Below are 72,089 nucleotides of genomic sequence, written 5' to 3'. Positions count from 1 at the left end.
TTAAAATGATAAAGGATACCCAGGGGACAATATATTTCACTATCTACAGCTTAGAGGCCTTGGGGTAGTGAATGCTTGAACGGGTATGGCTACTGAACAGGAGTAGTGGCATGTGTACCCCAGGGGGCAGGTTAAGTAATCTATCTACAAGTAACGTGATCAGATACAATAATGAAACTCCCACATTTTTTAGTGCTGCAGATCTTGTTGTAATTAAATGAATAAACCATGCCCATAGTTTAGTCAATTTCTGTGTGTCTTGTCTTATTATTCTCATGCATGCACACAATATTTTTTGCTTGCTATAATAATATTCTATATAATAATACTGCTATAATAATATTGTTATATTATTATTATTGATTACATATAAACACACACACAAGGCAAAAAATAATCTTATGGGATTTTGTCACACGAATGATAGCATTGCATAGCTTAGCTACCTAAAATTTTAGCTCATGTAAGAATTGTAGAAAGGGATCACAACACAACCACAACCTGGAACAAAACTTGCATACTTGATAGAGAATGTGCTACTTAGCAGGCAGTATAGAATGTGCTAATATGTTTTTAAATGTGTTGGAAGCTGCCCAGAGTGGCTGGGGAAAACCCAGGCAGATGGGTAGGGTATGAATAATAATATTATTTCGTAGGTAGTCTTGTCGATGCACAAATCTGAGAGCAGCCAGATTCTCTAATGTTGTAGGGAAGTGAATATAGAAATGGTGGTTTGGCCTTTTCCGAGTGAGGGAGTTGTTGTCGAGTGAGAGACACAAACAGAAAAAAGGCTGGAGAGCTTAGTTGACTCGGAATGTTTAAGACCTCATAAAGCTGCAGAAAGCTGCAAAGAGAATAAAAGATAAAGGGGCTCAAGATTCAGAAGATGACTTGACATGCTTCTGGCTGTAACTGCTCCCTTGTGCAAAACTGTTTTGTGAACAGCCTGGCAAAAAATGTTTGAGCTCCAGCACCAAACTCAAATGTATCAATTTGCCAATAAGTCCAGCCAGTCTGGATTTTTTTGTAGTAATGGGTGAACTTCTCTAAAATTAGTCTTGGCAGACCAAATTATTCAAGCACACACAAACATACACCAGAAAATAACTTCACTTTTTTTTGGAGCCCAGTTACTTCTACATAAATTGAGCACTACTAATTATGCACCAAGCTGGAAGGCTTTAGAGAACAAGAGTGCATAAACCCTGCTGCTATGTGTAAAACTAGGGAGGGAGGGAGGAGCTGGAAGTTGAGAGGGTTGTGGGGGGGGCATAGCTGTCAACTTTTCCCTTTTCTTGCGAGGAATCCTATTGGGAACAAGGGAAGTTCCCTTTAAAAAAGGGAAACGTTGACATCTATGGTGGGGGGTGCTGGAAGAGCCATTTGTACACCATTCCACAATGTGAACAGAACTACAGTGGTGCCCTGCAAGACGAATGCCTCTCAAGACGAAAAACCCGCAAGACGAAAAGACTTGCGGAACGAATTAATTTCGTCTTGCGAGGCACCACTGTATAGCATCTGTGACAGGACAGGATTTAGCCTAGGCCTGAATTACTGTATTTTTCGCCCTATAAGACACACCAGACCACAAGACGCACCTAGTTTTTGGAGGAGGAAAACAAGAAAAAGATATTCTGAATCTCAGAAGCCAGAACAGCAAGCGGGATCGCTGCGCAGTGAAAGCAGCAATCCCTCTTGCTGTTCTGACTTCTGGGATAGTTGCACAGCCTGCATTTGCTCCATAAGATGCACACACATTTCCCCTTACTTTTTAGGAGGGAAAAATTGAGTCTTATAGAGCAAAAAATACGGTAATTAATTAACACTGGTATGGGCCTCCACAAAGATTAAAGACAGATGAGATAAGTTGGTGCAATGCAATCTTTGGTATCTAAAGAATACTGGAATCTTGTAGCAATAGAAGACTTGCCTCCATCATAAGATGCAAATTCCAGCAGCTCATTCCTCTCCCTTGAGGAAGCTTTTCCTAGTAGATGGAGGCTGAAAGGCAACCCTAGGGAAGACCAATGATGAAGGCCTTAAACTTCAAGAATCCACCACAGGGACACCATGTTATTTGCAATCCTGATACTAAACTTGTTTGTTTTCTTGTGTGAATCCTTTGTAAACCACTTTGCATTTTGTAGGATTATAAAATGGAATTGAAGCATTTTAATTAAATCAGTTCAGTACAATACAATACAATACATGTGTACACACAACAAAAAGCCACATTTTCATACATTCAGAGTGACGCAAAAACGTATTGCAAGATCCACACACAATAAAAAAGAATATAGACCTTTGCAAGGCATTTTTTTTATCAGTTCTCGAATGAAGTAAAAGCTACTATTTCATTTAAACAAGAACAAATGCTAATTTCTCTTCCTACATTCTGACAGCAGCTTTAAGTGTGTTATCAGATTCTTACTGCATTTACATTAGACTATATGGGGAAAATGTTATTGCTCTAAAGGCTGGAGACAAAAAAAGTGTATAATTTATTCAGCTTGATTTTATTTATTTAATTACTGCCCACAAGAGCTGGAGATTATATATATTAAAAGCACTGTTTGACACTGAACATGGAAAGTTAAGTTGATTGTTTAATGTAATTCTGAAACTACCACAGTGAGCTGATGCCACATTCTGTGTATGATTCATGTAAGTTTTCCACTCCATTAACAACATTTAAAAGCTGTCCAAAGCCACATTTTTATCTAAGGATATTTGAAAGTAGGTACTTTGCTTATTTTACACTCTCTGGTTCTTGAAAACTGCTGTGACTCCCCATTTTCTTACATCCATATCGATTTTTTTTGTATTACCCTGCCTATTATTTATTTATTTAAATCATTTATATATCCCCCTTTCTGCCAAAGCACGCAAAAGGCAATTTGAAAAATACTAAAACAGAGTTTTCTCGGGTTGATTGATCGTCTCTTTGGGAGCTGATGGCATAAGCAACCTGGCTTTGACTTCTTCACTCCTGTATCCATATTAACAAGAGATGCCACATCCAGAAATCCACATGCTCAAATGCACAGACAGACCTATATTACACACAAGGATTCCTGTTGATTTCACTGGACGGAGTCGCATCCCTTCAATTGATGTAGAAATCATTCTGAACAAAGGAGCACCATGCACTCTCCAGATTTTCTCATGACAATTTGGGCCCTTACCACCTCAGACAGTTCTCTCTTTTTCTAAACGGCAGCATGTATTGAGCCACTGGGGGTTAAGCTGAGTAATACATCACTTGCATCCTATAAAACAGAGATGGTAAACCAGTAACTCTCCAGGTGTTGTTAAATTTTAGCTCACATTATCCCTGACCATTGGCCATTCTGGCTAAGGCTGATTGTGGTTCTGGAGAGCCCCAGATTCCTCTCAGATTCCCCTGTGTTGGGGATCTGCCTGTGTTCTGTCTCCACTGTCAGAAGCAGTGTCTCTGAATTACCAGTTGCTGGGAATCTCAAGTGGTATGAGTGCTGGGTTTTTGGAGAGTGGGCTATTGAAGATCTAGGCTGCATTCAGGCAGCTCTTCTTTCCATTTACCTTACTTTCCCATACCTGATAGTTTTCAGGTTTAATGTGTCAGTTCTGGAAATTTAGCGGAATCTAGCCAGAAGCTAGTGTTCATTTCCATGTTAATTGCTCCCAGAAAAAAAGAAATGCAATTTGCTAACCCAGAAAATTGCAGGATGAAATTGGGGAAGAGACCCAGCATACAGTCCCCCCCCCCATTGTTTTCATGTGTGTGTGCACATGGGCATAAAGGCTAAGCAGTGTTTCCATGCACTCTGGTTTCTGTCACTGTGTCCCATTGCACCAGTAGTGGTTTAGTCATGCTGGCCACATGACCCAGAAAGCTGTATGTGGAGAAACACCAGCTCCATCAGCCTGAAAAGCGAGAAAAGCTCTGCACTCCATGGTCGCCTTTGACTAGACTTAACTGTCCAGGGGTCCCTTACCTTACCTTACCTTTATAAAGGGTAGCATGGTGGTGACATTTCTGATGACATCTGCTATTGTGTCACCACACCCATTGGTATAAATGAAATTTAGTGTGGCATGGCAGTATATCAATTCCACACTTCCACAACACAACAGGTAATGCCAGGCATAGGCAAACTCGGCCCTTCAGATGTTTTGGGACTACAACTCCCATCATCCCTGACCACTGGTCCTGTTAGCTAGGGATGATGGGAGTTGTAGTCCCAAAACATCTGGAGGGCTGAGTTTGCCTATGCCTGGGTAATGCAGTATAAAGCAAACATTACAAACTGGGACAAAAGCACTAGCATTATAACCAGAAAAACTAACACAATAATTTCCACATTGGCCACAGAATACTAACTTGCTGCCATTGTTGCATTGTGGGGAGGGAAGATTAAGATACATGGGAGAGGGGAAATGGAATGGAGCATCCTTTCTTTTTTAAAAAAACAAGGTATGTCTGTCTTACTGAATAGAAATAGGAACAGGAGCAATCCGCTGCAACTTTTTGTTACAGCTACCACATTTATTCTATATTGTTGAGTATTCTAAAATTGCTGTTACCCTGCTCTGAGGCTAACCAGAAGGGTAAGTTAAAATTAAATAGCTATCTATTCATTCAGTCAGTCTGTGAAGTCAATAAGTGCCCTTTATTGAACTAACTGCTACTTCAGCATTAAGAAATACCATTATTGGTTGTGAACAGAATTGACTGCCTCCTGACTTGGTGACTGAAGTTAGAGAGACACCATTGAACACTGTGACCCCAGAAAGCAGCTTTTAAAGGTACACAAAAAGCCTTTAAAATAGCCCTCACAGTAATTCACAAGGCCACCTTCCTCAAAGCCTAACAGCAAACAAAAATGATTTGGGTGTAGAAAATAACCATTTCCTTAGATAACCAAGTCAAATTTCAGCTGCTGTGGTCCTGAAATCAACCAGGGCATAAATACTACCCAGTGTTCGCAGAAATAATAGCAGAAAATTGTATTATCTTGACTGTGGGCAATGAAAGTATTGATTTGTGAATAAATGGGAAAATCATATTTAACTGCTCAGCAAGGGCAAGAGAGATCTTTCTACTGTTCCCCTGAAACTTTCCAAGCCTTTCTTTTCCTATTTACTATGTACAACATTACTATTGTTATTCATGCCATGGTTACTGTGATTACATTTTGTAAGACTTCATTTCTGTAACCATTTGGATAGCAGGAAGGCTGTGAACTATAGAAATTCTCTGGTAATTGACCATTGTGTTTGGATTTTCTGATGCCCTTCCTTTTCTGATAGTTGTTTGACATACCGTGTCTGTAACAGCCAGGGGGTGGGAGAGGTCTTTGTATAGATGCAACTAGCTCTTGTGGAGATTTGATAATCAAGGAGGGTCTATGTTGGGTCATAACCAAACAGGATTCTTGATTAAAGGCTCTATAGCATGAACACATGTTGAAATAAATCCTAGCTCCATTCTTTTATCTTCCCAAGGACTGTATTATTATATGAAGGGTCTAGGGCTGGAATTAAGGCTTCAGCTTCTGCCTCTGATTCTGGACACTCCCAATACACTAAGCCCTGTTACCTCTTCAGCTCCCGACACCTCTTCCTTCTAGCCTTCTCCCTTGTCTCCCTCTCTGTTGTCCTACCAATACTCCCTGGGCTCTAAGCCTTCTTGGCTTGAGGGTTCTCCAACTAGTTCCTCCCACCATTCCTTTGCATCCAGCCAGTCCATGACACTGGGATAGTTAGTGTTGACTATACTGAGCCAGTGGTCACTTAATTGCAGCTGCTGTTTCAAAATGTATTCTGTGATGTTGTTACATTGAGAGGTCACTTGCTCCCACTTAAGCCAGTGAAGTTACGCTGGGCATGGAAAATTTGCAAAAAAATGACATTGTATCACATGGATAGAAATGGAAGTTCCAGGGGAAAGGGGAGGTGATGGTTAGCTATTGCTCCACATGTAGGGCTGTTTGTAACATGCATTTATGTAATTAGAAACTGTTAGAGGAATTACTGATTTTTTTAGGTAAACCTAGCATATATGTTTCCATAAAAAGCTAAAACAACTCTCAACAACATCAAAAAAATCATGTGCAGAGATTTTGAGGTAGTCTTCAGTATTAGGATAATTTTTTTCTTGTCCCGTTTTCTGCGAATTGTTTTTATGTACATGGCTTAGAAATGTGCATAATTAAATGGTATATAAATGTCTCAAATAAATACAGCAAATAATAATAATAAACAAAGCAACAGGAAAAACAAGAAAACCAGATAAAATGCTCAATTAAAACAGGAATAAGGAACATATGATCCTGAAGATGTGACTAGACCAGAACTTTCATTATCCCAGGCTATGGGTAATACTGAATGGGAACTGGAGTGTAGCAGTATCTAGATAGCCAAAGGTCCCCCCCCCCATATTTTATAGCCTGGATGAATGAAAAGGTCTATCTGGAGCTAGAAAGAAAGCAAAGATGGTATCAGGTAGAGGTTCTGGGAGGGCATTGCAAACGCTGGTGCCAGAACAGAGAAGTCCCTTCGCAGATCGCCACCCATCTCCCCTTACCTCAGTTGGTGTAGGGGCATGGAGAAGAGCAACTAGGAAAGAGCTGAATCCTGAGGAAGTTTTGGGTTGGAAGAAGTCATCCCAGAACCCTGTTGTCTTAAGTCATCCATGGTTTCAAAACCAGCATATTGAAGTGGGCCCAGGTTTGGCAATGTGTAGTGTTCCCCCATTAATACAAAAGTAGAAATATCAGTCTAATTGTTTGCAGAGAGCAAAATTCAAACAGGCGATTTAAACTGAAATACTCCATTAACTCTCAAGTTCTATCCACACCATACTGTTGTTTGGTGTGGAAGGTGTAGATGTGAAAGCACCTTTAACCTTCACTTTAATTTTTGAGTCTAAATATTCACATTGAGTTGTTGCTTCAGTGTGACCAAAGAGAATACAAAATCAAAGGAAGCTTTCAGATTATGACCCTGAGTAAAGTAGCCAACTTCTAAATAACCAGAATAATATCCCTTTTATCCTCTTTTTCCCCTGTCTGTCTACTGAAACCTCATTTTCATTCTGATCTGAACATTGAGTCTATTCCTTCCACTTCTCTACCACGTCAACAACAAACTACAGTATTTCACTTCAAAGGTGTCTTGCTCTTCACAGCCAGTACAGCCCCTTCACAACACACACACAGGGGCTAGACTACATGTGTGTGTGAGAGAGGGGGGGGATTTATTGCCATTATATAGAATTCTTTACTTTTGATATTTGAAGGGAGAAATGAGGACATCAAATCTAAAGAACTGCTTACCTTACTGATTCTCAAAGCTATCTATAACTCAACCCTTTCTGATTTCAGTATTACAAACCGGTAGCATAATGTTTGGAACTTTGCTCTTCTGGAAAAAAACTTATATGGCATGTCAGATTCCTAAAGAGAAAAGCAAAACCAGGCTCATTCATATCAATCAGTCTGGTGGGAATTTTTAGACTTTGCTAGAAACCACCAAATACACCCACCTCTTCCTCCAGCAGCTATAGATATCTTGCTCAATACTCACCTCAGCCAGAAGAAACACAACTGCATTGCTTCTCCTCCTCATGTGACCATTAACTTTTTACTTGTCAGCTTAATCATCATGATCCTTTATATATCAGTACAGCAATGTTATCAATAACTGTTGCCGCCCTATGTTTTTCTGTTAATGCAAGAGGCAATAGCATGCCCTAAGCTTAGGTTGGGGTCTCTGCCTGGCTGGAATCGCCTACCCTGGTAGCCCAGTGTGATCTTGGATGCTTAGCTTGCACCACACCAGGGCTCAACACTGGGCAACTCCCATGGAATAGGCTTGGTGCTGCCCAAGTCCAGTGGTTCCATTGCATGGACAGGCTGAGTCCCTCCAACCCCCAGGTGACCGCAGAGTGGAATAATGACTCAAGACAACATGCTATGGGATTAATATTGGCCACAGCATTATTAAATTTCAGATGTAAGGAGACCTTGGCTCAGGCATTGGGCGTTTATCCTTTCCAGTCCCTAGCTGGGCATCTGGGACTCATCAGGGTTATCCAGAATGTGTGGGGATTGGCTCTGGAGAACATATTTTCAAGCAGAGAGCCCCCCCCCCCGTTTCACTGCCATTGGAGGGGAGAGCAATGACAATCTCTTGGTGTATGGCCAATGCCTCCCCTCAAACCACTTTAATGGGGAACCCTGGGATCACCATCGCAAGGGGAGTGTGGGTCACCGCTTCATGTCCCCCCACCCATTTAGGAAGATAGACTAAAGGATTCCGCCCAAGGCCTGAAACTGCCCAAGTTGTGATGTTTTGTGAGAGGAAAGGGAAAACCTGCCAATGCAGAAAAAATCCTTTCCAGCCCTTCAACAGCGACCCTGATGTAGCAGCGCCTGCGTACTTGTGGAAAAGAAGTTAACCTGCAAAAGAAGAGTTAACTGAGGGAGGGCAGAGTGGGAAAAGCTCTGGAGCCAACTGATGCTTCGCAGGTAAGATTCATCTTTTGTTGTGTAGGCAGGGCGGTCCCTCCCCTTACCTGGCTGATCCCCTGGCAATGCCTCCCTAGGCTGGATAGGGCGATTGGCTGAGGTAGGTGGAGACCTCCAGGTGTCTAGCCTGGGGAGGATGAAGCCAGCCTGAACTACCAGGAGCTGCATTGGGATCCAGGGGGCTGCGCACAACCACGCAAAAGGCGCCCCCATTTGATGTGGGGAGCGGTCATTCCACCAGCAAGGGATGAATGGAATGATGAATGGATCCTAGCCATACTGCCATGCCAATTCTTCCTTTCATGCGTAGGCAATAAAGATTTGGCTTGGTTTGCAGCCAACATCTAATGTCCTGTTCTTGTCATTTGCTATTCTCCTGGGTCACAGACTGCACCTTCCAGGGCAATTATCTATCAAAAGCTGCTATTTGCATATAAAGAAAAGCTTGTGTTGTGTTCCCTAGGGCTGATATTTACATCAAAAATGTACACATTAATTGTATTACCGCAATTAATATCACATCTAACTTGAACCTCAGAATTCCTTCATCTTCACTGAAAGACTGATTTGGTATACACAGTATTAGGTATGTGAAAGTAAAGAAGGGATGATGTTGCACTTCTTCTGAATAATGTTTTTAGATCCATGTCAACTTTCTATCATTTGATCATCTGTCTTTAGCATTCAAAAGAGACCATGAAAATGTTGATTGTATGCAATTCCTGATGTCCCAGTCAAGCACTTTTGCAATTCTGCCTAGCATACGAGCCCAGCATTCCTATTTGCTTTGACAACCACAAAAAAAGGTGAAAATTTAGTTTAACTATATATTTTGATTAATGTGGTTCTTGATTGTGGAAGATATCACTTTGATTCTGTGTGTCTGTATGATAAAGTGCAAGGAAACTTATAATTCCATACTGAATTTATCCTTCTTGCAGCATTGCATCTGTACTTTGAGATAAATGGATTGTAGCATTTGGCAGTCTTGGGATACAGCATTAAGCTTTTACCCTATTAGAGTAGCTTAACTACAATGTTATTAAAATGGCAAGAATGCTAACTAGAAATTTGTAACCCATTTATCATATTTGTAAGAATGGGATAATGTATAGAAATACTTTGGGTCAGGTATAATGTTTTGCTTAAAAATACTAAGATTGCAGGAACCTGAGACATCAAATTATTGGACGTGCACTGTTTAAGTTACCATATAAATATGATTATAAAATCAACTGTGTCAGCATGTTCATTTTGTAGTACCTGGTACTCCCTTTTGGAAAAGTGCCATATTATTATACTACCTCAAAGTTCTCATATTCAAAATATGTTCATGCTTTCAAAATTTAAAATGATTGAATACCAAAGATAATTTGTCTCCAATCATTTGAAATGAGGGTGGTTAAGGTTCCGCAGGTGGATAAATAATGGGTCAATTTCTAGAAATTTATCTGTGGTGTCAACTGAATATGTGGTTTGAAAGGCTCTGTGGTAGCATTTCTGGTCATTGGAAAATTCAATTCAGCACTTTTTGAGGTAAATTATGTTTTTACTCCTATGCAGTCTTAGTTTATATTTCTCTCCTACATTCTCCATTTTATTTTATTTTATTTATAGTGCAGTCATATGCATGTTCACTTAGAAGTAAGTCCCATTCAGTGGGGCTTACTCTTGAGTAAGTGGGTATAGAATTGTGGCCTTAGTACATAAATGATAATTTATTATAGCACTTTTCACCAATTATATGCTCAAATAAGTGTTCAATACTGAAATAAGTACTTTTGTTATTCAGATGATATTGACATACTTCATTTAAGCCGTTAAACATTTTCTCTCTTCCTCCTTTAGTTCTTACAAATACAATAAAATATTTTAGCCATAACTATATGTTTGTGAAAGTCGTTTTCCAATTCATTTTCTTTATAATGGAATTTTATTCTGAAATAAAGTTAAAAATATAAGCAGTGAAAAGAGCACACATAATGATATAACACGGCCACATATTACCAGGAAAGGGAAACTCCCTGATTACAGTCCTTAGTATATTATAAATAAACTTGTAGGACAATTAGGCTACAAACCTAGACACACTTATCGGGAGTAAGTCCTATTGAACAAGTGAATGGAAATACATAGGTCTGCACTGCTCAGAATAAAATGACCTAATAAGAAGCTTGCTGACTACTGAGATGAGGTTGATGTTAGTTACAAAAGCAGGTGATGTCATAGAGCCACCCACGTGCAGCGGTGGAGCAAGCTGATCTGGCGCCTGGGGCGGCGCGCGTGCCCTGCACCCAGGGGCAGGGCCATATGCCTGCGGGGCAGGGTGAGCCAGGGCAGGATGCTCCCCGGAGCCTACAGCTGAGGGGGAGGTGGCAGGTGGACCATTTGGGGCTGCGCAGAGCCGGCGGGCACCCAAGCCACCGTGTCAGTCCCAGGAGAGATGCATGGCTCAGGCACACTGCAGGCCCTATGGTGAGTGCTGCCCGGCATTTTGACACCCCCCTTAGTGGTAACACCCAGGGCAGCCTGCCCCCACCACACCTCCCTTCCTCTGTCCCTGCTCATGTGACCTGCTTATTGTGCATTCATCACAATTTGCTTGCAGATAGCTTAAGCAGTGGTTGGATTATCTCTGCTTTTTACTGAGCATTCATTCTGATTTGTCTGCAGGGTTTTTATATGTTTTTTCAATAGTCTGTTGTTCATCCCACACTTTCTAAACTGAAACAAGTCTAATTCCTTTCTTTTAAGTTGGTTTGTTGCACTAGGGTGACATAGCGCTTTAGTTCACTTTGCAAAAACTTACATTTCTGGTATCTGCTCATATCCCTCCCCCAAAATGTGACCATCTGGAGGCACCGTCAATCAAAGTGGGAAAATGCTTCTGTGTTTGACTGGAATGCGATCAGAAGTTTGAAGGGCTTCCACACAGGAGATAAAATGGCAATACATCTCTGTTTTATGTCTGTTGCAGTTGAATCTGGTGTTTATTAATATTTATTTAGAGTCATCATTTTGGCAGTAGAATAAATTTGTTGCCTGCACAGTTGATTCTTTGGAGACCATCCATTATGGGGGCGTGGTAATTCACTCTGCACAGCTCTGCCTCACACTACATTTTACATATTTATTCATTATAAAAATGTTCCTTGCCAACATTCTGCCCTCTATGCTACATTTAGACAAAAGTGCAGATGTCAAGTCTTTTTAAATTTTATTACCATACTTCCTATTCTTACTTCCAGATGCTTCCATCTGTTCATTGAGGTGCTGCAAGTTCTTTGCTCTCCAATGGAATACAATCGTACCTTGGAAGTCGAATGGAATCTGTTCCGGGAGTCCGTTTGACTTCCAAAACCAAGCGCAGCTTCTGATTGGCTGCAGGAAGGTCCTGCAGCCAATCAGAGGCCGTAGAAGCCCCAGTGGATGTTTAGCTTCCAAAAATAGTTCACCAACCAGAACAATCACTTCCAGGTTTGCGGTCTTTGGGAGCCAAAACGTTCCATGGTACGACTGTACTGACAAATACTTTATTATCAAAACAAATAATAAATACTTTTTAAAAAACTCGACAGAACTCACAGACTGACCTCAATGAACACGGTAGAGCACTTGATATTCCATGATAACTGCATGATTCAAAACTCTAAAGGACTTATGGAGCCCTCTTTCAAATAGAACCATCCTCATTCATCTCTTTGTTGCACTGTGTTATTACTGGGTGATAAGAAAGCTGCTGCATAGACATATGTTGTGTCTGTGTGTGACTACACACCAGAGCATTAGATGGCCTGGTGTGGACATTTGTCCTTTAGTCATGTCTGTTTGGACACATTACAAAATCAATACAGGCTGTTCCTTCCCTCTTTAGATAAGAAAAATATTTTTAAGTGATCTTGTCCTGAAACAGGTTTGTGAGGAAAATTCTAAAAAGGTATATTAAGCAGACAATGAAAGCAATGCACAAAAAGTATACTTAAAGTTGTGTTGGTAACCACTCTATATCCCCCTCCACCAAATTTAGTTATAGTCCTTATATACTGTATATTTTACTTAATTCTGCTTCTTTGCTGTATAAGTATATTCAGTCTATTCCTCACCTATATTATTGTGCATGTCTCCCCTTATAAATAATGTTTCCCTTCATAAATGTTTTTCTCTGTTTCTCACCATTTTATTTTCTTATGTATCATATTCACCCTTCATCTTGGTTTTTCTCAACATTCATTGTTTTCTTTTTATATTAAATAAAATGCTAAATTTATCCACTGTTCTATACAGTGGTACCTTGGGTTACAGACGCTTCAGGTTACAGATGCTTCAGGTGACAGACTCCACTAACCCAGAAGTAGTACCTCGGGTTAAGAACTATGCTTCAGGATGAGAACAGAAATTGTGCTGCAGTGGTGCGGCGGCAGCGGGAGGCCCCATTAGCTAAAGTGGTACCTCGGGTTAAGAACAGCTTCAGGTTAAGAAAGGACCTCCGGAATGAATTAAGTTCTTAAAGTACCACTATATTCCTTTATTTGCTATTAGTTTCTTCATCATTATTCACAATCCATCCATTCTTCTCTCAGTCTGCTTGGTTTTTATTCATGTATCATATCAGCTGAAGATGGTGCTATCCTGACTTCCAGAGAAAGTTTTTCAACACACAATGTTCTGGTATTAGTAATTTTCAGTGCATCACTGCAGAAATTTCTTTGCATTTTACCCAGACTGCTCACAAATGCTGCTCTTGTATTTCTTGAAGGGTAGTAAAGAGCTTCACTATACACAGGAGCATATCCACTGCTACATCCAGCTCTTTCTTCTTACTGAATCTTACAACCCAACACTACAAACCAGTGAACAAAAGTAGTATTACATAGTATTCAGAATAAATATCTTAGTGATAGTACAATAGGCCAATTAAAATTGAACTAGTGCTAAGGCTGCTGTATCACACTCCTCCTTAAGGCATTTCAATCGCAACTGCAATATGCATTTGTCATTTATGGTAGTCATTTGTTACCTCTTCCACTCTCTTGCCTAGCATCCTTCCACTCTCTTGCATAGGTTCTAGTCTATGTGGTCAAAAAATCATGATGCAATGTTGTTCTGGATATATGAATAGGAAGGGAAAGGTATTGCCAGGTAGAATTTTGGACATATATTCAATATATTGTCACAAGCAGAGCTTATATAGTCAGCTAGGTGATGGCTAATTTAATAGGCCATCAGGCTTCTGTTGTAGGTGCAAAACAGTGGGGGTGAAAGGAACAGTTTGTGATTGTGGTGTGAAAGAGACTAGCAGTGCAGTTCTGTATGTGAATTCAAGGAGACTTGCTTCCAGGGAACTGGGTAGGATTGACATTTGCCTAGAAAAAGTTGCTAACATGCTTCCAACTGGCAGAAGAAGCTTTATATGATCACACTTCAGCAAGGTCATGCTTGCTGAACTTATATAAGGGTAAAGGGACCCCTGACCATTAGGTCCAGTCATGGACGACTCTGAGGTTGTGGCGCTCATCTCGCTTTACTGGCCGAGGGAGCTGGCGTACAGTTTCCGGGTCCTGTGGCTGGGTCATAACTAAGCTGCTTCTGGCAAACCAGAGCAGCGCACGGAAACGCCGTTTACCTTCCCACCAGAGCGGTACCTATTTATCTACTTGCACTTTGACGTGCTTTTGAACTGCTAGGTGGGCAGGAGCTGGGACAGAGCAATGGAAGCTCACCCAATCGTGGGGATTCAAACCGCCGACCTTCAGATCGGCAAGCCATAGGCTCAGTGGTTTAACCCACAGCGCCACCCACGTCCCTTGCTGAACTTATATATTTGTAAATAAATAGGTATTACTGAACACAATTATAAATCTTGTACAATAGGACTCTGATGAAATTTGACTTTTATGAAGTTGAAACATTTATAGTTGGGAAAAAGGGGACGATGCTCAAGATGACCCAAGAGGTTCAAGACAATCCATTAGGATGTTGTAATCAATCCTTCCCATCACCTTGATTGCTTCAATAGTTGGTTGATTTTTGTTTCAAGGTAAGAACTCTACAATGGCAGCAGAACAATTCCAATTAGACGCCCCATTTTCCTCTCATGTTCCCTTTACAATTTATTGTCTTTCCTAACCTGCCACCTGGCCTCTTTTCTTTTTTTTTTCTTTTTTTTTTTTGGTCTACCGCTAAATTCTCACCCCATCAAAAACTTACTGTGCTTCACTCCTTGCTCATGCTCATGACCTTTTCGAAGACTTTTTCATCTATTTCATGCCCTTACCAGAGACATGGATGAAATTTAGTCTGTTTCTATTAGTGGGATGAATGGGATTGTTCTTTTGCTGTACCTGATCACCTCCGTATTAGATCAAATAGCTGCATGGTTAACCAGACTGTGTCTTTCTAGTTTCTAACACAGGGATTCTTAACACTTCAAATGCTGATGTGGAATTTGTCTGTGGCTGCCCAAAGTGGCAACACTTAATCTAATACTGGCAGTCTTGCAACTTTTGTATTCCAGACATCACTCGGACATAATTCAAAAGGTGTTTGTATTATGCTTCATTTTTATGTCACTACATTTGATTTCCAACATTTCATTTTCGATTTAGATGTTTATACATCCTTGAGGTCTGCCCTACAGCAGTTTGCTGACAGTTTTAACAGCAACTGCATGCTAGAACTTTTATAATTTCTGTTCTGTGTTTTCATTAGAAATTGTAGTAGAACAATATTTTTGAGAAACATTCCTAAGAGAATTAATGAAAAAATAAATGATAGCTGTATGAGAACAGCGCCATAACATTTATTCTGATGGACAAATAAGCACATGCTGTTGAGATCCTAGGTGAGGGATGAGGAGGATCAAAAATTCAACTAGGCTAGCGATGGCCTTCCAAGGGTTGGAGTAGCAGTGCAAGAAGTCTTATCTTCCAACATGCAGGTAATATCACTTCTGAGTCCTTTTCATATGTTTCCCCTGTCCCTCTTGATTGATGATACAACAATGTACTGTATGAGTCAGGCTCATGTACCAATTTATTAAACCACTATATATAAAAATATAACATTTGTGAAATGCCTTCAGCGTTAAAGTTCTCTCTGGATGAGTCTTCAGAAATAACACCATGCCATATCACCACAATTTTCAAATGCTAGTAAAATCAACAACAATAAAGCAAATACGCAGACCAATGTGGATATTAGGTGGGGTGAGGCCACTGCCTTAGGCAGTGGAAATCCCCAAGGCAGCCCCCCTGCAGATGCCCCACCGCCTCTGCCACTGGCATAAGAGCAGATTTACAGTGAGATCTCACAAGAACTCCCCCCAAAGTGGTGCTAATGCCATTTTTTCGCTATTGGTGGGGCAAGCTGCATAGGTGCTAGGGGCAGCAGCAGGGCGGCACTTCCCATTTCATCTCAAGCGGAAAAATGGGACACACCCTTTGTTAAGAATTGGGCACATCCAATAATGCTGAATATTGGAAGATTCATGACACACAAAAGAAATACTTCTTCATCTAGCACACAGCAACTATGGAACACACACACACAAGGAAAGATAATGGCCACTAACCTGGATGACTTTAAAAGAAGATTTAGACAAATTTATGGAAGATAAGATTGTCCATGGCTATGAGCCATGCTGGCTATGTTCTCTCTCAACTGTGTGCCTTTGAAAACCCATTCTTGGGAATCACAAGCCAGGATAATGCTGCTGCGCTCATGTCCAGCTTTGGGGCTCCCCATAGGCATCTGGCCAGGCTCCGTGAGAACAATATGATGGACTGCATGGGCCTGATCCAATAGGCTCTTCTTATGTTCATGTATGCATATTAATTTCTTCATTTCCAGAAATTCTACAGGGATGGGGAATCTCTGGCCTTCCATATGTTGTTATACAACATCCATCATATATGGTTATGGACCATACTGGCTGGTCATGATGGGAACAACATCATTCCTGAACTATGGGAAGCTGTGGCCTACAGAAACACACAGAGAGAAAAACCCTTCTGCATTACATTAAACTATGTTATTTCTTTGGAGAATGCTGTCGGTAAGATGAGTGGAAGGGGAAAAAAGGGTTTTCTTTCTTTCTTTGTTTTTTTTTTTTTTTAAAAAAGCATGTCCATAGGGAAGGTACTTGTATATAATTTCTCTCCCTTTATAACAGTGATGTGATTCGTGACTGGGTTTTAGTCATTTCTTCTTCCTTTCCTAAAAAAGAACTGAGGGCTGTCTTACTGGAAGGAACTATAATCTTGTTATTGTGAGGTTCTCTCATGCCAGTAGATACCACCTTGACCAGTGAAGTGTTAATCTTCCCTAGGAGCCATTTTTAATATTTGGTGCTATAAAGCTAATCTAGGCTTAAAATCCAGCCAGGCTCGATACTAGCGAGCCCAGTAGCTCCTGAGTAACTCCAACATGCCATTAGACTCTGGAAGTCTTTTTCTTTAGCCCTTCAAAAACACCATAGATGAAGAAGTCCTCAGAGGGATGGATTTAGTAAAAAAAAATATGGGAATCTTTTTTAAGTCTTGTCATTTCAGAGACTCTGTATTGAACAAGATATTTTCAATTTCAGGATTTGCCATCCTTCTCATCTAGATTATTTTTACGAGCTGACTGATCACTGCAAGTACATTCCTAATAATTCAGTATGCCTCCCCCAGCTTTTCTTAATGCTAATGATAAAATGAGTCACAGATTTTTCCCCTCCACTGCATCATGTTTTCAGTGTATAGCTCCATAAAGCAGTCCGCTGGTTTAGCATTTAATTTCTTATATACATACTTATGTTGGCTATCAAAAAAATTAAAGAAATAGTGTACACTTCTGAGAAGTCATTTTAAGACTGTTTTCACTATCATCTCACTATGTATTTATGAGCCTCAAACATGTGTATATATCTCAATTTATCTATATCTATGGACACGGGTGATGCTGTGGTCTAAACAACAGAGCCTAGGGCTTGCTGATCAGAAGGTCGGCGGTTCGAATCCCCGTGACAGGGTGAGCTCCCATTGCTCGGTCCCAGCTCCTGCCCACCTAGCAGTTCGAAAGCATGTCAAAGTACAAGTAGATAAATAGGTACTCCTCCGGCGGGAAGGTAATCAGTGTTTCCATGCGCTGCTCTGGTTCACCAGAAGTCGTGCTGGCCACATGACCCAGAAGCTGTCTGCGGAAAATCGCTGGCTCCCTTGGCCTATAGACCTTAACTTTTTATGTCTTCATTCTATACAACACTACTTTGCCCTGGTACTTGTCATCAAGCAACGTTTTAGAAAACATTTAAGTATGAAAACATATTGTAAACTACCACTGTGATTAATTACCTGAAAATTTATAGCACAAACCATAATACTTTCAGCTCCAAATTTATCATTGCATCCATATTTCTGTCCACTTGTGTATTGTTGCTTTAAGTGCTCATGCAGAATGAAATTAAAACAAACAGCATGGAAGCTGTTTTGGACTCAGCATGGAAACATACAATATGCCTAAAATGGATATGCATATCTCCAATGAAAACCAAGCATATAAAGAAATAACAGAATTAATGAAAAATGAAAACAACATTTTGATAAATCAGGTCCAGGAGAAAGACTGAAATCATCAGACTTCAGATGTTATGAATCATACTTTTAAAAATAGGAAGGAAAGTGGGTGATATTCAAAAATACCATGAGTCCTAAGTTGCCATGTAGTGGTGGAAGACCAAATGGAATTGATTTTTTGTATAAAACTATGATTAGCATGTCTTGTAAAATTAAAGCAGCAGTTCCTATTGCTCCTCAAGTTATGGAGAATATGTGGCATTCTAGCTATATGCTCTGGAAAGACATTTAAAACATTCATGCAGATGTAAACATATATACAAGAGTCAAGTAGATCAAGCACTTACAGCAATCTATAATTAATATTCAATTTATTCGTTTCTGCCAAACCCAAAGCACACATGGCGGGCACATCTGTTTTCACTGTGTGAGTGACACTCTGACTTTTAAAAGTTGCTTTAGGTCAGACTGATAACTCATGTAGCCCAGTGCCTGGTGTTTGATAGTGGCCTTTACAGAATGCTTTGAAGGATAAATCCAGAAAACAGCAGGGTAATTACAAAGTGTTCCCCAGGCTCTGTTTACTATTAATGTCAATGAGGGGTTTAGCAGTAGTCTTTCTAAGAGCTGGCATCAGTTGGCCAGCAGCTAGCAATCATAACTGGCTCACCACTTTTATACTCGACAACCTTTTTCACAGCCAAACTCTAGTTTTAATTAGATTCCACAGAATTTGATCATTTTACTCAATACAGGATATTCTATGTAAATATATATTTTAATTACTATTGGCTAAAGACCAAAAGACAACTGTGAAGTCTCTGCTCCTAGTATTGAAATGGTTCAGAAAAGGAAGTATGGCAAATCAAACAAATGATTACAAATCCACCCAAAGTTGCCACTGATACCAAACCAGGAGTGAGTTTCATTGTTACTGGACGCAGTTCTCTATCCCACCCAGAATATTAATGGACTATACAACTTCCATTATTCCCAACCATTGGCCATGCTGGCTGAGGCTGTACCTGGGCTGCCCCACAAAAACTGAATCTCCAATGCAACACCAAACCATTCTAATCCCTTCTATAACACAGGGTAACCTTAAATTATTGTTGTTGTTTAGTCGTTTAGTTGTGTCCAACTCTTCATGACCCCATGGACCAGAGCATGCCAGACACTCCTGTCTTCCACTGCCTCCCGCAGTTTGGTCAGACTCATGTTTGTACCTTCGAGAACACTGTCCAACTATCTCATCCTCTGTCGTCCCCTTCTCCTTGTGCCCTCAATCTTTCCCAACACCAGGGTCTTTTCCAGGGGGTCTTCTCTTCTCATGAGGTGGTCAAAGTATTGGAGCCTCAGCTTCAGGATCTGTCCTTCCAGTGAGCACTCAGGGCTGATTTCCTTAAGAATGGATGCGTTTGATCTTCTTGCAGTCCATGGGACTCTCAAGAGTCTCCTCCAGCACCATAATTCAAAAACATCAATTCTTCGGCGATCAACCTTCTTTATGGTCCAGCTCTCACTTCCATACATCATTACTGGGGAAAAAAATTATTATTAAAGGGTTTAATTCTCCTTCTTTGGGGCTGTAAAAACTTTACTGAACAACTTGACTACACACATATTATAAAGATGGGAACCAGAGCTTTTTATGTTCCTCCGAGCATGGTGCTGATAATGCCAAAGTTGCAGGTTCATTCCCCATAAGGGTATTCCTGAATATTCCTGCATTGCGGGGGGTTGGACAAGATGATCCTTAGGGTCCGTTCCAATTCTATGATTCTATCAGAACCACACCGTACTCTTACCCCCCACAACTGCAAGCTGTTCTGAAGATTCAAAAGGCCCTCTAGAACAATGTGGAATGGGAAACGGCAGTGGAACAAGGAAATTGGAAGAATTCACTGCAGCTGCTTTGCATGAGTAGAAATGCCTTTTTGTTCACGCAAGACACTTTTGGATCTAAGCCAGAGACCTAAATCTAAGGTTTGGTGCTCATTTATTCACATGAAGATTCTCATCAGGAGGATTTTCAGAGTATAAAGTGGTGCTGTGACAGTATTCTGATCATATTCACAGTTAACCACTCTTTGAAAAATTTCCGCTTCACAGTAACTCTATTGTCATGGTAATGGACTGGAGAAGGGCCAATAAACTGAAACTCAATCCAGATAAGAGCGAGGTGCCTTTAGCAGATGGTTCTGACTGGATGGGTGATTCTCCATGGGGCTGCACTCCACATGAAGTGGAAGAGTTTCTCCTAGATCTGCTACTGTAACTGGAGACACAGGTGCCCTTGGTGGCACAGAGTGCCTTCTGCCAGCTTTTAGCTGGAGAGAGCCAGTTACACCCCTGTCTGGGCAGGGATTACTTGGTTTGATTTATGCTCTGATAAACTCCAGGATAGATTACTGCAATGCACTAAACATGGGGCTGCCTTTGGAAACAGTTTGGAAACAGCAGCAAGCACAGAATGAAGAGCCCAATTCTAGCCTGACTGCACTGGCTGGTCAAATCAGACTGCTAGTTTTAACTTATAAAACCTTACATAGCTCAAGACCCACATGATGTAAATCTCTCCCAACATGCTTACCCTGTGTTTCTGTTCAGAGAACTGTGGAGGGTAGTGACAAGGGATAAAGCCTTTTGGTTGTGACTCGCTACTGACATAATAGCATCTCCAGCAAGAGCCTCTTGGCACCAGTGTCCAACTGGCTATATCATCTATCTATATCTATCATCTATCTATCTATCATCTATCTATCTATCTATCTATCTATCTATCTATCTATCATCTATCTATCATCTATCTATCATCTATCTATCATCTATCTATCATCTGTCTATCATCTATCTATCTATCTATCTATCTATCTATCTATCTATCTATCTATCATCTATCTATCTATCATCTATCTATCATCTATCTATCATCTATCTGTTAGGCATTTGCTAATTTGTTAGCATGTGAGTGATTATTTCTGCTATAACTAGGGTCTTTGCACTTTTTTGCACTGTTTAAAAATCAAACTGTTGTTCATGGTTATGTTTTATTTTTTTCTATATTTTAAACATGGTTATTTTTTTCTATATTTTAAACATGGTTATAAGTCACCTTTAGACTGTTCTTTACAAAGAAGTCTAATAAATTCAAATACTGCTTATGGGGCTGGCAGAAATGACTGGCAGAATCCGAGACCAGGGAAGAGAGTCGGCGGAAGAAGGCTGGAAGAAATTTAAGGACTATCTTGGGAAATATTGCAAAATTAATGAATGTTAGAATGATGTTGGTTAGAAATTAAGTGGTTTTCAGCTGTAATGATTAAGATAATTGGGTGGGGGGAGAAAGAATGGTTGAAAATTAAGTGAAAATCAATGGTGAGGATTTGCTGAATTAATAATTTGAATTGGAATACAAAAAGGGGAGGTATGAGGAGGTCTGGGAAGTAAGTTATAAGAAAATAAGTGAATGGAATTTTATGTGTTTTTAAATTGTTTTCAGTTTTGTATTTTTGTATTTTTGTTATTTTTTTGTTTGTGTTTTTTATTATTGTTTTTGTATAACCTTTGAAATGTTAATAAATATCTTATAAAAAATAAATAAATTCAAATACTGCTGTTGCTACTATTAAAAGTAATAATGTGTGTGTTTGTGTGTGTGATTTGTCCTTAGTTGTTTTCTTTTGAGATGCCTGTGAGATTGCTTTTTGTAGTAAAATGTTCACTCAACACAACTAGGGAATCCAACTTTACTTAACTTCCAGTGGCATCCTAAAGAAAAAAAGAAGTTTATAAAACTCTTCCACAATAAACAATGCATGTGTTAAAGGTATTTATTTTACACAAGTATGAAACATGTCTTAGGTATTACAATGTCACTCATTTTGAATGCATGAAAGCAATTATAGCAGAAATTAAAATCTCTCTCAAAACGTACAGATACACCATCAGTTCTGATAATGTTGCACTAAACAATTCCTTCATGAAACTAAAATAACTGTGTGTGAATGTTTCCTTCTTGGAAATGGGCCATGTCTTCTTGTTTACTGTTCTTCTAAAATCAAATTCTGCCTCAAAAATATGTACCACCAGCTGATTTTGTAATTAACTAGCACTAGAGGCCATTTTCAAGGGCAGTAATAGTAAAACGCTAAATAAATTGCCATGGTTTGGAAACGAGATTGCGAAAGAAATGAAGAAAATATAACTGCAATAATGTAATGCTGGAGAATATTTTTTATAACCTCCAGAGAGCTGTGGCTCTTTTTAGGAGTGACAGTAAAAGTCAAGGTTCCTTAAAATTAGTTGGGAGAGGGTTACTGTGAGTGAAGAAAAATCTGCAGAGGTCAGTAATCTGAATCATGCTAACACAGAAACAGATTGTTTCATGATTACACAAGAAACAGTTTAGATATGATTGCCAATATTCCCTCAAGGAACTGGTGATGATCTGAACATCACCTTCATAGGTTCTATCTATATAACTCAGAGAACTTATTAGTTTCATCCTAGTGATTCCAAGATGCCAGCCAGAGACAAAAGGGGCCTGCTCATGAAAAGATAACAAAAGCACATGGACATTTAGCTATTATTCTGTGCAGTTCCTGAACACCTGAAGCCAATGTGGCATGATGGTTAAATTGTTGGACTAAGGCTTGGTAGACCAGGATTCAAATCCCCACTTTGCCATGAAGTTCACTGTGTGACCTTGTTCCAGTCAATTAGATGAGTCACAATAAATTACAACTGTGTCAGTGGACTTCTTAGATATTAATACAGACTACTTGCACTGAATCATAGGTGGAGTTTCTTGTGGTCTTCAGCAGGTAGAATGGTGTAATGATTAAAATTCATACTGTGCTTAAAAAGATCTGGGCTACAATATTCTCTCTGAATGTAACATAGCTAAGTGGCTTGTTGTGAGAATAAAATGAGGTGGGGGGGAGTGACGACACCAGGTATCACTTGAAGAAGAGTGGTACTAATGTGTAATATATAAACAAAGTCTCTTACTTTATTGGTGAAACAATGAGACAGGCAGTGTCAAGACTTCTCATGACATAAATTCTTCATATTGTTTTATTCAATGTGTTTTATGTTCTTGAAAATGATATGCTAGGGGACAGCATGGCTATCATTTAATGACATCATGTGAATTTCAAATTAACTTTCACATTTATATAGAATGGAATATTCCAACTATCTAGTGAATGAATATTTGTTGCAAGATCAGGGAAATAGGATCCTCATATTAGCACACAATCTTTGTTGTCGTTCCTTCCCTGAGTCTTGCCCTTCGTTCAAATACCTCCCTTCAAATCAGGCTCAAACAGAGAACAAATAGATTGAGATTACAGGATCATGACCTTCAGCATGCTTTTATAAAGTCAGGGGATTGAGAAGGAAATATCCCTAACAATTCCTACCCTGAGAAGGACAGTATTATTAACTAAGACTATATTTACATTTTAATCATCAGTCATTTATCAGGCTAATAAATTATTCAAAAGCTGACCATATGTGTAAAGTTAGATAATGAGTTCAGTCTAATAATTGTATCCACTGCAGCCTCCTAGATCAGGGATGGGTACCTAGTCTACAGACCATAACCTGCTTCTCTAATCATTTTCCCCCAGCTCCCTGTCGTCTACAGTGTTGAACTAGAATGCTGTCACTTCTCAACCCACAGGTGTTCTTCTAAGGCTAAGCAAAATTTAGAGTGAATCCCATTAAAGAAATGAAGCCAGCTCAGCCAAAATAATAATCCCTGTAGGTGCCCCTCTTGCCCCACTGCCTAATAATAATAATAATAATAATAATAATAATAATAATAATTTATTATTTGTACCCCGCCCATCTGGCTGGGTTCCCCAGTCACATATTAAAAACTTCCCTGAACAGGGATGCCTTCAGATGTCTTCTGAATGTCAGGTAGATGTTTATCGCTTTGACATCTGATGGGAGGGCGTTCCACAGGGCGGGCACCACTACCGAGAAGGCCCTCTGCCTGGCTCCCTGTAACTTGGCCTCTCGCAGTGAGGGAACCGCCAGAAGGCCCTCGGAGCTGGACCTCAATGTCTGGGCAGAACGATGGGGGAGGAGACGCTCCTTCAGATATACTGGACCGAGGCCGTTTAGGGCTTTAAAGGTCAGCACCAACACTTTGAATTGTGCTCGGAAACATACTGGGAGCCAATGTAGGTCTTTCAAGACCGGTGTTATATGGTCTCGGCGGCCGCTCCCAGTCACCAGTCTAGCTGCCGCATTCTGGATTAGTTGTAGTTTCCGAGTCACCTTCAAAGGTAGCCCCACGTAGAGCGCATTGCAGTAGTCCAAGCGGGAGATAACCAGAGCACGTACCACTCTGGCGAGACAGTCTGCAGGCAGATAGTGTCTCAGCCTACGTACCAGATGGAGCTGGTAAACAGCTGCCCTGGATACAGATTTGACCTGTGCCTCCATGGACAGCTGTGAGTCCAAAATGACTCCCAGGCTGCGCACCTGGTCCTTCAGGGGCACAGTTACCCCATTCAGGACCAGGGAATTCTCCACACCTGCCCGCCTCCTGTCCCCCAAAAACAGTACTTCTGTCTTGTCAGGATTCAACCTCAATCTGTTAGCTGCCATCCATCCTCCAACCACTTCCAGACACTCACACAGGACCTTCACCGCCTTCACTGGTTCTGATTTAAAAGAGAGGTAGAGCTGGGTATCATCTGCATACTGGTGAACACCCAGCCCAAACCTCCTGATGATCTCTCCCAGTGGCTGCATGTAAATGTTGAAAAGCATGGGGGAGAGGACAGAACCCTGAGGCACCCCACAAGTGAGAGCCCAGGGGTCTGAACACTCATCCCTCACACCACTTTCTGAACACGGCTCAGGAGGAAGGAGCGGAACCACTGTATGACAGTGCCACCAGCTCCCAGCCCCTCAAGACAGTCCAGAAGGATGTTATGGTCGATGGTATCAAACGCCGCTGAGAGATCCAGCAGAACTAGGAAACAGCTCTCACCTTTGTCCCTAGCCTCTTCCTTTGCTGGCATCAACAACTATTTCTCACAAGATCTTGCTGGAAATCGGCACTTTTTCTGGTTCTGCTTCTCCACTGGTGGTGGAGTGGGTGGGTGGTATAGCATGGCAGCAGTTGTGGCAGATTGGGATGGTACTTCTGGTTTCAACTCAAGCAGTGAAATGGGACTCACTGCCCCTGATCTTTCTTCTTTGTCTGCTGATAAGCACTAGGGCTATGCATGAACCCCACAATCCAATTTGTGGCTCCAGTTTTTAAACCTGGATTAGGCCTGTTATGGTTTAGATTGCTCTGGGCACGGTCTGATCTGAATATGGATTTTATGAATCTCCAGAAATTCAATTATCTGTGAAATGAAGATGCTTGTAACTTTCTTATTTTAGACATATAGACATAGTAGCCACCACAGAGGGGGCCATAGAGCGGGTTAACTCTGCCAAATTGCAGATGGGTATTCCTCTCTTTTTTGCATTTATTTTTTTATAATAAAAAAGATTAAGAGTGCTCAGTCAGGCCAGTTTTAATGCATTATCATCATGAACTCATAAGGTTGTGGTTAAATAATATGCCCCAAAGGTTTGGCTCCTGGATGATAGTATTAAAAATGTGTAACTCTGCTAGGCTTAGAAACACAAGCTGGCTCCATCTTATAATTTGTTCTTAGCAAATGGCAAGCATCCACATCAATTCGAAGCTAGATGATATAGATATAGATATAGATATAGATATAGACATAGACATAGACATAGATATAGATGATATAGATATAGGTAACAACTTTCTTTTTTAAAAAAGGATTGGACTGGGATTAGTTGGGAAAGCATAGAAAGCAAACACAAGCTCAACAAATGCCACCCAACTCCAGCAAACCCTTTCTATGGGTCAGAACATGGAGAATGTGGGGGTGAATGGAGAATGTGGGATGTAAACCTCCTCCAGCTCCCCTCTTCTACTTCTCCCCACTACTGCAACTTTTTGGTGACACTGTGTCTGGATTTCTGAGGCTGTTTTGAGCTACAATCTGTACAAATCTCTACGAATTGAATTGAGACCAACTTATCCACCCTGCAATGATAAATAGTTGCTTCAAGCCAGATACAAATCAGCCTGAACTGACTTGATTCAATTCATGATTGAACCAAATCTGATGCACAGCCCTATTATGCACCTTCTTATTTGAAATGTCAAATTGTTACAGGGGCCCCTGCAACTTACACTGGGCGGTCTATCCTTTCCTAACAGAAGGGGCTTCCACAACCTAAGGAGGGAACTGTGCATTCCTATTTGGACATTCATTTTCTGTGTTACAATCAGCATGCAAAGGGGGAGAGTGTGGACAGATAAGTTGCTGTCTTTGTTGCTCTCCATTAGTTGCCGAGGGGGGGGGGCATTTTCAGTGAGGAGCCTGTGTTACTTGATGCAGGCTTGTCTGCAAGATGTAGAACCCTAGAAAACCAGGAAGGCAGCAGGAAGACATCTCTGCTGTCTCATTTTGTATGTTGATTGTGTGGGAATGTTCTGGGGTGCAGGAGAGGATATATTGACTAATTATATCCTTATCCAACTTGTGCTAACAAGTTCCCAAAATATCAGCAGAGTTTATAAACATTCCCTTTTTAGTTTGCAACGGTAACGTGTGCACAGGTTCGCTAGAACCTCTATAATAATTACTCTGGTAATTTCCCCTTTGATCCCTCTTAAAATACAAGACACTACACAGTCTTTATAAAAGTATAAAAGAGTTTACTCACGTTCTGTTCACAATATGATCCCAGAAGGCACACAGACTTAGAAAGGTAAAATACATTTAGAATCTATCTTGTAGCAAGATAGTCCTTATCTCCTCTCTTGGCTGGGAGCCAAGAGAGCATCCTTAGATGTTCCTCATGGAAGGAAGATGGCAGCGAGAGGCAAGAGAGAGAGGCAAGAGGCAAGAGGCAAGAGAGAGAGATGGCTGCCTGCCCTGTGCTTTTATCATTACCTGCACAGGTGAGGCCACACCCACCTCTGGTCACATGCGGAGGAAGTCCGTCCCCAGGAAGTTTACCTGCTTGCTGGACAGACATCCCTCCCCATGTTCTAACATGTACACTCTAGGAATGTTGTCATTGACTGCTCCTGTGTTTACATCCCACATACCCCTTCTCAGGCAATACAACATTATACAAAACAAACTTTATTCAACCACCCAGAGTCCCAGCTTGACACGTAGATTCTGGAAACTCTCTCTTGGTAGGGGTTTCGTCAGGATGTCAGCAGTCATCTCTTGGGTGCTGCAGTAGGATAGCTCCACAAGTCCATCCTGGATCATCTGGCGTATGTAGTGGTATTTAACCCCAATGTGTTTTGTTCTGGCCAGGAACTTCTCACTCTGTGTCAGCTTCAGGCAACTTTGATTGTCCTCCAGCAAGCTGACAGGCCCTTTTCTCACCAACCCAAAGTCCTTTATGAGTTGATCAAGCCAGGCGATCTCTCTGCAGGCTTCTGTTGCTGCAACGTATTCTGATTCTGTGGAAGATAATGCTACACAGCTCTGTTTATAACTGCCCCATGCAACAGGTCCATCACCAAACATGAAAACATGACCACTTGTTGATTTATAATCAGCATTATCCCCAGCCCAATCCGCATCAGTATACCCAACCAACTTAGGGTCTCTGACGGCTGGTAACCTTAATTTACAATTCATGGTACCCTTCAAATATTGCACCACCCTCTTTACACCTGCCCAATCATGCTCAGTGGGAGAATTCACTTTTCTGCTAAGAATCCCCACAGCATTAGCTAAGTCAGGTCTACATGTGGTAACTAAATACAAAAGTTTACCAATCGCCGACCTGTAGTCATTGTTGTCTGGCAACTGCTTCGAATCCTGCTGATTCTTCAGGAAGTCAGTAGCCATCGGTGTAGCAACTGGATGTGCGTCTTGCATCTGCATGTGCTCAATTTGCTCGTGGATCTTCTGTCTTTGGCTGAGAAGAAATGAACCGTCCTCTTCTCTTTCCACCTGGATCCCGAGGTAGTACTGGACATCTCCTAGCTCCTTGACCTCCACCTCTTTGCTAAGGTGTTTTACTATCTGTGTATAGTCTTTTTCACTTGCTGTGGCAATAATCAGGTCATCAACAAATGCTAGAATATATGAGAATTGTCCATTATTTGACTTACTGTACAAGCACTTGTCAGCGTCGCCTTGCTTGTACCCAAGTTGCGTCAGCATTTTATGCAACTTCTGGTTCCAGGCTCTAGCAGCCTGTTTAAGTCCATAAAGTCCTTTCTGGAGTTTGCACACTAAATGTGCCTCATGTGGTTTCACAAAACCTTTGGGCTGTTTCATATAAATTTCTTCTGAAATCTGCCCATGTAGAAAAGCGGTAGCAATGTCTATGTGTTTCACTCTCATTTTCTTGGAGGCTGCAATGCTTAAAAGCATTCTTACACTGCTGTACCTCATGGTTGGTGCAAAAACTTCATCATAGTCTTCACCAAAACGCTGTGAAAATCCCTGTGCTACAAGTCTAGCTTTGTAGCGCTGCACTTCTCCTTCTGACCCCTTCTTAACCTTGAAAACCCATTTACTGCCAATGGCCTTCTTACCGGGAGGCAGCTCAGTGAGTGTCCAGGTCTTGTTCTGATGCAGTGCATCCATCTCCTCCTGCGCGGCCTTCCTCCAGAGACTGGCTTCTGCAGCTGGCATCTCCTGTATCTCTTCCCAAGTGGAAGGTTCCTGTGGAAACGCCGACCCTGCAAAGTAGGACAACCGTAATGGTGGGACACCTTTGTTGGTTCTGGACGAGCGTCTGACCTCTGGTTCTGCAACCGCATCAGCTTCCTCATCCTCCTCCAACGCAGGCATGTCCCCATCTGAGTCCTCATCTTCGTCTCTGGTGCCGCCAGGGTTCTGGTCCTCTGCGTCTTCTAGTGTGTTGCCTGTAGGGGGCGCTGTAACACTCGAAGGCAGATTATTACTTTGTGGGGTCTCAAAAGGGAAATATACAAACTCTTGAGTCCTTTCTGACTCATCTGAAGAATCCACAACAGTGTTCTTAGTGTCTACTTTTCCATATTCATCAAAATAAACCGCATGGTATGCATTTGTCTTACCAGTTTGTAAGTCCATAATTCTGTATCCTTTGCCTCCAGAGGCATATCCCACAAGGATACCTGCTTTTGCCCTGGAGTCAAGCTTGTGTCTGTGTTCTTTGGGCACGTAGAAGTAACACGGACTTCCAAACACACGTATGTGCGAAAGATTGGGAGCTTTCCCATGCCAAAGTTCAAATGGTGTGCGCTCTGCACCTTTAGTTGGCAGTCTATTCTGCAAATAGACCGACGTGTACACTCCTTCGGCCCACAGCTTCTGTGGCAAACATGCATCCTTTAGCATGCACCTTGTCATGTCCATAATGGACCTAAACTTTCTCTCAGCTATGGCATTCTGCTGTGGTGTGTAAGGAATTGTGGTTACGTGTGCAATTCCTTCCTTGGCCAGGAGAGCCTGCGTTTCATTTGAGCAGTACTCACCTCCATTGTCACTCATTAGCACAGCTGGAGCTCTTTGGAATTTATTCTTGACCATGGCAATGTATTCCTGGAGCTTGTCCACTGTCTCACTCTTCTCTTTGAGGAAATATACAACACAAAATCTTGAAAAGTCATCCAGAAATATTAAAATATATCTATTCTTTCCCAGTGAGGGAACATTCATGGGTCCACATATGTCAGTGTGCACTATGTCAAGCACTTTGTTGCTTCTTTGTTCTGCACAACGTGGAAATGAAGGTTTTACAGCCTTCTCAGTAATACAGCTTATGCACTTTGCTGGAGCTTTGTTGCTCTGCTTTACCTGCAAACCTCTTACAAGATCTCTTTTCTGTAGATCCAGAATGACGTTGGTGTCTCTATGTCCAAGCCTTCTGTGCCATAGGTCCAGATCTGCTTCATCCTTCTGGCTGGAATGTGCCACTTTTGCAAACTGATTCTCTGAAAGATCAAGCTCATATACACCATTGATTAGCTTTGCTTGAGCAAACACTTTGCCATTTCTAGTCACTTTACATTCTCCATTTCCAAATGTGATCTGGAAACCTTTCTTGTCCAAAGTGGACACGCTAATTAAATTGCAGCTCAGCTCTGGAACATACAAAACTCTAGAGATTGTGTTCTCAATGCATTCATTGTTTATATTGCATTTCAGACTCATGGAACCTGCACCTTTTGCTTTAACAATGTTGCCATCTGCAATCTCAATTTCAGATCCTTCTTCATCATTTATCTCATTAAAATAGTCCTTTTTATATGAAAAATGTGAACTGGCACCTGAATCTAAAATCCATTTATTACGTCTATTCTCACGATTCTGGACTGTTAAATTCCTTTCTTGCAGTAGCCATGTGCATTCACATTTCCCCTTCTTTTCTCCTTTTGGCTGAAAGGGGTGGGGTTTCTTTGCTTTAGGAGCCCTGCAATTCTTTGCAATGTGTCCTTCTTTGTTACAATTGAAACAAATCACTTTCTTAGGCATCTCTTTCGACTTTGTAAATTGCCTAGATGCATAACTACTGTCTTTGCTTCTAGCATTTCTCACTGGAGATTCAGCTCTATCTCTGCATTCTTCTTTTAAATAACCAATCAAGTCTTTAAAAGTCAGACCTTGTCTATGATCCATCAAACTTACAAATGCGCTAAAGCGTGGTCCAAGTGATGATAACAAAAATGCTATCTTTGTATCTTCATCAAAAGCTTTGGGAGTCAAATCAATTCTTTGAATAATCTCAGTAAACTTGTTGATGTGCTCTGTGAATTCCTCTTTTGAATTCATCCTCAATCTGGTTAATTTACACACCAAGTTTCTGAAGCAGTTTATGCTAGATTCTCCATACACGCGCTCAATATCTCTTAAGATTTGAGATGTATCATCTGTACTATTTATTAATGATAGCTGCTCATCGCGAAGTCCACTCAAAATTATGTGTCTAGCTTCACTGTTCATGCGTTTCAAAGCACTTATCTTGGCTAAATCCTCCTCAGACGATCCTGTAGGCTGAGGCTTTAAAGCTTCCAAAATGTGCTTATAATCTAAACATGCTATCAAGCGCTGCTTCCAGTGTATGAAATTGTGTTCATTCAGCACAGGCATTCCTAGCTTTGCATCACTATCAAAAGCTGCTCTAGCCATCTTAAAATCCAAAAATTTGAAAATTCTTCAAAATTTCAAAATTTCTCAAAATTTTAAAATCAAAATCTCAAAAATCTCAAAATAATTCTTCACTGCCTTGGGTCACTGTGAACTCTGAGGGAAGGGGGGGTTTGCTTAATCCCCACTGCACAATGGAACAAAGGACCATGTGCTTACCAGGAAGTTAACTCAGAAAAATACTACTCAACTCAAAATCACAATCCAAAGCAATCCTTCAAAAATACGCAGAAATATGCAATACTGGGCCCATAACCCTTTGTGGGAATGTTCTGGGGTGCAGGAGAGGATATATTGACTAATTATATCCTTATCCAACTTGTGCTAACAAGTTCCCAAAATATCAGCAGAGTTTATAAACATTCCCTTTTTAGTTTGCAACGGTAACGTGTGCACAGGTTCGCTAGAACCTCTATAATAATTACTCTGGTAATTTCCCCTTTGATCCCTCTTAAAATACAAGACACTACACAGTCTTTATAAAAGTATAAAAGAGTTTACTCACGTTCTGTTCACAATATGATCCCAGAAGGCACACAGACTTAGAAAGGTAAAATACATTTAGAATCTATCTTGTAGCAAGATAGTCCTTATCTCCTCTCTTGGCTGGGAGCCAAGAGAGCATCCTTAGATGTTCCTCATGGAAGGAAGATGGCAGCGAGAGGCAAGAGAGAGAGGCAAGAGGCAAGAGGCAAGAGAGAGAGATGGCTGCCTGCCCTGTGCTTTTATCATTACCTGCACAGGTGAGGCCACACCCACCTCTGGTCACATGCGGAGGAAGTCCGTCCCCAGGAAGTTTACCTGCTTGCTGGACAGACATCCCTCCCCATGTTCTAACATGTACACTCTAGGAATGTTGTCATTGACTGCTCCTGTGTTTACATCCCACAGATTGAACCCTGAAGATGGATGCCTCAAGAGCACTCCTCTTAAATTCATCTTGGCCCAGCCATTTTGGTTAGACACCCTAGAAAAACTATTACAGGTAAATATAAGAATATAAGAAGCTGCCTTATACTGAATCAGACCATTAGGCTGAACTGGAGGAATCCCAGCCTGCACAGGAGACCCCGCCTCCAGGGCCGGCTGAGCTGGGGCAGGGCCTTGATTTCGAAGCGCCTGCACCTGTGCCGGATCCTCGGAGCAGGCACCAGGTGAATCCACTCTGGCTCCGGAGGCGATTGAGGACACATTGCCTACAGGTGCGCCTCTCCCAGCCCTGTCAGGGGAAAGTGAGTCTCCCCCTGGGTCCAGTAACCCACCGGCCTCTCCTGAGCTGCAGAGGCTCAGGGCAGAGAGGCGGAGGGAACTGGTTTCTCCCAGGAGGAGTGCTTGCCTTAAGGCCAGGAGAGGCGGGTCACCTGGGGCCGGGACCGCCCCTGGCCTCAGAGGCGATAAAGGCCAGTCAGCCCGGTCCCAGGTTGCGGGAGCAAAGTCGTTGAAGAGCTGTTTCGGCCAGCACCCAGTCCTGTTCCCCCAGAGTTCCTGTCCTTGCCCGGCTCCTCGCAGTGGACCCCGCTTCGCCCGTGGAGGACTGTCTGCCGACCCTCGACTCAGGTCCAGGACCTCGCCCCACGGTAACCTCCCCCCTGGACCAGCACACCCTCAGACTTCAGGCAGCAGTCTCTCCCAGCCCTATCTGGAGATATTGAAGATTGAATCCAGGATCTTCTGCATTCACAACACATGCTCTACCACTGAAGTTCTGAAGTGGTAGATCCCTTCTGACATGGAGTGATGAGCCCATAGGGAAGGGGAACATGCTCTGGACTTTGAGCAGCTTGACTGAAGAGAACCTGCATCCCAGTTGGCAGTTATTGCCCTAAGCAACATGGGTATTCTTATTTTTATTTTTTAAAACTGTGATGAGTTTTCTACCCGGTATTCTATCCTGATACTTTAGCATCACATAAAAAAGAACTAAATTACAGGAATAATTATGGAACTTGACAAAAATGTACACCACTGCAATACTCAGAATAAGCATTTCTCCTAGGAGCTATTCTCTACCTACGCTTCACTAATTATGGATGAGTCACACTCCATGGTATATGTGAGGAAAAGAATTCAAGGCATGCGTTAAAGAAAAATAACAAAACGTTTAGCTGACCCATATGGACAAAATTATAATGTGGCCCTATTATCAAGTGTGTTAAAGATCCTTTCAAATGCCGCATACGGACAAAAACCTGTCACTGACAGAAGTAGAAGCACTTATTTACTCTGCAGTGAAAAGACCACGTGCATCCCATTAGAGGCTAGGGTGTGTGTGTGTGTGTGTTGGAATCTCTCCCAATTATAGGAGTGAATAAAAATTGTTGTCCTGACTTTAGCCCTGTAGCCAGGTGGGGCAAATGGGTTCCCCTCCCCCAAGCTGTGCTTTACCCTCCCCATAAGGAATTTTTTGGGGGGGGATTAGCTTTTTAATGTGTGCAAAACAGACAATGATAGCTTCCATTTAAAGAATGACAGAATGTTTCAAGATCAGGAGCAAATGTAAGAATAAGGCAGAGCAAATGCAGAACAAAAGCCTCATCTGGAAGATCCCCCCAAATCTGCTCACTCAGTAATTTTCCTGACTAGAGGGTTTTTTTATTATTATTACAAGCACCCTGTAATTACTTAAGTGATTCTTGGGGTGGGGGTGTAAACAGCCCGCATGGTATCATGATCCTTGAAGAATTCACTATTTGAACTTCGTATTATGGGCTGAAGCTGGGCTCCACCCCTGGGCTTTCCTCTCCTCTTTCTCTGAGCCTGCCAATCCAACTCTAGTGTCAAGAGTTCATGCGGTTCATGGCAATCATGTTATTTCCCCATTTTGGACAGCCTTATCAGTGAATATTGCATTGGATTGTTAAGTTTGCTTTTTAATAACAGTTCTTTATGTATCTGTTCATGTTGACATAGTAAGCTGAACAGACGGAAGATGTTTCTGGACAGCTCTGTCGATTACACTGCCAAGATTTCTCCTTCCAATGTCTTGTAGCTGAAATTGAATGGGCAGATGTGCTTAAACCTACAGACCCACCACCACGGCCACAAGAAGCAAATGAATGATCATGCAGGGGAACTGACGTTGTGCAACATGTTTTACTTTGATGCAATGGCAAGCACAGCATATGCAAAACATGAATGAAGAAATAACACTTTAAACTCTGGAACAAATATGAACACAGGAGTTGGATAGAACAGATCAAATAAAAATATAGTAGGAAGGCCTTTGATTCTCACATTCATTAGTCTACCTCCTAGACTCTAGAGCATTAAAAACAGCATTTCTGCTTTTTTTTGTACTATTTGATGTTTGTGTGTGTAGCCTAAGTTTTGAATTCTCGATTACACCGATTATCAATTAATGTTTTCTGCAATCATTCCAAGCCTGCTAAGTGCTTTCCACAACCTGAGTTATGCCCTCAAACTACCTTGTTATGTAATTGGAATTCTTCCTATGGATAAGAAGCCACCCAAAGGTTGCTATTTTGCAAACTCAATGAATTCACAGCAAGCTATGAAAATGACTCAAGGTCCTGACTCTCAATCCCCTGCTATAAACATGAGACAAGGCTGCTTTTCATTTAGTCATTTATATGTAAATTTGTTAGTGAGCCATCTATCTCAATGACAGAAAAAAGTGTATCTTGATAATTATCTTTTTGTTAAGCACATGATAATGAACAATAATTGTAAAATTAAACATCCCTGATGGCAGTTGAAATCATTACATTTGGTGTCATTTTGTACAAAAATGCAATAATACCACAAAGCAATATTCTCTTTGCAGAAAGCTACATAAATATGAACTTACTATGTATAAAGCAGATGAAGTCATATTAGTCAAACTCTATTGGTCAAATAAATAGAGGACATAATTTGGTGTCATTGAGTATATTGCATTGACAGCATAGTGTGCTTTTGAAATAATAGCTCATTTTCAAAAGTTTAAACTTCTAATAGATTGGGTGCTCCAAAATCCTCTGTTTCTCTATGCAGATTCCACAAAATGTTATCATTTTATAGAAGTCTGGAGCTACCTAAGAGGAAATTTAACCATAAAAAAGAGTTCTACTTAATAATAAAAAATACTTCAAGCCCACATGGGGAGATGATTTTATCAACAGAGATTTCATAAATTGTCTGGAAAAAAGAGAGATTTCCCAAGAGTAGATATTTGAATTTTGACTACTAGAACACGACACATCATAAGGAAATGCATCTTCAGTGTGAAACAAACACAGTGAAAAGTAAAGGAATAAAGAACTAAATAGTGTCCATTTATTCAATTTACTCTCAGAAAAGAAAATTACTATACCATTGGAATAAAAGTGTATACTTCATTTGTATATTGAAGGTGCTGCTCAATATAACATACTGATTTGGGCCGGGTCTAACTGTCTCCTGGATTCATTCAAACATTTTTGCAAGCATCTGATTCCTCAAGTTGGCAAAGCTTTCTAAAACTAGGCTGTGGTGAGGGGAAAGCTGTATTGAAAGAAAGATTTTTAAATCTCGTAAGATTAATAATGGAGGTTGTAGTGCTGAATTCAATAAGTTTGGTTGCCAGGCAGATTAGTTCACGACATAGGATCTGCATCTAATACGATAGTATCAGGCATGGCCAAACTTGGCCCTCCAGCTGTTTTGGGACTACAACTCCCATCATCCCTAGTTAACAGGACCAGTCAGGGATGGTGGGAATTGCAGTCCCAAAACACTGGAGGGCCAAGTTTGGCTATGCCTGCGATAGTCAATGTACTACTCCTTAGCTGTCTTCTGAATCACCTCTTCCTCCTATTCTTCATTGGTAGAGTAATGCCATAATTCCAGAGGAACTTTTTCTCTCTGTCCTTGTCTTACTGGCTTTTGACATCGATACTTGCAAAAGTTTTGACATTGGCTTTCTCAGGAGCTGGCTCTTCCTGAGTAGGATAGACAAAACAAAATTTTTTTTTCCTTCCAGTAGCACCTTAAAGACCAACTAAGTTAGTTCTTGGTATGAGCTTTCGTGTGCATGCACACTTCTTCAGTTGGTCTTTAAGGTGCTACTGGAAGGAAATTTTTTTTTTTTTTTTTTGACTATGGCAGACCAACACGGCTACCTATCTGTAACTGTGAGTAGGATAGAATTCACCATCCACAGTGCACGTAAGCATTTGGCAAATCCCGTTGTCTTATAGAAAGATTTCCTATCAATGCTTTTTAGACTCTCGGTGATGCAAGGCAAGTCCATCAGCCTGGCAGCTAACAGGACATGGTCTGCTCACACAATCCATGGTGGTCATCTGCATGCAATTCTATGGTGAGCCTGTCCTTCAGGCTGACACTTCCTTATTGGGCTACCATCCACACAACAGAAGCATATTCTAATCACCTGCCCGCCTGGTCATCATAGGACAGTCTGTCGCTACTAATGTATTTTAAGAATTTATTGTTGTTGGTCTTGGTGTTTTTACCAATGTGCTCCTCAAATTCTTTTTTAGACAATGACCGATGGGTGGAAACTTGCTGGAGGTATTTAGCAGAGGATGGGCAAGCATCTGTCAGGGATGCTGTAGATGATTAAACCAAATGATCTTCTAGCTCCCTTCTAGCTCTGTAATGGGCAGGTGAGGTTTGAAAGTGCAATGTGTAAGTGACTAGGACCAATTCAGACTTTTTAAATATTTCAGGGCAGATGTCAAGACCAGGTCAGCAAGAACTCACATAGTATCAGCAAAGTTAACTCTCTTCATTCAAAAAAAACAAAACAGCTCAGCAACTTTTCGTGGTAGATCTTGCTCCAGTGAGACAGTTGCAAAAACTGAAGGTCCTCACCTTCCCACAGCTCTCAAAGTCTCCTCTTCCCTGAGTCCTTCCCAAGCAATCTGTGACTTCTTTTCCTTTTCTGTCTTTGTTGCACCCTCTTCATACTTCTTCTGGTTCTGGGAGACCAGGGGCAAGGGGAACTGCTTGCATCATCATCATCATCAGCAGATCTCCCTGGCTTCTTCAGCAGCCTGCCTTGCCTCTGCCTCTTGTCCCCACTAGTCTCCAGCCTCCACTTCTGCCTCTGATTCTGGACTGCTCTCTGCCACAGACTCTTCTTGCTCACTAAACCCTTCAGCTTCCAATGCCTCCTCCTCCCAGTCTGCTTTCTCTTCTCCCTCTGACCACTCATCATCATCCCACTACCAATCCACTAAGTCTTCTTTCCTTCTTTCCAGCTGGTGCATCCCACCACGCTTTTGCATCCAGCCAGTCCATGATAATGTATAGCAGAAGACGTAGAGGAACTATGGGTGGTATTCAACTATGCATTGAAATTAATGAATATGACCAAGTAGGTCCATTAATTTCAATAAGTCTACTACTCAGAGTAAAATGTAGTTGAATACCATCCTATATTAAGACACCATTTGCTGACTTTGCCTCTGTTTATTCTGTAATATGTGACAATTCTGGCAAAGAAACAAAACTGTCACAAGAGTACAGTCCTTGGTCCCCCAAATAAAGCCAAACATTTAATGCCCCTTTGCTTCCCGTTGTTGAAGAAAGATAGAGTAATGCAACATGAAATCCCCCATATAGATATTCTTGGTATGGATTATTAAAGTTTGACTTATTAGAGGATACACATTAAGAAGAAAGGGAATTGCCTGGCTTGTTAACATGGAACTAGAAGAGTGTTATTGTGGACAAGGGGATAGAGGGGAATAAAAATGATGTAGTGATTCATAGTTCTTGCAGCAGGGAAGAGAGCAAGAAGAAAATAATTTCTATAAGCAATTCTAGCTGCTTCAGAGTCACTGAAATTAGAATTGCTTCCTTTCCCATTTTTCTGTATATTAATGCCCACCTATCTTCACTTTTGATGCCAGATGACTTTTGATGCCCAACTGGTCTCCCCACCCCCCTAGAACGAACACATTAAAAAAATATGTTTTGCTGCATATTTAGATTCTGCTTCCTGCCTTCCTGTGTGTCTCTCTCACACACATTCCTAGTACCACCTGAATAATGTTGCTTCACTCTCCCGCTTGGAAGAGCTGGCCTTGATTGTTAACTTTTTGTATTAGAGACTGACAGCACAATCCTATGTGTGCTTACTTGGAAGCAAGTCCCACTGAGTTCAGTGCTGGCCAAAACTGAATCTGTTGTGAGAAAGTCATTTCCTATGTATGAAATATTGGGTGTTTAATCTAAGCAATAAAGGCTTTGTCCAGTTTTCAAGGACTGTTTTTGGACTGGTTCTAATGTGCAAAATGGTTGAAAAGTTAGTGATGGCTATTGATTTCAGCGGTACCTAAGTGTGACTAACATTGTCTGGATTTAGCCCATATTGTGCAACTCAGGCTACTGGCTGGTATATCCAAACCTCCTGGCAGAAGTCTTTGCAGTTTCAGCCATTGTGATCATGATAGCAGTTCCTGAGTAGCCTGAGCCATATATTTGAATGGGTCAGGTACACACATTATACACATTATTATTTTAAAAATGTATGTCTCACCTAATTCAAAGGAAATCAAGGCAGCTAACAAAATATCGTATTAAAGTATTAAAATATATAGCAGTACCCTATTCCAAACACAACCACAAAGCCAACACATTAAAATAAAAACCAGAATCACAAGAATTCTCAACAGTGTTCAGAACTGAAACAGAATAAGCCAGAAAAGAAAACAAACAGATAAAAGCTATCTTCACTAGCAATACAGTGATATCTGATGCAACATGCATAACAATGCCTTCTACAGGGTAGGTGCCTCTACAGAAAAGGTCCTTACAGGTTTGTGGGATCTCCATCAAAATGCACTCCTAGGACAGTCATATCACATTTATAAAGTTCATTTATTTATTTCCAATATTGAAAATGGCCGTGTATCTCTGGGATTTCATGGTGACTTAACAACTGTTTTGCATACCTGAGTGAATCTTTCGATGTTTCTTGCTTTAGCAATGAGAAACCACTGGTCCTGTTAGCTAGGGATGATGGGAGTTTAGCCCCAAAACATCTGGAGAGCTGAGTTTACCTATGCCCAGTCTACAATTAGTAGAATGAAGCAGCGGCGGACCAAGCTGATCGGGCGCCTAGGGCGGTGTGTATGCCCTGCGCTCAGGGGAAGGGCCAGCCACCCACAGGGTGCAGCGAGCTGGGGCAGGATGCTCTGTGAGGCCTCAGAGGAGTCTGCCTGCCTCCTCCCACTCAGCTACCCTACAGCTGATGGGAAGGCGGCAGGCAGACCATTTGGGGCATCACAGAGCCTGTGGGCACCCAAGCCGCCTCGTCACTCCCAGGAGAGACATGTGGCTCAGGCGCGCTGCAGGGCCCGTGGTGAGTGCTGCCCAGCATTTTGTCACCCCCCTCATTGGTGACACCTGGGGCGCCCGCCCCCACTGCCCACCTTCCTCCGCCCATGGGATAAAAGAATTCCTAGATAAGGAGCATAGCTTCCTGGTAGGGTGGAGCTCTGTCATGTTTCATTTTAGAAGCAAAGTACATCAACCTAAGAGATCTGGTGTGTTTTTTCCTGACTAATTGTAGCCTTCTACTGGCATACCCAAAGATTTTAAGAAGGAACTAGGCTGAGAGAACATATGGATGAAATGAATCAAAAGTATTAAGAAGGAAGCATTTAATATGCCAGGAAAAAGAGACAGAAGCTTCATTAATAAATGAGGAAGGAAATGAAATAGATGATGATTCTACAAGGTACCAACTGCCTTTTAACAGTGAGTTTTTAGATTAAAAATAAATGGAATGTGGGCAATTAGGAAATGAAGAACTTGTCACTCTAAGTGAAAGAAGCAAGTACAATGGCACCAAGAAGGGAACAAATCACCTGAAAGCACATACGGCATTCATATATGAGAAACAATGTGACCCCAAATGTTAAGGAGAAAAAAGCTAATGAATTTAGCCGCAAAACTCCTCAAAGTGGTCAGAAAGAAATATTTCTTTCTGAGAAGAGAGAAGAGAGATGACCATAAGTACTTCACTGCAGCCTGTGAACCTTATATTTTTCCTTACTGAAAATGGTGAAGGTAGTAATTTTATAAAGAGTGCCATGAATATCCAGAATTTTATGACATCACTTGCAATGAAAAGAAAGGGAAGCAAATAGCAAAGGTGACCATACAAACTTAAAAAAACACCTTAGTGAATATTTTTATTGATTTGTAGTGAAAACCTCTAAAGAAAAAAGAGAGATAGAGAGATAGAGAGAGAAGGGGAAGCAAGAGAACAAAAAGAGGAAGAAATAAAACCCGTTGTCAGTTCACATTAACCATATAATATACACCACTACATCCATCTTAATTTACACTTAAAAATTGACATATGCCATTCAAATGTCCAAATAGATTTCAAAAAAAAAATGTTTGTAAAATTATGTTCACAAATGTAGTCAGGGCTTTAAGGTCCTCAGTCCATTGCATAATTTATAGTAAATATTTCTCTTTCCAGCTCAAAGTGTAAGTCTCTAAGCAACCATATGGGGTCGTAAAGTCATTTTTTGTTGTCCTGTAGTTAATCCCTATACAACAGGAACATAGTTCAAAAGAACATGGATACCCACAAATACAATGGATTTCATTAGTATATAATACAATGGACAACAACTTTTGACCACGAAAGGAGATACCACGTACGCTCACCTCATGTGCCTCAATCATGCACTTCGAGCATTACACCTTCAGCATCTACCTTAATTAGGCATTTTTTTGATGACATTGTGGAGATCAGTATATATCAATTTTTACTGAATCAATATCAATATTAAAGTTAGAGAAACAATCAATGTGGCTCCTAAAACCATTTTTCATTGTTTGGGTTGACTAGTACATTCTAACTCCCATTCTTCTCTTCGTTACAAACTTCCAAGAAATATTCAATAAACAATAGCTATGGATTTAGTTTTCTTTGAGAATTCAATTATTCCTTCAAGCAATTTAAGAGTTTCTGAAGCACTCAAAACAGAAGGACTATAAATAGGCACTAGCAGGTATTAATTGAATGTATTGTCATTCAGCATTCATGGGTAGACAATATCCAGACCACTGTATCCATCTGTTCCTATCAGCCAATCAAATTTTTGTTGTTGTTTAGTCATTTAGTTGTGTCTGACTCTTCGTGACCTCATGGACCAGAGCACGCCAGGCAGTCCTGTCTTCCACTGCCTCCTGCAGCTTGGTCAAATTCATGTTCGTAGCTTTGAGAACACTGTCCAACCATATCATCCTCTGTCGTCCCCTTCTCCTTGTGCCCTCAATCTTTCTCAACATCAGGGTCTTTTCCAGGGAGTCTTCTCTTCTCATGAGGTGGCCAAAGTACTGGAGCCTCAGCCTCACAATCTGTCTTTCCAGTGAGCACTCAGGACTGATTTCCTTCAGAATGGATAGGTTTGATCTTCTTGCAGTCCGTGGGACTCTCAAGAGTCTCCTCCAGCACCATAATTCAAAAGCATCAATTCTTCAGCAATCAGCCTTCTTTATGGTCCAGCTCTCATTTCCATACATCACTACTGGGAAAACCATTGCTTTAACTATATGGCCCTTTGTTGGCAAGGTGATGTCTCTGCTTTTTAAGATGCCAATCAAATGTATATATCCATTTCCCATTTCCTCCACAAAAAGGATTTCCTCTCTGTCTTCAGATCAGAGTTTCCTCATAAAGTTAATTTATCATCAGCATATAGATCACACTGCAGTTGGCACACCAAGTTTCTCTAATTGCTGAATCTGAAGGTAGCATTGATGCTTCCTTTTGGACATACCTTGACCTCAACACTGCCCATCCAAAAAGAGGTGATAAGTAGGCCATCTCTCATTTTACTCATGTTGGAATAATCACAGAAAAGAAAGCTCAAATTCATATGTGCCTTGTAGTATATGCTAATGTATGGAAAATAAACTTCCAAAATAACATGTCAATCTTTTGAAAATATGTTTGAGAAAGTATAAACAGATTTTATATAGCACATATATTATTCCTGGCAGTACATTCTGAGTTTTAACTTTACCCAAAATACTAAGTTTAAGCAGTTGTTCATCTTTTGAAATCTATGGTAAATTCTGCTATTAACCTATTTAAATTTGTTTTAATCATTTGAGAAAGTTGGCCATACAGACTTTGTAGCGTGTGTGTGTGTGTGTGTGTGTGTGTGTGTAGTGGGGATGTTGCCGGGGGTTTTTAAACCACATAGCTTAATTAGTGCATAAAGAACACACAGTACACAAAGTGTAATATGCTTAACATTCAGCATTGCTTTGTATTTGAAATGATAATGCAAAATGTAAGGATAGCAACACTGTCAAATGGAGTGTAAACAAAAGGCAATCATGAGAGTATATACTGAGTGGGAATGGTAGGAGGATTTCCACTGAGGTGCCAAAGGGCTTCGTATTGGTCTTTGTTTACTATAACATTTCAGGTAATGATCTGGAGTTGAAAACATAAACACATTTTTAATTTGCAGATAATATTAGTTATGAGCTGCCGGCATTAATGACCACTGAGAATGGAAACAGAAGACAAGAGATACACTTGGAGGAAATAACAATGTGCCATTCATCACTGGAAACATATAAATCTGATTAAAGACCATACTGCAGAAAATTCTTTCAGAAAATATACATGCCTACAAAATTATTGTTGAAATAGGAGTAAAATGACACAAGAACTGCTAATGAGAATATGGTTGGGGAAATAAAATGCTATATGATCACAAAACAAAAAATATTACAGATTGCTTAGCTGATAATCCATTGCTACGATTGCTACTGTTGAAAATAGTTGCAAGTAGAATAGGCAATTCCTCCAGTGAATTCTCTGCAGCCCAAGTTTTGATTGTGATTGAGTAGAGATAGACAAAACTATTCCATCTATTTTTTTGCCACTGATAGTACACAGGTGGGGTTCAATCTTTCCTTCCCCATGCTTTGATGAGAGGCAGATGGATAGAAATGTCAAAGCATTTTCTGCAAAGGACCAAGCAATTGGGGTGGAAAGCATGGGAGGAAAACTGGCTCCTCAGTTGTAGAAGAATGAGTTTGATGCTATTTAAGGAGGAAAGAGTTCATTTTTTAAAAAAAGATGCTATTAAATTACACCCACACACCCCAGATATTAAAACCTTCAACAAACACTGAAATAGAACTTATATCCCGACTTGTTATTCAGGTGAACGATATTGCGATGAGGTTTTTGTCATAGTTACTGGACATTCTGGGATATCTCATAGGGGTTTGGAACATATTAGTTAGCACAGGTGTTTCTCTAATTATGATGTATTAGGAAGACTCATTGTTCAATGGCCTTCAAGCTATCTGGAGAAGGGACTTCAGCATAAGCAGATTATTTAACAGAGATAAATGCATTTGAGCAATATTTTCATAATCACTTGCAAAGGCAACATGAACATCTTCCTTTCACAGGTCAAGGCACCACTCCCTTGAGAATGACATTTGCATGCCAACTAACCGACACTATGGCATCTTTCCCCACCTCCTTCATTAGCAAGTGTGATAGAATAAGCACTCAACAGAGTCTCTTCTAAGTTAGCATTCCCCACAAGTGCTTCTCAAGGAGTAAGTGATGAAGTCAACACTCTCTTTGTGTTGACATTCAATGATGTCACAAAAGATTGTGAACTGGTAAGTACTGGTTACATAAAAGATACTTAACTGCTGTTGAATAATGCCAAAAGGAGAGATCTCTATCACACTTTACAGATCATTGCTGTGTGTAGTGGGACTCCAAGAACAATGATCACAGTTTGAGACTGTTAATAACAAGTCACCTGGTGCTCCAGAGTAGTGGAGGATGCCGTGAAGCACATCCACAGCTGGTCTTGGAGGGAGGAGGCTGCCATCTTCTAGCATGGCGAGGGGATGGGGAAGGTCATTTGGCATCACTCTCCTGCAGCTGTGCCGGACCACCATTGGGGGTGAGCATTGCCTGCAAGCCAATCTGGCTTGGGAACAGAGACTGGGAAATGTCCACCCCTGCTGTATTCCAGAGGGTGACTGACAGAAAGCCACCCTCTTTGCTGACCATTGTGGGATTTTCTACCCACCCACCCAGACTGTTAGGGGCTCACCCAGGGGTGGAGCAGGTAGGTTGGTGTGAGGACCTTGTTACTGAGTGACTGTATTTAGGGCCAGGGGAGAATTTTCTCCTGCAGACAATTTGACCAGCTTGCAGGTTTTCATCTACCTCGTAGCAATTGTCATAACTGGTGGAAAAGGTATTGGGCTAGATCCTTACTTGAGCGGTTTCCCTGTTGAAAGAGTCCAAAAGGAGTGACTCTGGGACTCCACACAGGGACCAATGGGCCAAATCATCTCTCCAAATGAAAGCATGTGTGGGGCACCCGGTCCATGTTGGGGGTGACTCCCCAGCATAGGGTCACTGCATTCCTATCAGCCATTGCCTAATACCGGACACATGCCCAATGTCTTAGTCAAACCTACTCTCATCTGTAATCAAGTTTTGGCCCAATTCAACACAACACCAATCTCTTTTGTTCTTTCCTCGGTCTACCCAACGCTGGGCTGTGGACATCATGCACCTGTGATGGCAATGCTTCTCTTTACATCTTTCTCAATGGTGCTGGCAGCAGGTGCAGTTTACAGAATCATTTGCTTCTCATTATAGGATTTTGCTTGATGGCTGTTGCCTAGCAATGGTAAGAAACAAACACGAAATTGAAGATTTATAGTATCTTGGGAAGACATATATGTTTTGTTGCTTCAATTATTCTGGTTAGTACATCATGTGTCCTGTGAGTGGTTTGAAAACAGCAACCTTAAGATTAGTTTCACCACCTGAGGTGGAATGGGAATTGCACCTCCAGCCCCCTGCCATGCCCCCACCCCCACCTATGCCACCAGAAAGCCCCAGCATAAGATCCATCTATACCTTTGTCACTGAGTCACTGTGACCCTGAGCAATTCAATTTACTGATGCTTCATCTTCTTGGTGTGGAAATTAAGGAAATCAAATCATTCCTTTCTTCAACTAGATGTTATTTATTTGGAATTTAAAATTCAGAGAGTTGTCTGCATCCCACGATGCACAAAATAAGATGGGAGGGATTGTTCTTTCAGCCCAAAAACTCTTGCACAATCTTATAGATTTCTAATTAGCAACAAATTTGTGTTTTCACAGTGCTTTGAATATAGAGTGCTGGGCATTATCCCTTGGTAGTTAATTTCAATAAATGGCAGAAAGCATTGCATTTCTCCTTAAAAAATGAAACAAACCATCTGTAAAACTCATGAATCCATTAATTTTTCTGAAAATATTCTTCTCTTATAACCTTAATATTGCTTTCAAATGCTGCTGAACCAAAGCAAAGAGCAAGCTCCGAACTGATTTCTTAATAGTTCATATACTTACAATCTGTGGATTTTGTTTTTATAGAAATTGTTTTCCCTGCTGGGCCTATACTTTCTGGAGCTCCCCAGGTGCACAAATCTTCCCTTCTCTATTTACCTACTATATCTAAATCATTGACATTTGTCACTCACTATGCATACTTATTTGTCTCCTTTTGTATATGTGTAGAATATTTCTTTTAAAGTCGCAATATATTTTTAAATCTACATAATTTATGCTTTCATGGGAGTCTTCAGTCATATCTCTATGGCCATTTAAGTGTTCTGACCTCCTATCTATGTACAACAGATACACAGTCTCTTTGTCTTTCTTAACAAATAGCCCAAGGAAGTCCACAACATATAATGAAAACAATAAAATTCAACCTAACAAACAATAACAATCTTAAACAGACAATAAAATCAGTGGGTCACATGCAGACTAAGAGTAGACCCAATGAAATTAGTGGATTTGGGTTACTTAGCCCATTGATATACATGGTTCTACTCTGTGTATGACTAACACACATGCATCTTATACGATGCTTTCCATGACTTGTGTGATGTATATCACGTATAGTCTGTAAAAACAGGATATTACAAACCAAACATATTGCCAATGTCCTCAACTAAGAAAAAATGATAAAATTCATTTGCAGGGTTCAAGAACAAAAATGTTATGAGAGAATGGCTTTGAAAACAATCAAGACAGATGGGTATCATATATGCACTGACATTAATACAAGCCAGACCATCTTCATATCAGCACCTTACCGGCTCACAGAAACAAAAGTACAAGAATAAAACCCAGTGGTAGCATAACTCAGGATAAACCTATTAGGCTATCTAAGAGACTTGGCTTTTTAGATGATGCAGCTGATGTACAGCACCCAGGCTCCTCTCTTGGAGGGACCTCCAAACACTTACATCTTATTATATTAATCAAAACACATATAGTATTCACATGCCACTCATTTTGGCACATGGTTATTCTATGTGCCATTTACCAAATGCAAGTGGTAAATGTATTTAACAATTACTTCCCACTGCACTGATCACTTGCATGTGCAAGGTGCTTTCAGAGACAAACAGGGTGGTGGTCTGATTCAGCTTTGAAATAGTTTACACATTCAGTTTTTATTACCATAATTATTATTAATTTTAATGCATGCCTCAAGACAATTTAGGCATTCATTTAAAAAACCAGAAGTCTGGTCATTATATTGTGGAGATTCATTAGTGATCTCAGTTCCCTTACATATTCTGAAAAATCTGGAATTATTTTCTGAGAGAAGATAGGGGCTTCAGAAATAGTGTTGCCACATAATGCTATGCACGTTTACTCAGAAACAAGTTCCTATTGAGCTGGGTGAGGTTTATTACTACAAAAGGGTAAATGGGCTTGCCACTGTAGTCTCAGCATCCTAGCTTGTGTTTCTGTGCACTGCTTGTTGCCTGTTTTGTATTTCTAGCCCAGATTTTGCAGTTCATCATCATCCTGCTCTGACTGATATGAAAGTAAAGGTCAACTGATACATTCAAATAAGTGCAAAATGTTTCACTCTGGAATCCCCTGCATAGAACAACCACATGCTTCTGTCGCAGCCCTTTCAGAAACTGCAAAGGATCAAAAATACTTAGATGGCGTTTAAATATAATCTGATGAACAGGCAATTTGACCACCGATCATGGAGAGTATGAAGGCTAGCCTGGAAAATGTTATCCACATTGCCCCCCATTTTATTTAACTTGGTGGGCTAGATTAGAGGTTTTAAAGATGATAATCTTTCCTCATGCTAGCTATCGGCTCAGAATGGAACATGCGACTTATCTGCTGCTATCACTCAGCTTTCATCATTCCTTACAAGGCTATGCAATCCTGTGGAATAAGACTTAAGAGCAATGACTGTCTTGGGCTGTAATAACTCTCACTCCTTGCCTTACTTGGGTAATAAGTATGTTGTTTTAACAATGATTCTCACACAAAGGCAGGGGAGTTTATAAAGCACTTTAAAGCAAAGCCTACATTATAACAGCAAAATAAAATGGATAATCTTTCAGTTGCCATGGGACTCCTGGTTGTTTTCACTGCAACATAATAACATGGATACTCCTCAGGAAAATCATAGAATAATATGATCATAGAATCGCAAAGTTGGAAGGTACCCCAAGGGTCATCTAGTCCAACCCCCTACAATGAAAGATCTCGACTACAACATCCATGGCAGATGACTATCCAACCTCTGCTTAGAAACCTCCAATTAAGATGAGTCCACCACCTTCCAGTTAGTCTAGTTCCACTGTTGAACAGCTCCTACCATCTTCCTGATACTTAGTCAGAAACTCCTTTCTGGTAACAGAACAAGAGAAAACATCTCTCTGATGTTTAGACTCTTGATTCTTGTAACAGAACTCATTTCATGTTTAAAAATGATTCCTATATGATGTATATGAATTACCAATTGCACCATCATAGCATCAGCAATGCTACTTGATAACTAGGAATTTTTCTTTCTGATAGTGCTGACTAACATTTCAATATTCCTTGATGTTTAGGACTTTCAATAGTTCTTATTTTTATTTTTAAATATTAAAACTTAGCTAACTTATTAACCACATTGAGATGGTATCTTTCCCATGGCTGCTGCTAAACAATAGTTGGAGCAGGGTCTGTGTGGTGACAAGAGTGAATGCTAGAGTAGGATTGCTATTGAATAGGCATTTCATGCTACCTGAGTTGTGAATTAAACTGTCACATTGCTACATGGAAACATAGTACTGCCCTGTTTATCATATACCAAATTAAACTGACAATTTTCACCTTTGCCTTTTATCCTGTGTGTGACACAATTCCACAAAGCTAATTGAAATAGATATTTCACTACAGCCAGAAATGCTAATTGGGCATGATTTGGGATGAGTTTTCTCAACCCAAGAAACCCAGTTTGCACAGTGACACAAATAAGATTCCTTGAAGCATATTATTTCGGCACCAACATGCCCATCCTAGCACTTATCCGAGAAACAGATGTACCTTGGCTGTACCTTAGCCAGACTAGAAGGAGACACTGTCAGACATATATCTAAACATAGCATGCTGTATAACCTTGACCTCTGAAGAGGAGAGAGGATATTCCACCACTCCCTCTCCTTTACTACTATGACATATTTCTAAAGACATTTTTGCTTGGTATACCTTTGCAGAAAATGCCTCTAATCTTAAATATTTATAGCCAGCATATGTTTTATTCATGCATTCAAAATTTTCCAGAAGTGAAAAGCAATAGTACTACTAGATCAACATGATTTTCATAACTGACTAAAGAATACTTTCCCCCCAAAAAGAAAAATCTGACAGAAAAAATAGCTGAATATTATTAATAAAACTTTTGTGAACTTTACCCTGAGAAGCATATTGTTACACAAGAGGGTGCTTCAGTTCTCATATAAACAGAAAAAAAATCTTGCATTATTTGCTTGAAGTAAATTTATTACTGTGCAGAAGACTTTTGGGGTTTTTTCATAGGTACAAGCAGTTGAAGGAAAGACAGGGCTTACTGATTTGCTGTCATTAACCATAAACCTCCCAGTATTTCATAAAACTAATTTTCAGCACCAAGTCCACTCAAGATTCAATAGACTTCTTTCCATTTTATTGACATAAGGTCTTCTTCTCTGAAGCGGCAGTCTAGTATAGTATAGTCATCCTGAAGTAGAGGTTCATGGAGAAGAGGCCAAGTGACGCCACTGAATTTTTAAAAATGAAGTATCAGCTTCTGTTGATCATTCCAGAAAAGCCACTGTCAGAGAGCAGATCTACTTTGGAAAGGAACTGTATTCTTTCTCTTAGAAGCTAGTCTTGCCTACAGCCTTTCCTCTTGGCTATATGTAGAAACAGAATTATGGGTTGGTTGTATTGTAGTCTCTTTGGATTTCTCTGGGGAAGACAGTGGAATTACATTGGACTCATAGCGTGAGTGTGAATTCATAGTGTGATGATTGCAATATTTAGGGTTAAGTATAGAACACTTGTTTGGATAATCTGGATAAACCTGTTAAAGAGATGGTGTAGTTATAATATTTTAGTTGTATATCAGTTGTTAAAGTGCACCACTGAATTTAAAAAGTAACAAAATAAGAGCTATAAAGAATTGCAGCACAATCCTAACACTATTTTACCAGTGGCAGGTACTTTTGAGAAGACAGTGTTAGGATTGCATTGTAATTCTATATAGCTCTTATGTTTGATATTTATTTAGGTTAGGATTGCATTCTTACTGCCGGGTGCACATTCACAGTTAATTTGGCTACAGTAAATTCTCACTTATGTTTTTTGAGTCAGTGTACATATAACATTAGCCAGGATCCACAGGCATCTCAGAGTTTGATCTACAAACCTGTGCTTTGATGTGATTTTCCCCAAGCCAGTATAACTCTGACTTGAAAACTGTTTGCTTATTCAATGTGTGGCAAGTCTCAGATATGTACAATGCCAATATTTCCTGAGGGGTTGTCCCAAATCTCTGATGCCAACAGAGTGCATGTACTGCCACTTCCTATCTTCCACTTCCTATCTGCAATTTGGGATCATTTCACTTTTGACGCTTTCATCTATACTCCCCCTCCCTCAGCACCTTATTAGCTGGGGAAAAAATGGCAGACCAGCCTCTCCACTCCACCGCATTGCAAGTCAGATTGAGGTGAGAGCAACTACTTCAGCTCTATCTGCCACTTTAGACAACACCCCCTCCTGCCTGAAGGGTTTGTGATGGGGCTTGTGGTCTGGCTTGTGATGGGGGTTAAAGGTAAAGGTAAAGGGACCCCCGACCATTAGGTCCAGTCGTGACTGACTCTGGGGTTGCGGCGCTCATCTCGCTCTATTGGCTGAGGAAGCCGGCGTACAGCTTCCGGGTCATGTGGCCAGCATGACTAAGCTGCTGCTGGCGAATCAGAGCAGTGCACGGAAACACTGTTTAACTTCTCATCGTTTACCTATTTATCTACTTGCACTTTGATGTGCTTTCGAACTGCTAGGTTGGCAGGAGCAGGGACCGAGCAACGGGAGCTCACCCTGTTGTGGGAATTCGAACTGCCGACCTTCTGATCGGCAAGTCCTAGGCTCTGTGGTTTAACCCACAGCACTACTCGTGTCCCTTGTGATGGGGGTTAGGGTAAGATAAAAAGGCTTCACCTCATTCCCCCAACCTTCCCAGCTTGGACTGAAGCAAGGCTGTTCTATTATCTTAAGCAACACAAGCAGCTAAGGCAAGAGCCTTGGGAACACAAAACTTCCAATTCTTGTTAATTAAATGTAAGCTATACCCTGACTTTGGTGGTCACTGTCTTTGGGTGATGTAAGATCACACGCAGAACTCTGAGCCAAAAATGGTCACTGAAACACAGCAGCATTCCAAGCACATTGTAAATAATTTTCAGTGCAAAGCACAACACTGAAACTATGCACATTGAGAATAGCACTCATTAAAACCAGTGTAGGTAAGAAGTGCTGTTATAGCAGAAGGTTCTCATAGTGCAAATCAGAGCAAGAGCAAAGAAAACAGCCCCGAAATGTTGCTAACACTAGGAAAGTCGGCAAATGCCATAGACGCACATTGGGGAAAGACAGCCCTGTTCCCAGCCACTGGTGTGTACTGTGGTATAAGAATTCAAATTGAAACACAGTGAGAGAAAAACCATCCTTGCTGTGTTTCAAACCAATAATATGTACACACCCTATATTATCAGTATGAGGCTTCACCACCACCATCAAGTCAAATGGGCTTAAGCAGTTTTATGCACATTAATTGCAATCACCATGCAAATTGAAATAAGGTTTATTTGAAATGCATCTCAATCAAGGCTATAATTCTCTTCCAGCTTTTAAAAGTCATGAAACCACTGGTATTTTACTCCCATAGGTTATGGTTTCCATAAGAGACTTTGATTTTTTTAAAAAAATAAAAAACTATTCTTAAGCCCTGTCTCAAGAAATCTGTTCATTGTGTAGCGAAGAAAAAAAGCTATATGACTTCAAAGCACATGGAATTAAAATAGACCTGAGCACATTCCTTTTAGTTTTCAGTTTTATTATGCACTTAGATTTGTAACTTCCTTGTTCAAAAATGTGCATGGTGTTCAAAACAGTTTATTTATAAAAGTCTAATATCTAAAAGCTAATAAAATTTTCTAAGCACAAATACCATGCATATGTTTTGAGTGCACATAATTTTATCTACTTCTTTTCTTAAATGTAAGGCCCTCCTTTTTACTCATCATGCAACATGCGGCAATGTGTTTCCCAGGCTGTCCCCCATCCAGGCACTAACCAGGCCAAAATCTGCTTAGCTTTGTCAAGGTGGTATCCTTGTGTGACTTCAGAGCACCCAAGGCACATGTATATTACTGTGATGTCTGAAAATGAATCATGTTCAGTCATATTGCTGAGAGAGACTAAGAGATAATGTTTTATTAGCCCCTAGTTATACTGTGGTAGTTTCTCCATTCAAGGTCTGACCCTTTCAGATTCCTACTTAGCCTGAAAAAAGATGAAAAACAGGGTATCTGAAGGCAATATAAGTAAACAGATACTTCTAAGACATGAAGATTTTATTGCCTAGCAGAACCAATTGTACAATTATTTTAATGTGTGCATAGGCAGGGAAGAGAGAGGGAGAGAGAGAGAGAGAGAGAGAGAGAGAGTTATATAAGGTATATATTTTACTTAGGTCGTGTTCAAGATAGCAGAAGCAAAACAATCTGGGATTGGTATATTTAAAGAAATGATGATGCTTGGATAAGGACTGTACATTTCATCATCTCCAAACTGGCTTCCTTAATTGGCTTTCTATTGTAGGTTTATTTTAAGCCAAGAAATTTGTTGTATTTTACAAGCTTTCAAAGGAGGCCTTGTTTATTTTATTTTTTAACATTACAGAAGGCAAGCATGCATAAATACGTCACATATCAAATGAAGCATGGAGGGCTCCTTTTTCTCTGTTCCTTTTTCTGGAATTTATATTTATAGGTTATTTTCTGACTGATCTCCTCAGAGTTCTATAATTTCCCCCTTTTGAAGTACTTGCCATTTTCATTTTTAAAAGACCCCATTCAACCTCGTTGCTAAATCAAGTCATTTGGGTTTAAGCTTGACCTGCTCATGCAAAGAATCATTTTCACAAACTGAACTGTGTCAAATGATTATTTGAGAGTGATATGTGGCATTTCCCTTTAAGTAAAATAAGCAAATAGTCGCCAAAGACACTTTGAATTGTATGTTGTGCTCATTATATTGTTCTCTTATTACATTCATTTTAGATGTTTTGGGTAATTCCTAAAGCTGGCAGAACACAATACTAAAAACTTTCATACATATGAGATGGTGGGTCTACACCGTCTAATATGAAGTTGAATACCACCTATAGACATTACAAATGTCTGAATAAATGAACCAATCTGAGTGGAATTTGGGGTGCAGGTGTGCAAGAAGACCCCTGGAGGAAATGATGCAAGGAAGTATTAGTAGAAATGATGCCACCACACCATGCTGCAAAGTAACTTGAACGGGGTTGTGGCAGCATTGATCAGTTCATGTATTGTTTTGGAAAGCGTGAATTAGGCAAGTGTGGCTTTAAATGTTAACTTAGTTAAATTTCTCCTCTATGCCTCTTTCACCAGCAGTAGCCAGTGTTATAGCCTGAAACAGGGTATTCCAGGGGAAGGATGGAGGCAGTCTTCATTCATTAGAGAGGTCCCAGCAATTGGGGCACTTGTCTATATGAGCATGGAGCTGGCTTAACTATTCACCTCCCTTAATGGAACCAATGGGGGCATTTTCTGAAGAAGAAGAAGAAGAAGAAGAAGAAGAAGAAGAAGAAGAAGAAGAAGAAGAAGAAGAAGAAGAAGAAGAAGAAGAAGAAAACTGTAAGGGGGAAACACAAGCCACCAGGGTTTTCAAAGTGTGTATGTTAGGCGGATAACTATCTGCAATTTTGCACATGCTCACACCACATACACACACAAAATAAGGATTGCATTGTTCATCTGTTTAAGAGTTCAGTTCAATGAATTAAATTTTCTAGTTTGCAACAATAAAAGGAGATTTAGATGTATAATTCTGGACATTTCATTTTTTTATTTGCCCTGGCAGGCACATTATCTGACCCAAGAGAGCATCAAAATAGCAAGACTGTACAACAGTGATGGGATAAAATCAGGCCAAATCTTTATTGACAGCAGCAGGCAGGACAAGGGTTGGCATGGCATGATCTCAGGATCAATTAATCATTCAACAAGCCCCATGTTGATGGAATGGATCCGCTGTACAATGGGAGTCAGCCAGTGTTGAACCTTGCTATGGTGCAAGCCAAGCTAGCAAGGTCTTACTTACTGGCAGACCAGGGTGCAGATTCCAACCAGGCAGATAGCCCAAGCTTGGGGGTGCTGTGGTCAATCCTCCCCTCATGCCCCTTATGGGCCCCCCATACCATGTCGATCCTGCCCAATGCCATTTTCACCATCATACAAACAATGTTCTTTGCCTAACAAAGGAAAACTGTAATTTCACTGAGGGAAAGTTGAACCTATTTGTAATCTGCGCTGCGACCGAGCTGATAAAGCTCATCTTCCGGAATCGCCCTCCGACGTGATTAATGACCTGAGCCTCTGATAAGGCTCCGGGCACATTCCTGTTCAGCAGAGAATCAAAGCAGCACGCGGAAGTGATGAGATTTATGGCTACATCGCTATGCTTTATTTCTTTAGCTATGCAGACAGAAAACGCATCCTCTCTCTGTGAAAGCAGAGAGCAACGGAAACAACAAAGGAACAGGAAACTAGTAAACATCACAAACGTCTCCTGTCTTCTGTGAGACTTCCAACAGGCTGGAATGTCTCTGGAATGTAAACAGAGTCTTGTGACTCTAAAGCAGCTACACAGTGGCAAACAGAAACTAACAGAACCCCCCTTCCTAACCAAGTGCCATCAGGTTGAGGGGGGAACCATCTCTGTCCCTGTCAGCCAGCAACCCCAAATGGCACAGTGAAGGCTCTAACATGAGGGTGGGTGTGCAGGAAGCTCTCAAGACAAAATTGTCCCGAGCAACAGGGAAATCAGCATTATATAGGCTTCCCCTCCTCTTTCAAGGGCCCACGGGATAGCTTTTCCCCATGAGCCCATTGGACAGAGAGGATCCTGGGAAGAACCTTGACCAATATTTTGCTGTAACCTATGGGCCACAGCGCCGCCGGGTAATGGCGTCCGACACTTATTGAGCATGGAACAAGGCTGATTATTTACTTGAAAAATCTTCATGGTTCTCCAAAATTACCTTCTTCCAAGATAAGCTGACCAGCTTTTAGCTCATGCACTTACAGAGAACAATAACATTTTATGTACATGCTTAGAACTGCCTTTAAATAAAAGGTAGCATTAAAATTCATTGCATAACACAAATAAGTGCTGTTAGTTTTTTTAAAACAACAACAACCCACAAATAGTTTCCAGAAAGAAGGAGAATACAAGTTTTGCTTATTAGTATAATATAGTTGATGATAGACAGTAATCAGAAGGCCAAAAGATCCGTACACAAATACAAATTTGATGATTTCAGATCATTTTTTTAAAAATTAAAATCAACATGTCTGTGAACAGTTTTTAGTCCATATGCTTACAGAAATATATTTTACAATCAAATAAGAAAGGAATGAAAGCATTGGGATAATTTGATTGTTGCAAGTCTGTAAAATGGAATGAAAATAATGACCATATTAAAATTCCACTTATGAGGAGCGCCACTTATGAATATCATGAATAAGTGGTAAAGGAGACATGGTTTAGTTTATTGGGTGAATTATTTTCATCTGATTAGGTACTGCTTGTTGCTATGAATGCACATAAATTTCACATTTTGGGCTTAACTCATTTGCATATGATGCTTGTTGAAGAACTATACATATAACTTGTTTAATAATGTATGCATCTCTGGCACCAGAAACACCTCTGCTAGCATTTTGCAACTTGCAGTGGGCTTGTGAACAGGCACTGTGATGTTTGGACAATGTGCTACACTAAGAATTCTTGTGCGTGCCCTAGCTGATACTAGGAGTGCCTTTTTGATTCTCTGGGTACAGGCTCAATTGTAGCTTTGCTCTGCATGCCTGAGTCATGTGTAAGCAATCACATAACTTGCAAGGGAAAGTGCATAACAAGTGGATGCATTAGATATATAAGAATGGGTCTCCAATGTACAATCCAAATGAACACCAGTACATGCATGCACTGAGGTCCTTCAGCCATAAGGCAAGGCCTGCCCTATTTATTTAATGTAGGAATCAACCCAAATGCACTTTACTTGTTTACAAGTAAAGACATGCACTTTACATCAAACTATGGAAGCACATAGGCACATGTTTGTGGGGTGTATGTGGTTTGCATATGTGTGTTTATTTTTAATTGTTTGTTTATTTTATTTATTAGATTTTCTCATCCACATTTTATCGATAAGGCCCCAGGGCATGTTGCAAAAAAGAAAACGAACAATGATAAAAGCAACAGAAGAGTTACAACCATCAAACAACAAAAGTTTTTTTTTAAAAAAATTAAAAACAAATCCATATATAAAACAAGTTACAACAGTTCCATAGATATGAACAGGTAAAAATGGTTTCAATTCAGATGCAGACTGGGATAAAGATCTCCATTTAAAAGACCTGTTGAAAGAGAAAGAGTGGGCCTTGAAAATACAACAGAGGTAGTGCATGTCTAACATGCAATGGCAGGGAATTCCAAAGGGGAGGTGCAAATCTCAATAATTACTCTAGAAAAATGTCTTCGGGGGTGGGGGGGGTCAGATCAGCTCACATATAATGCTATTTTCCAATAGTCTAAAGACAGCATGGAGAGGAATGGTTTTGTAATTGGCTGCCCACGTTATCCAAAGCAATAGGGAGTATCATTTTGAATGTTCTCCTTGGTTGATCTAGAAAGCCTTGGACTAGAATACTGCTCCAAAGCAAGAAAGTTAAATGATCCCTGACCAAACAAAATTAAGCAACGATAGAGATGCCAGAATCAATATGTGACAGTATGGGAGCATATTGTTTCCCAGTCCTGCTCCTTCACAATGCTGCATGAATAGCAGGTAGTGAAGGTTCTTGCACTGTTCTCAGGGTAAAGCGTGTTCTCCTTCATGGAGAGCATGTGTTGCGGTGGGGGCCGCCAGGACACTCCAAAGTTGGGGGGCGGGCTAATTGATTGTTGGCCACTGATGTGATTGGGGCTTCCCTTGTTGTTGGGAAGAAGTTAATGTTGCCATTTATTGATTGACAGCCAGAAATACTAAAACTCCTTGCACGAGGCTAGGACTTCCTCTTTTCACCCATGCATCAGATTGCCCGTCCCTCCCTCCCTAGAATAGGGTTGTTTGCTTTGACCTTGCTATGCCTGTCATGGGGTCGTCTGCTTTGGAGTGGGGGCCTGGTAGGAATTTTGTCCATCTGGCTGATTGGCTGGAGCCATTTGGTTTTTGCCTACTGCGTAGCAAATCATCACAACTTGTAAGGTTCGCGGTTAGGCATTGGTTTATGGTTTGGTTGGTTGAGGGGCATGGATTGGCTGTGCCTGCCCCTCTAATGCTGCTGCTGCAAGGTATTCTGTTAAAGGAATTGGGGGCTAATTATTGCTTGTCCACTCTGTCAAAGGGGCTCAGGCCATAGCAATGAGCTCCTGGTTGCCTTTGGGGTGAGGGCATGTTCCCTGCTCCGCATTACCCCCAAGTGTATTCCCCTATTCTGACTTTCGCATCATGCGGAATGTCAGCCTGTCCCCCATGGTGGGGGCAGATAGTCGCAACCAATGCCTACGCAACCACTCACAAATTTGTATTTTAATAAAGTTGTGGCCAAAATTATGCCAAAAATCTTAAACAAAAAATTCTGTGTGATGTGTGAGTTATTGGGGTGGACCTGGGGACCTCGACACGCAACTACCCTTTGTTGTGCTATGCTTGGTGAGCCATTAGTGTGCTGAGCACCTTTGTGACTTGACCAGTCTGCTTCAAGCCTAGGCCTTTCAATACCTGTAGTTAGCCACTTCTCTCCTCTCTCCACCACCCTCAAGGATCCAGCATGTAGTCTATTATCTCACATGAATGCTGCTCGCTACTTGGCAAAAGGGCCTGGTAGGATTTAAAGTGAATGGTCTGACCATGTCTCCCTGTGCGAATCAGAGAAGTATTAACCAGTCATGGAGACATCATGAAGAGGGTGGGCCATCCTAAACTCTGCAGTCTGTCCACAGAGGGAGTCAATGTGCGGCTTTAGTCAGCAGCATCCAAGATACATGGAAAAATAATGTGCTTAGGAATCACTTCAGAATCCCCTTCTGCAGACTTGCCCCATGAACACGAGCAATGAAAAGCCACATCTCAGAGTATTAAAAGCATTGAATTTGCCAATGAATTTGCATGCCACATAATCCTCAGATGTTAATTACAAGCTCTATGCAGTTTTTGCATTCTTCATTTCAGTTCTAACCACACTTTGTCCACCTGGACATTCTTTTAATGAACAAGAATCTCTGAAATCTTTCTCTTTTTTTAACAAAAAATATTTCCAAATTATTATTCTTAGCTTAATATTTTAATATGCATAGAGGAGAAATGATGGCTAGTCATTGTAATGATTTCCTAGTGAAGTCTTGCATTATTAAAAGTTCATAATAACTTGGTATTCCTCAAGTGTCTTTGAAGAGCTTACATTCAATGTAATTGTTTTATTCTCCACACCCACCTGCAGTAGAAGTGTTCTAGATGAATTATGCCATCATATCTCAACTTTACTCCTTTTGCTCTCAATATTTCATTAATAAGTTACATTGTTTTATTAATCATAAATTATTGGCAGATTGTTAATAATGAAATCTATGCTAATTGTCTTGACAGGATACAAAAAGATTTTTGTAGTTTTAATTTACGTGTTTGGCATGAGAAATACCATAGCACTGAAATAGGTTCATATGAAAATGTATCTCTAACCAAGGGAAGTTATATGAGATATGGAATTTAAATCCTTCTCTACTTAAAAGAGTTTGCAGACTCTGATGAATGACAAAACACTATTTTTAACAGGTCTCCTGAGGAGGGTTCAGCATAAATCAAGGGCTTTGCTGAACCAGGACTGAATCACCAAAAGTCAGGATATGTAGATTTTGGCCCAGTTGTGAAACATTTATTCATCAATTTACTTTTACATTTTCTATTACTACATTTCATTTTAGATGCATGAAACATCATATGATTTTGTATATAGTCGTAATCTGTTCTGGAAGTCCATTCGACTCCCGAAACGGTTCAGAAACCAAGGCACAGCTTCCGATTGGCTGCAGGAGCTTCCTGCACTCAGTTGGAAGATGCGGAAGCCACATCAGACGTTTGGCTTCCGAAAAACGCTCGCAAACCAGAACACCCCTGGCTTGCCTTATGAGTTCACAGATGTGCTAGAATCAAGCAGAAACATTTGCACTGTTTCTATCTAGATCACTGCCAGAATTCTTACTGTTTACAATACCTGCCTCATTTGTAAATAATAACAGAGTTGTGGTCAAAAATATAAATCTATAAGCGAAAGTGGAAATGACTCCTTTGAAAAGCTGTCTAGTGATGCTGAAAAAGACAATTGCGACAATCACACCTGTCAGCATTTTGCCTTCATTGACCGATAAATTTCAGCCACAATTTTCTGGTGCTTCTGAATTAATGGATTGGCTAAAGAATGGTTAGTAACATAGGCTGCTATCATGTGTAGTTATAAACCTGTCTCCTACATATATACTTACTTGAAAGGAAGTAAATTACACAGTTGTTACATCAATTAAATGTGTTTAAAATTTGTTTGCCAAACTCATTGATTTCAATGAAGTCTATATACACCTAATTGTACACAGGATTGCATCTTAAATTAACAGTGATTTCTATCAAAGTTGTAACGATGGAAAGAAAATTCTATGAAACATACAGTTTTCCCTATGATGGCAAAATCTATAATCAATCGTCCCACCCTCAAAACAATCTGTTCAAAAGGGGAAAAGATGAAAGATTGCAGAAGATTAAAGACTTTGGGGGTGGGGGAACCAATAAACACTAAAGCTGTGTCTAATTCCTTCACAGGCAGAGAATAATTCACAATTGTTTTATTACTGGGACAACTGGCTATCCTGATTCCTAGAACCAAACTTTCTACCACCATAACTTCATTGATTTTAATGAAGGAGAAATTGTGTTGCATTAATGGAGTAGAATGTTTGACGTCTCGAGGCATTTTCCAATTGCAGCCATGTAAAAAGAGGTCTTAAATAAGAAGTCTGATGCATGAAATGGCATCAGGGAACAATGGTATCCTTTAATTTCAAGAAGCTTGGAAAAATAATTATTTATGTGATTATTTATTAATTGCTTGGCACATTATGAAGTATCTATTTTTACAGTAATTAAAATAAACAGCAAGAGGGGCATAATGTGCTCTCATTCTTTAATCTATCTCCATTAAATAAGCCATCATTTGCAAAATCAGGGGCACAGAAGCCACTCACCCCTATAAAAGATGGATGAATATGTATGAGAATGGAAAGCCTATGCAGGAATGTCCCTACTGAAGTAAGCAGAAAACATCCCACTTCGCTCAGTGGACAAAGAAAACACAACCTACTGCTTTCAGCCTGAAGGCCAAATGTGGCCACCCAAGCTCTCTAGCTGGCTGACAAAACTTTCCCCTGGCCATACCCTTGCTTCCTGGGCCACATCCATCAATGGCACTGAGCTGTGCTTTTGCCTGATTGGAGTGTGTCCTTGAACTTTCATGATGACTTTTGCTTGCCCCAGTAGAATCATAGAATCATAGAGTTGGAAGAGACCACAAGGGCCATCGAGTCCAACCCCCTGCCAAGCAGGAAACACCACCAGAGCACTCCTGACATATGGTTGTCAGTAGAGAGGGGTGTGTGTGCATGGAAGCCTCTGACTTGTGCACAACTGGAATATAGTCTGTCGTCTCTTGCAGAGAGATCGCCTGTAAAAAGAGTCACATCTGTTGCTATATCCACTTTTGCTGCTTGCCCCACCCACCACTAATATGTGCCTGCCTGCTCCTGGAAGGCTGCCCATGAAGGAATGTGGCCCTCCATTTGAAAAAAGTCACCCACTTCTGCTTTGCAGGGCAATAACATGCATATATTTTCTGAACTAAGTGCACAAAAACTTACCTGAGGCTGTATAGGATTTCAGCCTTACAGCACAATACTATATATATATATATATATATATATATTGTGCAGTAAAAAGGTAAAGGACCCATGGACAGTTAAGTCCAGTGGAATTTGACTATACGGTTTGGCTCTCATCTCCACATTCAGGCCAAGGGAGCTGACATTTGTCACAGACAGCTTTCTGGGTCATGTGGCCAGCATGATTAAACCGCTTCTGGCACAAAAGAACACCCTGATGGAAACCAGAGTGCACAGAAACACTGTTTACCTTCCCACTGAAGAGGTACCTATTTATCTACTCGCACTGGTATGCTTTCGAACTGCTAGGTTGGCAGGAGCTGAGACAAAGCAACAGGAGCTCAAGCCATCGCACGGTTTTGAACTGCTTACCTTATGATCAGCAAGCTCAAGGGCCCACTTACACTTTAGCTTGTCCCATGATTTAAAATCAAGCGTCCAAGAGGTATCTCACCATTTTCCTGGGAAAGTCTGCTTTTTATTGCTGCTTTGGAACACGTGTCAATTGGGTTTTCTGCGGACTGATATTTGTTCTGATTCAGCAGTAAACAGTGGGGAAAGCAGCAGGACAAAACAAAAACAAACAAACAAAAACACTTGGACCACTTGCTATCCAGATGTGAGCCAGGAACACTTTCTTATTAGTGGCATTTGCTGCATTTTGCTCATGTAACTCCACATCAACAATATTCTAGTGAAATTTCAGCCTATTTGACCTGAAGCTCCAATTAGATGAACTTTTAAAAGTTTAAAATGTTTTCTACAGGATCTGTTAAATATGCTAGTTTATACCAAATTTAGAATGTTGCTGATAATTCTAATTACATATTTGACCTTGTGATGTTCTTTTGTGAAGAAACAATTCCCCACCCATGAAAATAACACAACTTCAACAGCTATGTGAAAGTGTCGCTAAACTGGTTAATCTCACTGAATAATATCTGCCTGCTTTATAACTCAAAAGTTAGTATACACTTTGTTATCAAGAGCCCTAAAGTAAAGCAATATATATTAATAGATTTACTTATGTTATCTAATGTGGAAATTATAAAATTATAATTAGTGCAATCTTGCTTTTTTAAAGATGCAAAAGCTCCTATCTGCATCAGAAAGAGAAACTTTAGTCCCACCACAATAAGAAGTCTATTAAGAGATTTAATTGTTGTGTGTCATCAGAAGAATGACAGTATTGTTGGTATCTGTCTGCCACTAGAGACAATGGAGTACACCTCTGGAAGTGAAGTCAAACCACTAGAGATTCACAGTGGCTGCTGTGGCTGCAGAGACTGGTAACTGCTGCCTCCCACATTGTTTCTGCTGTTTGAGCAGTCCCAAAGTGACTTCCCTGGGGCACAAGCCTGGGCAGCGTGGAGGACCTGGGCTGCCCAGCCTCACTGATGTGATCCAAAGGATAGCAGAGGAATATGTTTGGCACCAGCTTGGCTGCAGGAGTTGCCAGAATGAGGTGTTCAAGACACCATCCAACTGTCTTAGGGACTCTACTCCATATTTGTGTGGGACCTTTCCTGCTCCCAAATATGTCCCACAAGGCATCAGGTATGGATTTTTCCTCAAGGTTTACTCCCAAAGCCTTTCTCACAAATGAGTATAGCTGCCTTCTTCACCAGCTACTGGTCTTGTCTACTAAATTCACTGGATCACAGTCTGTTTCTTTTGATACAGCCTATGGATTTTAGATGCAATGGTGAAAATAGTAGTTTCTGCCAATGCATCTAAAACAGCATCTATTACATCAGGGGTAGTCATTGTGGTGCCCCCGTCCTGCCTGACATATCTCAGAAGGGAACAAGTTCCATGCCTGAAGCTCTACCACTGAGAAGGCCCTTCATCAGGTTGCCACACAAAGTGTGTTAGATAACTCACAGAAATGTCTATAGAGAGGAAGACACTCCTGCTTGTACGTATGTCCCAAAGTATATAAGACCTATTTTTTCCTTAAATGAGTCAATCCAGATACTAGACTCTAAACAACAGCAATAATACAACATAAAAGAGCTTAAAAATGGAAGAACGAGTATACTCTTTTATCATTTACTTTATGATTGACACTATTTAATTGCAGGACTGTATATTATGAGTTGGCTCAAGACTCATCATGCTTGGAATAGGCACATTGATTTCAGTGACTCTATTCTAAGCATTATTAAGTCTGGATCCAACCATATATCAGGACAGAACTGAGCTGTCACACATATGGGTACTGAAACCAAAAACCTTAAAGTAGTTTAATGTAGTCTTTAATTGTCTCATCCCAGCCTGTACCTTCAATGGATGAGACTTTTTAGAGTTAGATAGCATCTGCTCGCCTGTACGCATCTTCACAGAGCAATATTAACCCATAGAATTAAGCCTGTTTATACTTGAAGGTATGACTAGTTTAAGTGGGGCATCTGCAATTTTTGGCATGCATTTCTTCATGAAGTCCAACTTTCATAGCTCAGAAGCTTACTATTGATACATTAAGACAGCTCCTTTTGATGAAAATCCTGGTTCTTGGATCTTATTTTAAGCTGTTTTTCATAACTCAAATTTTCTGATGTGAGCCCAGATCTAATTTTCATTGAAGTCTGTAGAACTCTTTATTTGGAAAGCAAAATTCACCTAGTAGCTATTCTGGGTTTATTTACAGCACATAGTAAGATCCTCCTAAAGTTACAGAAAGAGAATCTGGCCTATGACTCTGAACACAACACTGAATAGATTTAGGGAACCTTTTGCAATCTCATAGTTACAGGGGGAGGGAAAATAGTGATTGAAAATATCTCAACTAGAAGTTGTTTAGAACTCTAAATTGTTTACAGTTATGAATGTTATTTTTCTTTGCTTTAAAAAAGATACCAAACTGACCTGTTGGTAGTAGTTCCATTTTTCAGGGATGGCATTGCTTGTCTCTGAGGCTGGGTTTGTTGCTTTTGTTTTGTTCCTTTTAAAAATTTGGCAGTAAAAGCAAGCAAATAATATTTGCAAGATTCCCAATCTCTCTCCATGTAATATGATGGTGTATTTCTCTTCTACCTTTTCATCACCAATATGTTAAAATGTAAGGTTAAATGGAACATGCCCCATATAGTTTGCTTCATTAACTCATATGTGCAACAAGAAGGTCATCAAGCAGCAACTGTTTCCTCTTATATCAATGATACTTTTTTGCAATCCGTTAGCAATTTGAAAATTTATATTTCTATGGTTATATTGCATTATATATTGCTTTAATATCTTTTCTCTCCACTGGTACAGTGATCTTCCTATTTCCATCACATTGTGGGCCTAGGGCAGACTGAATTTTCAGCTGACCTAACTGAACTTTCTTGGTAGAGATGTGCCTACAGCAATTTCAACCTTAAGGGTATTTCAATTTGTCATTTAATATTATGTGATTCATTTTTAACAAATTGCATTGAATTCAGCCAATCACTTTCACAAGATAAAGTATAAAATCAATCAGTCCTTCCTTTAGAAAGCATGCATACATGACAAATCCTTGTTTTATGTTCTTATTTCTTAAATAAACTTAATTCTTTTGTCTCCAACCAGCCAGTGGCTACATGACTAGACTATAATGATGATCCATTCATTACAAAAATAAACTAGTTCCTTGAGCAGCTGCATTCTCCCTGAATAAACTTTGCAGGTACAAATACAACTGATTACAGGTCAGTGTAATTACCAATAGATTGAATGCAGATCAGCCTTGCTTACACCCCCACCTCCACAACACTATAAAACTTGTGATCATATGAAATAGCTACTTCTCATGGCACCTGTTCACTTTAACCTTTCCTAAGTCATTTTAAGTCTCCTTTAATAGGACATTATAGTCTGTATTTTATTAGAAAGAAATACTGAATCGTCATAAAAAGCAAACACAGGAAAGACCTCCTCTGGTTGACAGGCAGGGCTAGCAGGAAATGATGTCTCAAGCGGTGGGTTCATCCTATCTAGTCCCAGACCAAGTCTGGGGACTGAGCCATGAAACACTTTAAATCAGTGAGGATTTCCATAAGGCTAAAACAAGTTGTTCCTAAAAGTCTGTAGCTCTTAGTGTTACCAAAAATATTTGAAAAACACCTATGAATAGTTTCATTCGGCCTATTTAAAACTATAGAATGAGCACTGAAATAAAATAAAAATGCACATGATCACAACATAGCACACACAGGCAAAATTATCAAATGTAGTGCTGCATCTCCTCATTTCCTAAACAGCACGTGTTGTGATACATTATTTTGTCTAACAGCATCAGCAAACTGGTTGAAGTCACCAAAGCCAGTAACATAAGTTTAATCTGGCCAGGCACATTAAGGGTGCATTAAAGTGGTGCTAATCCTAAGCATATTTCAGAGTCGTTTCCCCCTGTGCAAATATGCATAGGGTCAGCACCTTAGAAGTGATTCAGACCTATCACCTGAGCAGGGCTATTAGTAGTGACTGTTCTTCCCTTCCGTTATCTTTCATTGTGTATCGGATGTCAGTTTTCATGAAAATTGCCTACAGCTTTAGCTTTCTCACCTAGCTGCAAAATGATAGTTGAAAAGTGGTTTGGATTTCTGCTGGACTTTTGACACCAGATGGGATTCCGAGCAGCATGTGTCCTGTCAGTCAGTCTTATATAAAATTGTCAGCGATGACTTAGCCCTCCTTCCATAGTGGGATCAGTGACCCTTCAACTGCATGAAAAGAAGATGACATGACAACACACCTTCTATAATGCCCCACAATATGTTATTTTTATTGCTGTAGACATATTGACCTTCCAGTCAGACAGGCCTGAAAAGTGCTTGCTACACTCATTTCATGTTGCCCTTTGTATTTTAGATTGTGTCACCTAATCTCTTTATCATTTGGTAACATGGATGTTGTTGCAGAGTAGGCTATATGTGCACATAGCAATTATTGCAGAGTAACTTGGCCAGAAATGAAAGAAACAATGATTTGCCTTACACTAATCTCGAAAAAACTAGTCTTGCAAATACAGTAAAGCTTGTGGGTAATAGGACATTTATGACTATTCACATCAGTATGGCTAAGTATTTTTATTCTTTGAACACTTGTCTCTTTGTTGTTTGGCTGAACAGGGAATCCATTTATTAGGACTCTGTTCTGGAGCTGTCTAGTATAGAGATCTCAAGGATTTTAGCATGGTAATTCAAAATACAGGCTGAAATATAGTCAAAATCAGATGGAAATATGTTTTTATTTTTGCTGCTTAGCTTTCTCCCATCATTTGACAACCAAAAGAACTAGAAGAATCAGTAGCAGCAGAACCCATGTTGCTTCTGGCATACTTCTGTGCAAGACAGGCAAGATTGTCAGAATTCCAAAAGAAGAAATAATAAATACTACAGATGAGTGAAAATGTTTTCAAGGTATTCAGTGATGCTGGAAATATCAAGAGGTGGGGCCTAGGACAAGGGACAACAGCATGCACTAGGAAATCTGGAGGTCCTTGTTATACCCCAATGTTGACTCATATTCTCTTTTGCTTTATGTATGTTTCAGTGGTTATTGGCGATCACAGATTAAACATAAACAGTTATAGAACAGTCCATAGCTTAGTGGTAGAGAACCTATTTTGCATGCAAAGTATCCCAGGTTCTTATCTTAATATCTTAATATCTATTACTGGACCAGATGGCTATATGCTTGTATGGTTGTGGTTGCTAGGTGGTTGCTAGGTGGTTGCTAGGTGTCAGATGCCATGGAAGTACAATAACATCAAGTTACATTTTGTTTACTTCTATTTTTATTTATTTTTTAATGTATATCCCACCTCTTTCTCCAAAGGGGCTCAAGACAGCTGACAAACAGTACTAAAAGCAAACGCAATCCCTACCTGTCTCTCATATATTCAAACTAATGGGTTAACAGTATCTGTTTAAGAAATAAAATTTAAAAATTCCTTCCAGTAGCACCTTAGAGACCAAATAAGTTTGTTATTGGTATGAGCTTTCGTGCGCATGCACACTTCTTCAGATGCACACAAAAGCTCATACCAATAACAAACTTAGTTGGTCTCTAAGGTGCTACTGGAAGGATTTTTTTTATTTTGTTTTGACTACAGCAGACCAACACAGCTACCTACCTGTAACTAGATCTGTTTAAGAAATGTCAGTCACATAAATATAACAGAAGAAAGTCAGCAAAAATTACTGAAATTAACCAAAGTTATTTTGAAAAAAGCTAGGTCTTCCCCATTTATCTGAAGCAGTATAGTGATTAGGTCTGGTGAACTTAACTCAGCTACTCACAGCATGAAAGGTACTAACCCTAGCTGATGCTATCCTTGCTTCCAAAGTTCAAAAGATTTGGAGGAGGGTGCCAGATGATGATTGGAGCATGTAGGGAGGGGGGGAGGTCCTAGTATAAACCATTAATGCCTTGAAAGGTTAAGATCAGCACCTTGAAATGAGCCTGGAAACTAATTGGCAGCCAGTGCAAATCCCACACCAGATGACAAGTGTCACTATGTACATTTAACTTCCTACATATAAAACAGTGAAATATGTTTGTCACATTCACGATCAGAAAAGACAACAAGATATTCCAGTCACATTCATTCACAAATGGCTATATTTAAACCTTGCCCTTTGGCATCACCTTTCACAATTAGCTGCCCATTCCTATAGAAAGCAGCTTCTTATGTAGCTTGCTATTAGGGCTGCCTCTAGGTAACTGGAAGGACTAAGCACACCCACTGCAGTGGATAATGTTATTAATTACATGATCCCTCACTGTGTTTTCTGCAGTGCTGAATGGATGCAGAGTTGGTAATGCCAACTATAAATATTGACATTTTCTTATGTTAAAGTGTGTGGCTTGGAAACTTAATTGCTATTCTACCATTGTGTTTTGTAAGCAGTATGATTATACATTGTATTTTACTATTTTCATATATCTGTTGTCACATATTTTTGTAACATTGTAATAGACATGCAATTTTATAAGAGAGCCATTTCTCCTAGATGGAAATTCTGACTTTGTAAGCAATGTAAGCTATTATATTTCACATATCCCAGGGTGACCTGACAGAAACTAGTGAATTTACTCCAGAGAGGCATGTGGCTTGAGGATTCTTGTATGAGAATGAATGGAATATTTTTTCCAACTAATAAAAATTTGTTTCATTCGTATAGCTGTGATTTATGGAATAAGCTCTCAAAGGCAATAGAAATTTTCATAGCTGTCATTCATACTTTTTATTCCCACACAGATAATAGTTAATTATGATTTAAAGTATCACTTTTGACTTTTGCTCCAGAAGAAATGAAATTTGTTTCAGAGTACCCTTGGTGAATTAAAGCCATCGTCCAAAGACAAGAGAAAGATTCCTCTCCCTAGAGCAGATATGAAAATGAGATGTGGGGTGACATCAACTAAAAATGATGTCAGGTACAAGCGACAAGACACAGCATGGAAAAAACACTATGATAACATGGAATGGGTGGAAGAAATCAGGGCTTGTAAGCCATGTAGGTAAGGGGAAAAGATCAAGGACTTCCTTTGGATAAAGATGAGACAGAAGAATGACATCAGATAAGACCTGGTCAATTCTGAGTAGGAAAGAACACACATATAACAATGGAGAAAACAGGTGAAACTGATGAAACCATAGCTTTATCCAGGCATTCAAATAACATAAATAGCGGGTGGACAAAATGTGTAGGAGGTACAGAGGAGCATGCACTGGCCATGATGTGCCCATGTGTGCTGGCCTCCACCACTGACCTTCCTGCACTGAATAGGAAGTTCTAAGAGGAGATTATGTGTGTGTGCAGTTGCATGCATTTAGACATCTCCCTGTGATCAGAGTCCTACATGATCGGAGCGCCATATCACCAGGACAATTCTAAATGTGTTCAGCTAAATGCAGAGGAATACACATTCAGACCCTTTGCTCAATGTGCAAATGTCTGAGCCTGCAGACAGAGGGGCTAGGAATGTTGACAGAAGGACTAGTATATGTGCCCCCCTCTTTCTGCAATACATTTCCATGCCTGAATGGGGCTTATGTGAAAAGAGGGCCTCAGGAATACCCACGGTTTCCACCCTCACTGCCCTCCAATCTTGCCACACATCTCTTGGCTGTTTCTGAGTACAGACTATTTTATTATCATTTCTTTTTGGAATCTTTGGGCATCATGTTGATGAAAATTACAGCAGTTGCAGAAAACCTTTGACTCATTGCTTTTGTATAATGATAAATACCATGTCGTTTAATATCACACATCTAGTCATTAGTATGGGTGCATGATCTGCAGATATATATCCCCTTATTTCTCCTCCAGCTTTTTTGATCATGACATTCAGCTCTGATGGACTCGTGGTGCGCTTATTACATTTTCTTCTTTAACTTTTTTCAGCAGTTACTTAACAGATCATTTGTGTTACTGACAGCATTGAGGCATCTCTGATGTATCCATTTATATTTTCCTTCAATAGCTTAATTATAGGGATGTGGTTCATCTAGTCTATGGCATTTTAATAAGGAGAACCACCACATTAAAAATAGAAATTCTTGTTTGGCTTTGTTGACTCTAGATATAGTTCTGTATAAATGTCACCCCTCTGAACTTGATATCTGACGGATCATCAAACTGTCATTGCTTTCCGAAACTAAAACATAAAATACCGAAATTTTCAAACTTTACAGTACAGTCCTATACACGTCTAGTCTGAAGTAATAGAGTTTGGTGGGACTAATCCCAGGTGTGTGTGCATAGGATTGCCTCCTAGGAGCACACAGCATTGAACGCAATGGTACTTACTCCGGCATGGTCATATACAGGATTGGGCTGTTAATGAAGAAAACATGCACCCGCAATATCGAAAATGTTTTAAACATATGAGTATAAGGTTTTTAAAGTTACAAAATAATAGTTAAAAAAAGTATTAATTCAGTTCTATGGTAAAATATGACATATTATTTTACTGAAATATTATTAAATCCATGTGGATGATAGGATTGTTTCTCCCAAACTATGGTGTTTCATGGTTGAATTTTATGTTGTGTTCTGGCATCCAAAGTAACTGACATTAAGTGCAAACCTGAAACAGCACTGGTATAAGTGATGCTTTTTTCCGGGGGGGGGGGACCCAGAGGTATGCATACCCCATAACATTTGTGAATCTTCACTTTTGTGAATCTTCACTGAGGACCAGTATTTCAACATGAGTAGGAAAATGAGAGTACCCCTAAACATTTTTTTATAGAAAAAACAACAACACAGGGTAAAAGGCATTACTTCAACATCCTTTCCTCAAAGCAATGTGATTGGAGAGCACTGGCAATTCTGCTGACTAGACCTGTCTGCAACAAAGAAGCCCCACACTCTCTTTGCCATTTTCTTTATATGGCAAAACTGGAGAGAAATATTTCAATTTTTGGTGGCACACTGTCTACAGTGGGTTTTTTTAAAACAACAACAACAACAACATCCAAATCTCAAAAGAATCCTAATATGCTTCAGAAGTTCTCACTTCAATTAAGGTATTTCAGAGAAATCCTGCTTTTGGAAAAGAAGAAGAAAAAGAAGAAGAAGAAGAAGAAGAAGAAGAAGAAGAAGAAGAAGAAGAAGAAGAAGAATAGTAGTAGTAGTAGTAGTAGTAGTTTGGATTTGATGTTCCGCTTTATCACTACCCGAAGGAGTCTCAAAGCAGCTAACATTCTCCTTGCCCTTCCTCCCCCACAACAAACACTCTGTGAGGTGAGTGAGGCTGAGAGACTTCAAAGAAGTGTGACTAGCCCAAGGTCACCCAGCAGCTGCATGTGGAGGAGCAGAGACGTGAACCTGGTTCACCAGATTATGAGTCTACCGCTCTTAACCACTACACCACACTGGCTCTCACGTTGATTCAAGAGTCATCTGAATCCAATGCACACTAATAAGATTAACTACCACTGTGCTCATACCTGTTAAAGTTTGAAGAACTCAGTTATAATGGAGCCTCCATTTGTCAGCATCTATGGGAAATGAAATTTGCTTGCAGTAGAATTATGTTACAATTCAGGAGCACAACAGGACTCATAAAGCATGAAGATGAGCACTAAGGGACATAAAACATGATCAAAATAAAGATAGATCCTATCTGGAAAACTCCACTTAAACAATGTTATACTGTATTACCCTTCAATCTTAAAGCAATCATGCTTAAAATGGCAATCTATTCCTTTCATGTAAAGCCAAGTCCTAATTTTCAAAAATGTAATGAAATATAATGTTATGGTTGGTAACAGCAAATCAGTAGCAAGTGAAATTTTTTCCAACTGGAGACATCAAAAGAACAAAAGTGCTCAGGATCAAATAAAGTAAGTAATGAATGACTGAATAAACTATGCAAACCTGTCAACAAGTGATCATATAAGCCAGCCAGCAGTGCAGGCTAGTTTGAAAGCATCTAACTAGAATAATTGTGGATGATCATTCTAAAAGCTACTTATCTGATATTTTGAAGCAACCAAACATTTTTGGCATATAGCCTGTTTTCAGATCAGAACAGATACAGAAATATAAGCTGTGTGATCTACAGTGTTAATATTGGGAGATGATGCCAATTTATGCCATACATATTTACACAATATTTTAATAACACCAACACAAACTCCTCACTCTCATAAATGAGCCTCCAAAAGTCTACAATAATAGTCAGCATCTTGGCCAGCTCAGAAAAAAATAAACAAATACATGTGTCTTGATAGGCAAATAAAGAGGCAGACACATAAGCTGGGTTTGAACTGGGCCACTTTTATTTAGACCTTAAATTAAAATCAGCAGATGGGGATGCCTGTAGGGTGGAAACTAATTTAACTGGACAACTATAGCCATTGCCTAAGGAATTGGACATGGGTGGCATTGTGGTGTAAACCACTGAGCCTTGGTCTTGCTGATCAGAAGGTCTGCGGTTTGAATCCCCACAATGGGGTGAGCTCCCGTTGCTCGGTCCCTGCTCCTGCCAACCTAGCAGTTTGAACGTACATCAAAGTGCAAATAGATAAATAGGTACCACTCTGGCTTGAAGGTAAATGGCATTTCCGTGCGTTGCTCTGGTTCCGTTGCACCAGAAGTGGCTTAGTCATGCTGGCCACTTGACCTGGAAAAACCATCTGCAGACAAACGTTGGCTCTCTCGGCCAGTAAAGC

The sequence above is a fragment of the Podarcis melisellensis genome (assembly GCF_964234715.1).
Source record: "Podarcis melisellensis genome assembly, chromosome: 4".
Lineage (NCBI taxonomy): Eukaryota > Metazoa > Chordata > Lepidosauria > Squamata > Lacertidae > Podarcis > Podarcis melisellensis.
Note: the sequence above shows the minus strand (reverse complement) of the source record.